The sequence below is a fragment of the Coffea eugenioides genome, chromosome 2, assembly GCF_003713205.1.
Source record: "Coffea eugenioides isolate CCC68of chromosome 2, Ceug_1.0, whole genome shotgun sequence".
Lineage (NCBI taxonomy): Eukaryota > Viridiplantae > Streptophyta > Magnoliopsida > Gentianales > Rubiaceae > Coffea > Coffea eugenioides.
In genome coordinates this window covers 13927153-13988100 of record NC_040036.1, presented here as the reverse complement: position 1 = coordinate 13988100, position 60948 = coordinate 13927153, and the positions used below count along the sequence as shown (strand labels likewise).

Genomic DNA, 60948 nt, shown 5'->3' with positions numbered 1-60948 from the left:
TGTTGACTGATTATGTTTCGTTAAATTGGAGATTTTACATTACTGGTTTATGAATCTGAACCCTGTCTTAGCTTATAGGAATAAGGTTTATAAACTTTGGCCTGACAAAATGTGGCCTTCCCCGTTACTGATTGGAAGTTTCCAGGTTGCGTGCCATAAGACACCATTGTTAGGCTTTTCTGCTTAAACAAATATTACTGGACAGGGAGTTCCACAGGTTTGGTGATCGATTTCTCATCTATCATCCTCCTTTTCAGACTTTCATTAGACTTGATAAAAGAATGGCAACATAACAAGGATAAAAAGAACAATTGATCATATTGTTCGCGCTTAAGCCTGGGAAAAATCAATGGAACATCTTTACCAAAATGATAAGAAAACCCAACCTTTAATCCCAATTATTTTAACCACGTTCCATCAGGTTTTGTTGACTGGCCGGGTTTTATCACACTTAAAAGAGTGAAAAAGAAATCCAATGTGGCTGGCTTAGGAAGAGCAAAACCCCCAATGAGTAGCTAATGTGAACGATCACTAACATGTATGATTTAACAGTGAAAGTGAACTGGTACTAGTTTATATATGTATTTGATATTTGAACATTTAACTTTATATTCTGGTTTATACTTTGTATTGCAATTCTTGGGTGGAAAAAATCTAACAAGAAATGCTTCATGACACTTGCTTAAATTATCAATACATATTTTCTCGAATCATTAAGAGCACTCTAAAGTACATTCACATTTTATGAATTCCTTCTTTCAATTGAATGTTTAAATACTACTGCAGAGACTGCTATCATATTAATCTTGAGCTACTTCGGCTACCGTTTGACAATGAACAAGATTGATGTAAAAAAAAAAAACCTTATCAGAATTAAATTTGGAAACCCATTCTGTATTGAATGAATACAGAAGAAAAAAGAAAGTAAATATAGAAAAACCCATTCTGAATTGAATGAATAGAGAAGAAAAAAAAAAGTTAAGTATAGAAAAGCAAGTAGTTGACAATGAATAAGACAATTGCTTTTCTTTTTGGAAGGAAAAAACTAATGAGAATTATATAAGTGGAGAACACATCCTCTGATATGCTATAGAACACCAGAAAATGAAAACTTTCTCGAGGGCCTAAACAGAATTGAATAATGCAAGTGGCAAATAGAGAGAAAAGTAAAGCTTATCTATTACATGTGGCAGCAAGCAGGATTCATAGAGTTTGAAAACAGGATTCATAGCAAGCAGGATTCATTGCCAACAAGCAGGATTCATAGCAAGCAGGATTCATTGCCAACAAGCCTTTGAAAAACCATATAGTTCCTGCGGACTTCAATTTCAACATACTTTTAGCTTTGATATTCTTTTCTCATACTCAATGGCTGTACACATATGGCTAATGATAGCTAATGTCTGTGCATATATGGCTATGCATAATTGCTGTAGATTTTCATTTATAGGAGATTTTTTAAATTATTTAATATTTTCAATGTTCTTTCTAATGTAGGACAATGGAAGGTACCGATTCACAGTCCACACCAACAAATGAAGGATCGGCATCAAAGTCAAGTTCTGAAAATGTTAGGCAAAAAACTGATATAGCTTGGAGATATGCTATAGAAGGACAAGATTCACAAGGTAGAAGAATTTTGATATGTCAATGGTGCAGTAGTATTTTTAGAGGGGGAGGTATTAATCGAGTGAAGCATCATCTTGCAAAAGTAAAGGGTAATGTGGCTCCATGCAAAAATGTGCCAAATGATGTTCAGCAGATAATGGAAGATTCATTGAACGAAAATGTTAAAAAAGCAAAAGAGAAAAAAGGGATATTTGAAATTGGAAATCCATTGGGCCGAAGTGTAGCGGGATTTGAAGATGATGATATTCAAGAAATTCCTCATCCAAAAACAAAGACTCAAACTAACATGAGTGGGAATAAGGGAAAAAGAAAGGCACATGGCATTGAATCTTATATGACAGGTAAATCTCTTGATCACTCTCAACCGAGTATCAAGTCTTGTATGCAAAGTAAAGAGAGATGGCATGATACTGACATGGCTATAGCTTTGTGGTTTTATGATGTATGTATTCCAATGAATGCTTGTAATTCTCCCTATTACCAACAAGCAATTGGAAAAATAACAAGTATGGGTCATGGTTATCAAGGACCTAGTTATCATGCTTTAAGGGTAACTTTGTTGAAAGATGCAAAGAAGCAAGTTGAATTAATTGTTGACAATCTACGTAGTAAATGGGCTGAAACTGGTTGCACAATTATGGGTGATGGCTGGAAGGATAATAGGCAAAGAAGTTTGATCAATTTTTTGGTCTATTGTCCTAGTGGGATCTCATTTATCAAATCTGTTGATGCTTCAGATTTTGAGTCTAATGCTGAATATTTGTGCAATCTGTTTTCAGAAATTGTTGAGATTGTTGGATCTAGTAATGTTGTTCACATGGTCACAGATAATGCAAGTAATTATAAAGCTGCCGGTCGATTACTTTCTGAAAAATATCCTACAATTAGTTGGTCTCCTTGTGCAGCACATTGTTTGAATTTAATTATGAAAGATATTGGAGAAATGACTCATGTGAAAGATGTAATTACTCTTGCTTCAAGAGTCACTGTGTATGTTCATAATCGAAAGTGGATTCTTAGTTGGTTAAGAAAAAGGCCTGGTTGGAGAGAGATTCTTCGTCCTGCGGAAACACGATTTGGTACTAATTTTATTGCTTTGAAGAATCTTCATGATTTGAAACAACATTTGGAGGCTTTAGTGACTTCTAGTGCATACAAGAGAGAGTTGAAAAATGAAAAAGGTAAAGAAGTCAAACAAATTGTTGTTGATGGGAAGTTTTGGAATAATTGTTTGATTATTGTGAGAATTATGGGTCCAATTATGCGCTTGTTGCGCATTTGTGATTCTGATGAAAAACCATCATTGGGTTATGTATATGAAGGCATGTGGAGAGTTGTTAATGGCATTAAAGAGCTGTTTAAGAAAAAGAAAAAGTTCTATGGTCCATACATTGATATAATTGATAGGAGGTGGGATAATATGTTGAAAAAAGATCTTCATGCAGCTGCCTTTTGGTTGAATCCGGCCTTTCAATATGATAAGGATAGCCCTTGTCACATGCCTGAGATTATGAAAAGTGTTTTAGAAGTCATGCAAAAGCTAAAAATGGATGGACTTCAATATATGATGGATGAAATATCAATGTTTAGGTCAAAGGATCAAAGTTTTGGATTTGAATTTGCTCAAAATACTCACAAAACTGCCCGTCCAGGTATGCCTACTCTAATTTCACATTGATTATGTTAAGAATTACTTTTGTTGGTTTTTTTTTAAAAAAGAGTACTAATTATGTCTTACTAATATAGATGAGTGGTGGAAGTTGTTTGGTAATGATGCTCCACATTTACAAAAGTTGGCAATTAAACTCTTGAGCCAAACATCTTCTTCTTCGGGATGTGAACGCAATTGGAGTGTATTTGAATGCATCCATACCAAAAAGAGAAATAGACTTGAGCATCAAAGGTTGAATGATCTTGTTTATATTCATTATAATTTACGTTTGAAGAATAGGTATGGAATTACTATTATACATGCTTACTTTCTTTTGTAAATTTATTACTTTTTTAAAATTACTTACTTCTTTTATTTTTTTTGCTCTTTTTTTCATTGTAGGCTTTCATATAAAAAGAGGTCTTATGATCCGGTGGATTATGAAACTATTGATAAAGTTGAATTTTGGGTAATTGATGAGGAACAAGAAGGAGAGCTTGATTATGATGAGTTAGAAGAAATGATTGAAGAAGAATTTCCCAAAACTAGCGAGAATGAAGCCTCTCAATCACGTAAGTTTATATTTGCTAACTTTATTTAAGTTTCTTTTTAATTTGTGTCTATTTTTGAATATTTTTATTTATGAGTATTTAAATGATTTGTAGATAAGAAAGACACAAATATTGTGCAACTTGATGATGAGGATGATGTTGATGATATCGACTTCGAAAGTTATGAAATTGGAGATAAGGATGATGAGGATGAAGATGAAGAATGGCTTAGATAGTTCTGTGGAACATGGTGTTTTATTTAGATTGATATTATCAAGCATTTGAACATGAACTTGTTACCTTATTTGGATTGCTATTTGTTAATGATTGAACATATATGGGATTTCTATTTTATAAATTTGTGAGTTTGGATGAATTTGGTGAATTGTTTGATGAATTAGATATAAATTTAGATGATTGGGTTCTTTGGTTATATTTTGTAAATTTGATTTGCAGGTATGTGTGTGTGTATATAATATATATATATATATATATATATATATATATGACGTATATATGACGTCATCCGAGTCGACCCCCTATCGACCCCGGTCGAACCCATTGACCCCTGACCCCCGACCTCTGCCGAGTCGAGTCCCGGTCCGAGTTTGAAAACATAGCTTATCACCAATAGAATCCTATGAGTTATTAATTGCTGTACTTATTCACAATAAAATTCTTAGAAGTATTAATCAATACACTTAAAAGTTAAATAAGGATGGGACAGATAATACAGAGACAAAATCTGGAACCGACGATTTCAAGCGAAATATCACAGTAACCAGACTAATATTCTTACCAACTAATCTGGGGACAGATATTGGCAGGTTGATTGCACAAGCTTTGCTATTCCGTAATGTTGAAAGTCCACCAAACCCAATAGCGTGGTGCTTCCGTTTGGGCCTGTGATAGAGACAAGGTACCAGTTGCTGATGTCCAGTGTTGGAAATGGAATCCGCATCACAGTAACACATTTGACGTTTCAGTCGTGCAACCCACCGCCATTCAAGATTCAAATTACCAAGAAATGCATTAAATATATTTCGTGCACTAAAACAAAAATTATTTATCAAAATAAGGGAGTTCGAAAAATTCTACTACTAATTGGTCAGAGCTTGGTATCGATTCCAATTTCCAACAGATTGGGATGGTCTTTTGCTCGAGCATATTAATTTCTTGGGTAAATCACTGTTTTACATCCTTGTGGTTTCACGTCCTACCATACAATCCCATTATTATTTAATAACATCCACATAATATCTCCATAGTTTTATGTAAATTGAAAAATGGACCTCTAGTTTTGGCAATTGATTCAAATGCGCTCCAGAATATGGAATATGGTAAAATATGGAATATAGATTTAACCCTAATTTGGTTTGACATTTTACCGTATGATTACCCTGTAATTTTATGTAAAGTGATTAGGTTCTTGTAAAGTTTAATATTTAAGCAAAGACATGATTGGAAATTTAACCAATGCCATGGAGGTGCTTCTATTCATTTTCAATTTTATACAAGCTATAGGGGTTAAATTGATGCTGTTAAACAATTGGGAAATTATGTGGCAAATTGCGAAATCAGAGGGGGATGAATGGTAATTTACCATAATGTATATGATTATATTGAGATGAAACATTTGTAGCACTGTAGAGTACACAATTTTCTTTCTAAAACGTTGAGGTCTAAAGTTAACGTATCAATGGCATTTGTTGTGTTCTGTTCCAAATTAAATATATATAACCATGTTTTAGCATGGCTAAAAGTTTAATATAATTATATATATATATATATTACAAAAACTCTAGAAAATACTAGCAATCAAAACTAGTTCCAAGTTTGGAGGGATACACTGCACTAGCTAATCGTGTAACAAAATGGAAAAGACTAAAACTAGCTAATCCTGTATCGGAGAAGGAAAAGACTACACCAGCTATATTACTTCATAACAGATCTAATAGAAAAATCTTTAATTCTTCTGCATGGATAATCCAATGCCAACAACTTGAGTCTTGATTTATGTACAAGTGTTGAGGTCGGATTAGAAATCACTCCAGCATGGAGATGTTGTAATTTAAGCTTTGGCTCCAAAGTTTGATTAGTTTATACTTTCAGTTTACAGAGTAATATGGATTGAATAAAGATCATTACATCAAGCGATTTTTCTACTGGAATTTTTTACCACTACCATTTTATATTTTGGCACCACCTTGGAATATATATATATATTTTAAATTAGAATTAACAAAAACAAAGTAAAAAAGTTGACTTCCTTTAATTATAATACGAATTTCATTCGGTCTATGGAAGAGGAAGAACTAACAAGGTAGCTTGCCTTGTGTTTCCAAATGTTTCATTAATCATGAACAGGATAATCCTCAGGATAAGTGCTCTGTAATTTTTGGCTTCTTGTTCTTTATTATTAGCACTTAAAAGCAGCTATGCTTCATTTCTCATTGGCTTTTGATAAGTGACTAATTTACGTAATAATTGTATGATATTTTATATTATTTTTAGTCACTTTAGTTATATTATTGGTAGAATATGAATCATTTTGGCTATAATTGGTGAAAAATGCTTTTAAGTGATTAAATGAGGTTTTTATCATTTTTTACTTGGATTTTGTGTATTTTGACAGTTTTGACACATTTTCGTATTTCGGCTATAACTTGAGCTACAATGATCGGATTAAGATGATTCTTGAACCAATTTGAAGATAAGAGATATATCTACAACTTTGGTGAAGACATCTAAATCCAGTTTGAAGGTTTTCCAGGTCAAAATGCCGAATTACAATAGCAAATTTCTACTGGTCGAAACTGGAACAGGGCAATGAGCAGGTAAGGGTATTTTGGTCATTTCTCAGCCTACACAGATCCAAATGAGGTGATTCTTGATGAATTGGAAAGCTAACTCAAAGGGCTACAAGTTTTATGTTTTGGTCAAGAGCTAAATCAGCTTTTATCATCAAGAAAAGTTCAGTGGAAGTTGATGCAAAATCGGAGCAGAGCTGGAAATTGAACCAGAAGTGACCAAATGGTCACTGTAGCAATCCGGCCGGAATTTGGCCGGATTTCTGGCCGGATTTCTGGCCGGATTGTGGTCAGAAAAGACTGCTTTGTACTCATAAAACTCAATTTCACCTCCACCAACTCACATGGGATGCTATACAGGTGAGAAACATTCCCAGCTGTAAAAGGGAGATGTAATCCTCATTTCTTGACCACCTTTCATCATTAAATAGCCAAATGCATTGAAAGAGACAAATGGGGAGTTCATAGCAGAAAATAGAGAGTGAGCTACGAGAGAAGCTTGAAGTTGCAGAAATGTAGCTCTTTCATCTCTCTAGTGTTAGTTTAGCTTAGTATAGAGTAGTGTAGCTTTTCCATTCTTGTTTATTATCTAGATTAGGATGAAGATGGAGGATGAAGAAGGCAAGGAAGAAAGCTCATGTGACAAGGGTTGTATTCCTTCCAAATTCTTTATCTTTTGTATTTGATTCCAATTTTAGTTAATATACAAGTTCTGGATTTTGTGTTCAATATGTGTTTCTAAAGTTTATGCCTTGGGTTTGGTTGAACTTTCTATGATTGTTAGTGTTTATTATTTGGTTATTTGATTGCTATGATTTGAGCAAGTTATTTAGCACTTTGGCTCTTTAAATCATGATTAATCTGGTACCATTGATTGTGATTATCTAAGGTGTTGTTTCTGCAATGAAAATTGAGATTTAACACTAGTTCAAGAAGTGCTAAACATAGGGAGTACACTCACGAAAAGTAGAGGTGCACTTATGTGGTTTAGTGATTCATTTCATGTAATTTCATTGAAGAAATGAACTTGTAGCTAATTTCATAACCATGAAAATAGGTATGGATTAGTTATGAGTATAATTGATTCACTACGAAAGTAGGATTCAAATGCATAAGGAAATTACACCATAATTAGCCTAGATGTAGTACTCAATGATCCAAATATAGCACTTGCATGAGTAGTTAGGGATACCACAACCTAAGGAGCTTTTATTTGTTAATTTCTTGTATAAGTGCAGTAGGTTAAATTTCTTATCATTCATTGATAGTCTAAATAATAGAGAAGCTTTAGTAATACCGGTAATTGTTCACTCTTCCTTGTGGGATCGACCCGATATATACCCTAAACTACTAGTTGATCTGTATACTTGCAGTGAACGGGTGTAATTCGGTATTTTTTAGCTTGCACGTATGTAAAATACCCGTCAGCTTTTTTCTAACGGTGCGCATTGATAAAACAGTTGACATGTTGTTGACATGTTTGTGCCTAAAAGTTTGTTAATCATCCCTTTTTAGACACATTTATTAATTAAGCATTTGCAAAGTTTTTTGAAACTGAATGAGGTGAATTCTTAAGGTGAAAAGCTTATAGTCAAGGAGAGTTAATGAATGTGTGCGAACAAGAAGACAATTAGTATTTCACGAGGGTTAATTAATCTTTTATACATTACAATGCATATATTATTGAGTTTGAATGAGTACTTCACGTATAAAATTTTAATTTTAAATTCAAATTGAGATTAGTTATTATAAGATCGATAATGTAGGCACCCTAAGTATATAAAAGATTAATCCATTTCTTAATGGTGAATTGTTTAGTTCACAAATAGTGATTGAATGGACTTCGTCCTTATTAACATATGTTTTTATTTTTTGATATCGTGTATCCACACATTAGAAAGACTCCAATAAACCAAAAGTACTTATCCTAGGGAGCCATAATCATGTCTTTGTTGAGAATCAGAATAATATGTCTGACCACCTAATAACTTATGTCTAATTCAATTCCTTAAACAGGATTAAGCTACTGAGTTCTTTATTATGTGGGGGCAATACCGCCGGGATTCATCGGGACACGTTAAATGCACAAAGATTCTTAATCACTTGGAAAATATGCTAAGAAACTCATTACCGATAATTAACGGCCAAAACCATTTTTTATTGACATGTTTGACATTCCCAGCTTTGTCAAGCAATCTTAGAGAATTCTTCAAATATTGACATTCCCATCATTCGGTTGTCATTTTCTGAATAAATATCTAATTAGAAGTGAATTATTTCTTTTCTTCAGTTTGTCAAAGAGAAACTATTTATAGTTGCTTAGGTGGTTTCTTTAACTCCTACCCAATTTCCCAGGATTAATATTTTTTTTCCAGATGATAAAAGAGCAGATTATTGTTAAAAAAAAAAAATTTTGCTGCTGGGTTTTTCCATGATTCGCGGATCGATCAGAGAAATAAATTGGATACCATAAATTCTTACCTTATGACCAGATATCAGATAAAATATCTAAACATAATTATAGACATATCCCAATAGCCATTTTGGCTTTGGGTCAAAAAATAAATAAATAAAAATAATAAATAAGAGTAGTTAACTTCAAATTTCTTTTGGAGTTTGAATGAACCAAACACTGTGACTATCCGAGAGTCCAAAGAAATGAAGATTAGATTCCAGGAGAAATCACAGCCCAGAATCTATTTTTATCGATTTCATAAAGGAGCCCTGAAGAATTGATTTTAAGCAGACAAAAAAAAATTAAAGCAAATATCGGTCGTGTAGCTTTTCTTAATTACAAGGAAAATGAAAGAAAAAAAAAGGTATTCTCCTCTGGATTCGTCCTTAAATTGCGATATGTGAAACTAGTTCGGAAATGTCTTGGAAGCTGTTTCCACTTGGTTCTGGTTTTGAGATTAACATTGCTGGCTGCTACGTTTTGTCTTCAGTGCAGTTGAGTCACCGATCCCTCATTCTCTCCTGTCGCTCTTGGAAATTCTAGGGCAAAAAGAAAAAAGGAAAAACTTTTATCATTCTTTATTCTTTCTTTCTTTTTTTCAGGGTTTTTTTTTATAAAAAAAAAAAAAAAATGAGTTCGTGGTCTTCATTATTTCAACAAAATTGCAGTTAGGCACTGAAGATGCATGTGCAATATTTTATTTGTGCATTGGAGCAAACACATGTAGTGTATTTACTGCATGCACGTTTGCATTTAGTGAATGCGGTTAGCGCATTTCTCGCTAAGACACACATACCCACCCATCTGATCTCCAATTGTATTAGAAAAAAGGAACATTCATTGTGATCATGTGCATGGTCAAATACTACTACTACTGCTACTTAGTAGTTAGTAGTGGTAACATAATTATAGATAGTTCCCCAACACTATCCTATTGGACATCTTCAATTATAGATACTTCTTCATTTTGTTCTATATTATTTTATTTATTCTTTTTTTTTTGACCTTTTCACCCCTCCCGACATCCTTCCTACCCCCAACTGCTAGATCCAAAATTCAAACCCTGAATTTGGGAGCAACATTTCATTAACTAGATGGAATGTAGAGAACTTCACATTTACTTTAGGTAATAATTTTTTCTTATGAGGGTTGAATAGATCTCCTCAATTTCTTCTTGATAAAAACTTGCCAAAAAATAGACTTGAAAGAACTAATTCCACTTTTGCACCCCCCAAACTCGTATCACTTTCTTACATTGTACCCTAAACTTTAATTTTGGACACTTTACACCCTAAACTCTCAAATTTATCCACATTTACATCAAATGAATGATAACTTTAGCAAAATTAAAGGTATAGAAGACCTAACAAATCAATGATAATATGTCGAATATGGTCAAAAGGTGCCAAAATATCATAGCAAAAATAAAACAATACATTATCATTGCTTTACACAATCTTTTATCTCGTTTATTTTGCTAACAATATTAGTGATTGAGAGCATATAAATTAATGATAATGTGTTGAAAATGGTTTAAAAAAAACTAAGGGATTATAGTTAGAACAAAACAGTACATTATCATTAATTTTCACCATTTTTTCTCTCATTAATTTTGTGAATGTAATTATTAATTGAATTTAAATGGGGCAAACATGAGAGTATAGAGTTCAAAGTGTCTAAAATTAAGAGTTTATGGTGCAGAGTGTCTAAAATTGAAGTTTAGAATGTAAAGTGAAAAGTGATAGTATAAGTTTCAGTCTTAAAGTGCGAAGTGCCTTGGTTAGTCTGACCTGAAATCAGACCAATTGTTTATTGTTTGATCCTTTTGTTCTTCGATCCGATTGCCGGTTTGTTGTTGATAGCACTTACAATTTACTGCTAAACATAGAAAGACTCGCGCCAAGCAAGCTTACCGCTTCCAGAGAGGGACTTAAGTCCCTCCTTGGGGACCCTCACTAACAGCGAAAAAAATCTAAGGGTTGTGCCATAGCATTCCCTTGGTTTAGTTGGGTCTGTATACCCACTAGCCCCTACAACAGCCTCTTTAGACTCCCCCTCCCCCTAGATTAGGATAGAATAGGTTATACTAATGTATCGTTGCTGAAAAAAAAAAAAGAAAAAAAAGCAAGCTTACCGCTTCCGCCGCTCGCAAATTGATTGCGAAATTACCACTACTCCTACAAGCTGCTTTTGTTCTTGAGTTATTAAAAGTAATGGAGAGAAAATCAAAACTTCAATTAGCAGCCTCAAAGTTGTATAACTACGTACATACTTTTAATACACACGTTCATATTTACTGAGAGCCAAGACCACAATTTCAAAGAGAGTGACAACCACTTCTGTAAGTGCAGATGAATAACGAATGAAATTGATAAAGTTCAAGTTATTTCATGATCTCCCTATTTCTCTTGGTAATCCTTAAATTTTCAATAGAGCAGAGGTAAATATATTATTGCTCTTTGGGGAAATGTAAAGAATGAAAGAAATTTGAGAAAAGCTAGAGTGTGCAATGTAAAAGGTAAAGAGAGCTATAGACAATTTAGGGGGTGAACATGCGAGAAAAACTAATAAAATTGAAACAATTTAGATGACAAAATTTTGTTCGAATGGTTCTTTTATTATGTGCCTTAAACGCACATAATAAGCGGCGGATTCGGTACTTATCTTTTTCAATCATAAAAGGGCTTAATTTATGCTGCTAATGTCTTACAATTTAGAGGCTGAATGATAATTTTAGAGTTATCATAGTGGACATACTCTTTTTTATTGGGGGGGTGGTGTCTGATGAACAAAAAAAAATAATACATGTCTCAAATTAATTTGACAAAACTTCGAACTCTCGAACAGAACTAACAAAAAATTTTCCTCAATTAAGTTAAAGAGAAAGGGCTAATAGGGATTATATAAACTGTCTGCATCTCAACAAAGTACGTACCAAGACAAAGTTATTAGTACTAACTTTAATTAGCACTTTTTTGCACCAACTTTTAAGTCACTTCCAAAATTAAATGTCATGTATAAATAGTAACCAGTTAGTACATAGATGTGACATATTTGGTCCAGACAAATCGGTGGAAACAGAAAAAGAAAGGATAATGTGAAGAGGAAAAAGGTGACATAAATACTTGGGTATGGCTGAAGAATTGAAGGGTCAATAAATTCACCACGTACGGCTACTACGGTTTGCAGCAGAAGATCGCTTTCACCGGCCATTCCCCACTACGATGATCGGATGATGAACGAAGAAAACGTGCACACGTTTGGCAGAAGAAGAAGACTGAAAGACTAGTGAGAGAGGAGTGAATGACGTCTTCAAACACAAAATCTAGTAATCTGCTGCTACAAAGAAAAAAGTACTAACCACTACCATATCAAGTATTGGCCGTGAGCCTCCTCAGTTCTGAGAGACTTCTGATGAGATAGTGCGTTTTTTGCACCTTCTCTGTGTAACTTCACTGTCTATATCTGAATTAGATGAGACACAAAGTGCAAATACTAACCCCAAAGAAGCCACTTTTCATCTCAATAATTTTCTCATGCTTCAGTAATTACAAATGTGTTGTAGCAGAAGACTCTGTGGCCAAGGAAACCAGGGAAAGTGAAAACCCACTTTTCTTTTCCCACTAGCTATCTGAAAGTACATTTTAGTTACTGAATATACCAAATTTTTTTAATTGAGAACTGAAAATTCAACATTTTTATTTACCACTTCTTGAAATTAATAACTGAAAAAAGGGGCAAGAACTGTTATCACGCCAAAAGATCGAGGATGGTATGGTGAAAAAGTTGACATGCGTCCACTAAAAAAACTTGACTGACTAGGATTTGTTGTTTTTTAACAAACATACTCCATAACTTCTTATGCATGTATGAGAAAAAAAATTTTCTTACATCATAAATACAAGTTTTGGATATATATTTTTTTTTCAAGAATATTTTTATTTTCATATGTATTACATCACAAAAACTGTTATAATAATATTATTTTCTTAAATAACCATTTAATCAAACAGATGAATTGTTGGGCATATTTGCATGAGCATATAAACTGACAGATGAGAATGTACGCGTTTGGACATAAAGTGTACAAAGGTATGATGAATCTTTTCCTCCTTGACATGGTGTTGCATTGTCTTATCGAAATTCAAGTTACTCGTCATGGCCAACATGAAAATGTCAAATCAAACCTTGAAAACCCTCAAAATCAAACATGATTTGGGCTGATATAAATATTGCGATAATGATTAATGAGTTGAAACTTACCCCCCAACCTGTTTAATCTAAATTAAACTGGGAGTCCCCCTGTTTGTGTGCATGCAATTGACATATGAGGAAGCTATTAACAACAGTGGCAGAGACAGAAGGTAAAACCACACACACACACAAATATAAAAAAAAAGAAAATGTTTTGCAATGAGAAGTGAGAAGAGTCGGGCAAATGGGGGGATTGAGGAAATAGCAGGTGCGTAGGAGTGTTTCGCGAATCGAGCCGATCGCGATCGGCAAAAGGGGGATTGAGGAAATAGCAGGTGCATAGGGGTGTTTCGCGAATCGAGCCGCTCGCGAGCCGATGGCGAGCGGCTCAAATATGAGCTCGACTCGAGTTCGAGCTAATTAAGTCGGTCTCGAGCTCGAGCTCGAACTCAAAAACATTAAACTCGTTAGCTCGCGAGTTCAATTATATATTTTTTTTATTTTTTATTTTTTATTTTAATAGTAAAATTACATATATATTCCTAATATTTTATTATTTGTTAAAAAAATTATTGTTTTATTCATTTTTAAAAATAAATAATTATTTTTTATTTTTTAAAAATAAAATAATTATAATTATTTTTTTATTTTTTAAGCTCGAGCTCGACTCGAATTTGAGTCGAGCTCGAGCTCGAGCTTGATATTTTGAACTCGTCGAGCTCGAGCTCGAGTTCGAGCTTCACAAAATTAACTCGAGCTCTGCTCGATTAGCCAAAACTCGACTCAAACTCGGCTCGTTTGCACCCCCGCATGAGAGTTGCGAGTTTGAGCTTTGCATGTCGGAATCGCACCGACACCACGTAGACCAAACCATTACTCGCTCTCCTTATTAACTCTCGCCCTCTGTCTCTCACTCTTCTCTTTGCATGGGAAGTTGAGTACGATCTACACACACACATAAACACAAGATATAGGGAGAGGGAGAGAGAGAGAGATAAATGTTTCATTGGACTTCGATTTCGGTTAGGTCTCAAAACCAAAACAACATTAAAGTAAACAAACGTCCTTCCAACTTTTTTTTTTCTTTGTTTCTGACTAAATTTGTCATCAAGAAGAAGAGTCCACTACTTTAATTTCCTTCAGTCAAAGCCATAGTTATGAAATTAATTTCAAGCCAAGACCTGAATAATCCGCGTTTAGATGGCTGGTTTTCAGGTCTGGTTATTTGGGATATCGATGCTGCTTCAATTGGAGTGAAAATGATTTAAAGATGTAAGCAAAAGAAACAAAAAGGGTCCAAACTCCATACTCGATCCATATGTTTGGACTTGATTAGTTTTACTTTGAAAAACGAATTTTGCATTTGTTACTATAGTTTACTTGGTACAAGATCAATAATTTGTAGGAGTAGCTTGCAATAAGTGCAATTACAATGTAGCCTATACCAGTTTCTAGTTTTTCCTTGCCAATCAGAAATATTTTAAATGCTACATTTCCACATGCTAATCAAGTTAATTATCTTTATAACTTAGGATGACTGAGGGGCTATATGTGCAACCATAGAAGTGTCATAGTGACGTATATGTGATAGGTTCTAACAAATTAATGCACGGAATAGAAAAACATTTGTCAAAGTTGCATGATTTTAATTAGTATTTATTCGACAATATTTTTTACTCCCGATCAACTAACTTGGTGTTTGGATTGGAATTTTCTATTAAAAAATTATATTTTTTGTGAGTATATTTTTCAATCATTTTTTTATTTTATATACATCAGATAGTTACTATACATTTTTTTTACAAAAAAAAAATCCAAAAAAATATCAATCCAAAGAGGACCGTTTGACCAAAAAAAAAGGAGGACCGGTTGCTTGTCGATGAGCTTTATTAGCGTAAATGAATGCAGCCATCTTGCACAAAAATAACTCATAGAGCATAATCAACTATTTTGAGCAATTAAACCACCTTGCTTGTCAATCAGTCATAAATCATACTCCCTCCGTCCCGTTTTGTTAGTCTTGGTTTTTTTTTTCACACAGATTAAGAAAGTGTAATTAATTTGGTTGGAAACATAAATTTAGATTAATAATTTCCTAAAATACCCTTATGCTAAGATAGACTTTTCATTTATCTATGTATTGGAAAAGCTCAATGTATTCAATGTAGTGGGTTAGTATTTAATAACAATGTATTAATAACAAGATATTTAATAAGGGTATTTTAGACAATTTGAAAGATTACTACATTTCTTAATGGGAAAGTGGACTACAATTTGGGACAGACGAAAAAGGAAAACAAGACTAATAAAACGGGACGGAGGGAGTAATAGACGCAACGGATCTTTATTTAGGAGAAATAGCAATATAATAAAAAGTGGAACAGAGAGTGGCACAGAGTGTGGGACAGAAGATCCGCTGCGGTAATAATGTCACTTGTCCCTCACTCCCTTCTGTACTTTTTTTTTCTTTTTTCTTTTTTTTATCCCTCCTTGCGTACCTTTCAAATGGTCCTTTATTTACTATTCTGCCATTACCTGTCCAAATTTACAGTGCGAAAGAGCTCACTTTCGAAAAAACAAAGACCCTTGTCTTGCATGCTAAGGGAAAATTGTAAGTGCACATGTAACAGCAAAATTACAATATGTGGCACAAAATGTAAATGGCCACTGTTGGTGTTAGAACCATTTCCTGACACCATGTTACCCGTTGTCAAGCAGACCACTATGCAAGTACGGATTGTGTAGCAACCACTGAGCCATTGGCCACAAAAAGGAATCAAGTCTTTGTTTGGATTGTAAATGAAAGTTTGAATCTTATTTGCGGTGAAAAAAATTTAAATGAGATGTTAGAGCATTCTTTTGATCTAATCGGATTCATAAGTCTGTTAGTGTCTTATACAATCTCTTTAAACTCTCTTCTTCTTTTTTTTTATAAAATATGATAGATTAGATTATACAAATATCATCGTTACAGACAAAAAAAGTACGAACTGTGTAGCTGCTGCACCAACCAAGTTGATGGTGATAACATAACCAATTCTTGTGACTTGTGAGTTCTGAGTGAGCCAATGACAAACCATCATATGTCAAAGTGTCAATGTGGTGAGACCATGGACCAATTTCAGTACCACTTCCCTTATTTCACCACCCCACATCATAGAATTCATCATTTTCTGATATTGGTGGTCAACTAAAGGAGACTAGTGAGGCCAAAGTCTGGTCCAGCGTCCAAAAAAGTAATTTTATCAAATAGAACACAAAACTAATTTGAAACAGAACGCAGAACGAAAATCTTAAAAGATCTTGAAACATCAATTCGAATTTCACCTAATTGTTCAGCTATAACCATATAGCAGCCTGACAAGATGATTGCAAGCTAACTAGTTTTGCTCATTATATGAGGGCCTATTTTGCTAGTAAATTATGCCTTTAGTTAGTTGCATCCTTGTACAACTTCAAATTAAGAGTAATAAAATGTTTCCTGATGACGACAAAAGAAAGGAAATCAGAAGCTTCAGGGCTACCAAAAGAATATAAGAGAAGTATAGTGTCACTAACTAATTAAAAGTCCTCACTAATAATTTACTAACAAAAGATAAAAATCCTCATTAGCGAGTCCTTAATTTCTCTTTCTGGTTACTTGCTAATTTTTTTTTAATGAACATTAAAATGCCCCTCGAGTCAATCCAAAACTCTTCTTACTGTGCCCAAAAACACTACAAACTGGCAATTAATCTTTCACCATTGCTTGAAAGTTGAGACAATCAAATTTTTCAACACAAGCCTTTCTTGACTTTCAGAAACCCCAAGGCCAGTGCCGCTCCACATCGCACACCCCTTATTTATTCCTGCAACAGCCTGTTCCATTACAATAGAATATTAATCCCACACACACACACACACTAGAGTACTCATCTCTAAACCCTCTCAACCCTCTCCATTAATACCCTCCCTAAGAAAAGAAACAGATTCATCATAGAAAACTGGAAAATCTTGCAGATTCATCATAAAAATGCAACACTTATATTACAAACAGACAAAGTGATCAGAAGCAGAACCCCACAACAGCAGTACACCACACCCCATCTCCAATATTTTGCATTTAGATCTCCTCTCTGTCTGTCTACTCCGTCTCTGATGAAGAAGATTCCAATATAAGCCCAAGCATGTGCTTCTTCAATGTTCTCTTTGCTTCTCTTCCGGGGGGATTGGCCTTGTACTTTTGAGTAGTGAACAAGTATTTCGGTTTTAATGCAAAAATTCCACTAGTAAGGACTCCTCAGAACTCAGAAGTATGGGTCTTTTGTACTACACTCCATCCTCTTGATCACTTTATATTTAATTCGCTTTCTATTCTTGTTAATCATTTCCACAGGCGATTCCTGTTGTGGGTTTTGTCTTTTTTATATTTCTTTCTACTACATGATAGCATATTTTATTAGGGACATGGTTGGGAGGAAGGACTGTTTTTATTAATTGACAATCCATCCATGATGAAACTGAAAGGGAGGAGTAGGTGAGGATGGCTATAAGAAGAGACGTTATGTTTGCCTAGCCGTTTCATTCTTCTCTTCAGACACAAAGCCAACAAAAAGGAAGACTTGTCCTTTTTTCTCTTCTTCTGTTTGAATTCCTAGATAGTATACCAGTATAAGGTTTGTCCATTCAAGTGTGAGGAGGAATCCCACATAACAATTGACAGTTGTTCCCAGCTATCATCATGGCTTCATCAAATAGACACTGGCCTAGCATGTTTAAGTCCAAGCCTTGCAACTCTCAGCACCAATGGCAGCACGAGATCAATTCTTCTCTCATCTCTAACGGTTGCCAAAGAGCCCCCTCCTGTGCATCATCAGGTAGTAATTCCATTCAATCATTGAGCCACTTCCATTCACTGGTTTCAAATTTTTCTGACTTGAGATGTCTAAAACTGATTGTTATGTAGCTTTTTAACTTACAGTTGTTCTTTTCTGACTTGTCTGTTTCTAATTCTCGAGCTTAACATGAGAAAACGGCTAACAATTTATCCTGATTTATGTTCGACTATGATAGGGTCTGAAGAGAGGAGTCCTGAGCCAAAACCGAGATGGAATCCAAGGCCGGAGCAAATACGGATACTGGAAGCTATCTTCAACTCGGGAATGGTGAACCCTCCAAGGGATGAGATAAGGAAAATCAGAGCTCAATTGCAAGAATATGGACAAGTTGGAGATGCCAATGTCTTTTATTGGTTTCAGAACAGAAAATCAAGAAGCAAGCACAAGCAGCGCCATTTCCAAAGCACCACCAAGTCACAACCTCCACAAATCCCTCACATTACATCTACTCCTCCCGCAACCAAAACTACTTCTCTCTCATCATCTTCATCCTCTTCTGAAAGGTCTTCTCAAAATTCAGCAGACAAAACTCTCTCACTCGGTCCCAAGAACCTTTTGGATACATCAAGTTCTCCAACTGCTTCAGTTAACCAGCACTTTTTCCAATCCCACAGTGCTGAATTCTTGCCTGTACCCTTCTTTTTCCCAGTGCAACAGCCACCCTCTGCTGCAGAGTCAACACCTCCTGCTGCTTTTAGTCAAGGGTTTTGTTTCTCTGATGCACCGAGTCTTTCTCATCTGGCTGATAATACGATCCAAAACTCTTCTAGTCTCTTGCTCAGTGATTTGCTGCTGATGAACCATGTGCCCACCAAAAAGGTTCAGGATGAGAAGATTAAGCTGCAGCAACAGTTAAACTACACTGCTTTAACTACACCTCCAATTACTACTAGTCAAAGTATTTTTTCTCCCACAAGTGTAGCTGCCGTGTCAAGCATTGATCACGTTCATGGTATTTAAGTCTTGATCATCTTTTTTTTTTCTTTCAAATTTTCTCCTTTAATTGAGCATTATTTCCCTCACCTAAATCAAGTAGTATTTTCTTAGCTTAACCATTAATGGCATAGGCTACCACGTAGAAATTAATGAACCATCTGGTCTACTCACTTGTTTTCACAGATTTTCGTATGTCCCATATAATTCATAACTAGTTCTAGTTTTTTATTTTGAACATGGGAATCATATCATTGATCTGTACAAATTTAGAAGATGAATTCTGGAACAAGAATGAGAATAAATGTTTGTCCCTTATCATGCTAATGCAGAAGCAGTATGCACAAGTGGGGCATTTTCATGGAAGTGATTGATGGATACTGTTCGATCTACTTTTTCCTATTTATCATTCATTTGTTATATGCAGCATGTGGACATACTCGTCATGGTAAGAAAAACAGACAAGGATAGATTTGTCTCTTGCCCGACTTTTATGATCTTTGTCTCTAAGAACGTCTGCATGGATTGTTGACTACTGCATTGGCTCTTCATATCCCTGTGTGAATGATGAGCATGAAAAATACTAAATTATAAGTGTTTCTTCATTTTGCCTTTTTCTTTTTTGGTATTTTGGGGGGGGGGGGGGTGGTAAAAAGAGAGGTGCTGATTATTCAATGGGTGACGGTGCAGGTGTTGGTGAAACGGGCTCAGCTGATCCTACAAAATCAACCGTTTTTATCAACGATGTGGCGTTTGAGGTGACGAGTGCATTCTTTAACGTGAGAGAAGCATTTGGAGATGATGCAGTGCTGGTACACTCCTCTGGTCAACCTGTTATGACCAATGAATGGGGTGTCACTCTCCAGCCTCTTCAGCATGGTGCATTCTACTACTTGATTCGCACGTCAACTTCCTCATCTCATGACACCACTATTGATTTGGTACTTAATTTACGAGTAGTATGCTTTCATTTTAGAAGCTTGCGTAATTTTTATTGATTTGATTTGAATGCTTTAATCCTACAACTCTCATCTGTTAGTACAATATTTTTGTACTCATGTTGCTATAATGTTCTTGTTCCCTATGATAACTTACCCTTTCGGGATTTTTTTTTTTTTCTTTTATTTTGGTGGGAACATTGCATTGCAGATTTATCCGACTCGTGGATGTTGAAGAGAGGGGATCAGCCATTCGTCACTTGCCTTGTTTTTGTTGCATCTCTATATCTCGCTCTCTGACTCTTCCGTAGCTAGCTAGCTAGGGCTCTCTAGTCTTTAGCTTTGAGTTTGTTGGACTTTTGTGTCATGGAAAGTTTCATTATGTGTTATAACGATCTCTAGACTGATTTACATAAGTATTTTGTTAGCTTGTTTTAAAAAAAATTTTCTTGTTCTTCTGACTCGTTATTGCCATTTGTGCAAACTAGATAGATAGATGCAATTAGCAAGCGTGTGCAATTCTTGTGGTTTTTGTAGTCTTCCAACGTCTGTGATATCATCATCTTCATAAATTATGCCAGTAAATTATGCCAGAATTCGTGTTGCTTTTTGCATAAGCAAAGCAAGGTGCTTCTAAGTTCTAACTTGCAAGCTAGAACAAAATCTCGCCTGTGCTTGAAATTAAGGAAATGTTGCCACATTTTGATAAACAAAGGACGCTATGGTCGATTGCCAAAAGTGTGTACTATTAAAAGCTTGTACTTCTTTGTGGTTCTTCACTATCAAAGTGCTATTGATTGTTGAGGGATTTCAGAATTTTCTCATTCCATGTGGGTAAAATCTTGTGGATGAGCTTAAACCCCAAAAAAAAAAAACTATAGATGAAAGGGTGCTATTTGTTTCCGAACATCAAAATTGAAAGAATTTCCAACTGGAGGTCTCAGAGGCTATTCCTTCCTGGTCTAAAATCATGTTCAAATTCTTGGCATATGGATTCCGCGTAAGATAAAAATTTGTTCACATGTTTTAGGTCTTTCCAAGGAACTGTCAAAACTTGATGATCAACTTCATGCTAATTATACGTGAATTGGTACAAGAGTTTGAGAAGAATCAATCCCTTTGTTCTTGGATCGGTAATTTTTGTTCATAAACAAACCCTTTTCTTTTCCTCACTGGGAGAGCATTTGCACGCAACCTACAACTATTTTGGACCTTCAAACTTCGGTAATCTAATTACCTTATATTTCAAAAAATTTTCAATACTCCCCGGAAAATTTTTTAGGGATACTATCGATTAGGGTTCAAGGTCTAAGCAAGCAAGCGGGCGTTAATTGAACGATCAACGAGATGGGATTCCCTCCAATCCCCGTTACGAACGTAAGCTTGATTGGCTATTTGCACTGAGCAATCTGCAGTGTGTTGTCAATCAAAACAAGAATTACCGCTTGGAATTATCTTCAAAGGCAGAATAAGTCCTCCACACTGCATCCTTACTGGTTGCCGTAGCCAATTGCTTGTAGAAATGTGAGTGCAGAATAAGTTCCATATCTGACGTTAGCTGCTCTGCAAAATTTGAAGTCCTCCCATGTTCATCTAAGTAGGGCATTAGGCATTCGTGTACCTCTCTACTTCCTACTCCCAAAACAGTAAAAACCACCTTACCATGAGATGAAGTTTTGTGACCCAACTTTGTGGGGACTAGTGGCAACCAACCTCCTTGTCTTGACTGAATGTATCACTGTCTCGGATTGTACTATTTTGGGAAGGTGATCTTCCTTTTTGCACGAATAAGGAGGTGATCTGACCCCAAAAGGAAAGAAGTGAATGTTTTTAGTTCTCACGAAAATCACTTATCTTTTTGTGAATTTTTTCTTCACGTTTTTGACATATTCTTCACATTTTCTTCAAACAAATCACTTGTTCATATCATCAATGCTCTACACCCACATCTACAAGCTAGCTGTTAATATGTTGTGTGCAGTGACGGAGCCAGGATTTTTTCCTTGGGGGGGCCAAAATTTTTTCGAACAAAATTATCTTAATATGTTATGTTCAAACTAATTTGTATTTATTTAAATATATGACATCTTAAAATATCAAATATTAATTTTAATTATAAAGGTATGTCTATTTCATAAATATGTAGCATAGTCATAACTAAAATTAAGATAAGAAATAACATTGGATTAAATATTTTATAACATCACAAACCACTTAAGTTGCACGTTATGAGAAGATGCTCCAATATGTTCCCTGTGCAAAAACAAAATTATGACTATGTAATATAAATATAATTATTTTCAATTAAAAAAAGATAAAAGTTATGTTAATATACCTTGAAATTTCATCCTCTTTTATTAAAAATAAATTGAGTTTTACGTTCTTTCATAGAACTAAATTCATCTCTAATTGAATCAATGCCAAAATTTTCGAACAACTTCCTTTTTTTTATGTACATTGTTAGGCAATCATTCAAGAAATGATCTTTTATCTTGTTTTGGAGCTTTATTTTGATTATTTTCATAATTGAAAATGTCCATTCTATAGACTATAAAACGGAGCCAGGATTTTTTCCTTGGGAGGGGGGCCAAAATTTTTTTGAACAAAATTATCTTAATATGTTATGTTCAAAATAATTTTCATCTATTTAAATATATGATATCTTAAAATATCAAATTTTAATTTTAATTATAAAGGTATGTCTATTACATAAATATGCAGCATAGTCATAACAAAAATTAGGACAAAAAATAACCTTTGATTAAATATCTTATAACATAACAAAACTACCCAAATTTGTACATTATGAGAAGATGCTTCAATATGTCATTTGTGCAAAAATAAAAATATAACTATACAATATAAATATAACTATTTTCAATTAATAAAAGATAAAAGTTATGTTAGCATACCTTGAAATTTCAACCTCTTTTTTTAAAAGTAAATTGAGTTTTACGTTCTTTCATAGAACTAAATTCATCTATAATTGAATCAGTGTTAAATTTTGATCATCCTTTTTTTTTATATACATTGTTAGACAATCATTCAAGAAATTATCTTTTATCTTGTTTTAGAGTTTTGTTTTGATTATATTCACAATTGAAAATGTACATTCTATAGTTGCAATTGATACAAAAAGAGTGAGAACAAATATCATCAATCTGCCAATAACAGGATATATCACTCAATTTCTTGTCTTCACCAAGCCTTCAAGTAATTATTTGTATATTTGTATATGAGTCAACAAGAGGATAGATCACTAATTTTAAATTTTTTTATCAATTAGGCTAAGGTGTATATTTGTATATGGACCAATAAAGTAATTATTTTTATTGTAGCCCATTGATAATTATGAATTAAGTCTTTTATTATAATACATCAAATTGGGTCAATTTACTATAGATCATCAAATTATATAATTTTTTGAATGTTAAATAATTATTACAATAAAAAATAAATAACTTTTTTTTGAAGAAAAAATTAAATCAAAAGGTGGCTAATTCACACACACACACACAGATATATATACATATATATATATATATATATAAACTCTCATAATATAAACTAAAATTGTAAAAAATTAGGAGGGGCCAACTTTGACTTATACATATATTTACATATTATGAATTAAATTTTTCAAAACTTAGGGGGGGCCATGGCCCCCCTCTGCCCCCCCTTGGCTCCATCATTGGTTGTGTGTACACAAATGTGCATCGGTCGGTTTAATTAATTTGTATTTGGCGAGAGGCAAAATAAGGATTGATGCCTACATACTGCTGCTAAAGTTGCTCTTTTTGCAGACCTTTGGTGAGACAATCCTGTTTTAGAATCAGAAATTCATGTTGGTAGATTTAACCTTTTGGGAAAACATGATTGAACGATATAAAAAATTTCACCCAAAATTTGCAATGTGGGCATTAGAAATTTCAAAGAAAAAAAAAAGTAAAGTTCAAAACATCTTGACAAGAGAGGGACAAATCTATTTAGGGATAATTTCACAAACCTCCCCTAAGATTTATAACAATTTTAGGCAGTACCCTCCAAGTTTAAAAAATTACACATACCTCCCCTCATTGTCTAAAATGACAAAAATAACCTTCATCCAATGTTGAATTTAAAGTCTCCATGAAGAGAACTAATGTATTGTAAATTAAATTTAGTAAATCCTTTGAAAAAAGTAAAAAATGAAAAAAGAATAATAAGAGTGATAAACTTCTATCTTGTCATAGACACCCACAAAAATTAAACCCAATCTTACTCCATATATTAGTGATTTTAGAGTCAATAAAAACATTAGTTTCCTCCACACGTAGATTCTTATTGAATTAGTTTTGTTGGTCAAGTAGGTATCAACATTTTTTTAGTAGATAATCAACTTTATAAAAATATGTGTATAATATTTTGAATTTAACGTTACTAAGGAATTTTGTTTTTGTGGAGGATAATCATCTAAGGGTGTTTTAGGATTTTCAATGGAGATTTTTTGCTTACATAAGCAAAGTGAGCTTCAAAGTATTTTCTAGGGAAGGTTTATGTAATTATTTAAACCTAAGCGGTACTATATGCAATTATCATAAACCTCAGGGGAGGTTTGTAAAATGATACCACCTATTAAATATTAACCGGACAAATCCATTAAATGAAAGTGTTGGAATTCAAATTTTCTCCCTTGCACTCCCTCTTTCAAACTCCCTAATCCCTTCCTCTCTAGAACAAGATGAATATAAATCAAGCATAAGTTGTAACCTTAACGTATAACAAAGAGGATTTTAGCATTAATCAGCCTTTTGATAGTTGACACACCATAAGAGCACAGTATTGCGAACAGTGCAACAATTCCAATGATGATCAAGCAAACATTCTTACATTCAGTGATCCATCAAACAAAGATGAAACAATGGCCTTTTGATTTAAATTTTTTATGTATGTAGGTGTGGAAGCTTTTGTTGTTGACGGGTCAATTGGGACTGAGTGGTGCAGACTATTTTACGTGCTTGACAATGAGAACAGTTGAGTTGCTATATAAGACATACATAGAGTTCTTCTGATTGATTGAGGTTGAGTGATTTGGATATATCACTCTGCAAAAATTCCTTCCTTCCACTCTAACGTCAAAGTCACTACCTGATAACTGTTATGCATGAACCGTCACATTTGACATTCGTATGCTTTACTAACCAAGGACTTTGAGGGATTCGGGGAACTGTGGTCATCCCCTGACATTTGATGGCCAAGTATTTGATAAACAACACAAGTTTTTTTTTTCAAATGAAAATTGATATTGGCACCCATAAAATTGTTAGGGATACTTTCATAAACCTTTTTGAGATTTCTAACAATTGCATTGACCTCCCTCAAGCTTTAAAAGTTTGGAAACCTCCTCTAAAACAGGTTAGCTTATAATAAGTTAAGCCCAATTCAAAAAACTAAACAATAAAAAAAATTAGATTTAGGAGAGCGAAAAAGTAATTAGAAAAATGCCCCTCATATGTTACATTAGTTAGTTAATCTAGTATGAAAGCATAAATTGTTAGTTAAACAATGTCAAAATTTAGGAGCTGTGAGTACAAATGCTGGCAAATGCAAAGCATCAACATGAGGCTTCTACAACTATTTGCAATGGCTTTTTAGAACAGCTACTTTCGAGAGTTCTTATATAGGGGTAGCAACAAACGATTGGAGGACAAATTTTAGAGAATTTAGATTCAAGAATTGGCGTCAAATTACTAAAATTCAAGTAAGAAAACTAATTTCAACAACGAATTGGAATAACAATTTTAAGCCTTAGAGGTGAATCTTTGAATTCACTAGCATTATTCAACATCAAGCTTAGGTCTGTTTGGATTGTGAATTATTAGAGATATTTTTACTGTAACACTTTTTGTGATGTGATGTATGTGAGATAAAAAGGTAATTGGAAAGGTAAAAAGGTGTATTGGAAATTGTAATGATGATGAGTGTGTTTGGATTGTAAAAATTTACATTTTATTTACACCTTATTTACACACACTGATTTGCTTACATCATCAATACATTTTCCAATCACCTTTTTATCTTACATATATCATATAAAAAAAGTGTCACAGTACTTTTTTCACAAAATTATCTCAAATAATTCACAATCCAAACACACTCGATCGAGTTAAGCAAATAAATTTGGGGAAATAAAGCCCAATCCAAACAAATCTACATGTTGTAGTTGTAAGTGCAAGTTAGAAATTTTTTAGTTTTAAATTGTGATCATTTAGAAATTGGCGCCCTTTTTCTTATGGCAAATTAAAATATTTGTTTCTTTTTTGTACTATTTCTGTTTATTCAATTAGTTACTAATATAATTGCTTCAGTCCACGTAATTGTCAAATACTTTGTAAGCTGTAAAGCTACTACAATCATTTCACTGGGTTTGATGTAAGCATAAAGCATTGTACCCAATTTTATGACAGAGGAGGTCTTTGAAATTCTCGAAATCTCGAGAGAGGTCAGGCAACTTTCAAAAATCTCAGGGGAGATTTTTGAAATTATCCCAATTTGTTAACTGCATTTGCTTTGATTTTTTAAGGAGTGACTAACATATACACTTTTTGTGTAAATATTATACACACTAACAGTATATATAATGTCACGATTGAATGTATGATATATATCAAAGTTTAAATTTCAAATTTAAATTTAAATTAGTTAATATTTTTCTTTTGTAAGCTTTTTTGAACATTTCATTGATAAAATAGAAATGGACACAACGGAATGGCAAACCAATTTGTTCAAGTAGATCAAATGAAAGGAAAAAACAAGTAACTAGTAATCTATGTAAAACCAACTTAACACATATATTATTATTTTGTTTGGGTTTGTTATTTTTCCCACAAACTGTTTTTGTTTGTAGGATCACTAGTAACTAACTTTAAAAATAAGTCCAAAAACATACAATCTCAAATATACTAAAAAATAAAATAAAATAAACCCTAAATTTCTTTTTTCTTCCACTTACCACCACTACTCACTACCGGCCACCACCACTAACAGCCATCCTCTCCTCCATTTTCCTCTTCTCTTTTCCTTCTCTCCTTCCCTCCCTCCCTTTTTTGCCTTCTCCTTCTTTTCCCTCATCCTCTCTTTTCCTTTTCGTTATCCTCCTTCTTTCCCTTGTCCACCAGTCCCTCTTTCCTCTCTCCCTCATCCTGCCCAACCCACCACCCTCTCCCCTTCCTCGTGACCAGAGGTCACTAGAAAATAGGAAGGAGGAGAGGGGGCCAAGTTAGGGTCAGGGAGAAAGGGTGGCCGAGGAATAAAGATGAGGAAGGAGAGAGGAGAGGAAGAGTCAAAGAAGGGAAAGAGGAAGAGAGAGAGACAAAGAAAAAAAAAAGAGGAGAGGGTAGTTGTCGGCGGTGGTGGCCGGTGATGGGTGGTGGTGGATAATAGAAAAATTTTTAACAAATTTATAAAAATATACAAAAATTTTAAATTCTAAATACACCCCAAAATATAACTTTAAAAAAAAAAAAAAAAACAGAATCCAAATAAACCATCTACAGTAAAAAAATTTCCACATAAATTGTTACTGTAAAATTTTTTGAAAAACACCCCTAAAAACACCTATTCCATATAGAGTCTGTTTTATTTCAAAAACAGATCACAAGGTGGTTGTTATTGCAATCAAAAGTAGGTATTTATGTAATTCACTTAATTCAAAATTTAATGTTAATTATCATTGACATATAAGAGGGTGGTAATAGCAGTTCCAATTCTGAGATCCTGCAGCTGGTTAGATTGTGCTTTGAGAATTTACACTCTTATCACGTATTTTACTTGTCAATTTTGTTGACCGATGTTTTACAAAATGAAAGTGCATACATGATAACTAAAACTTTGTTGACAAGCGTTTGTGGAAAATATGGTACCGGTGATTGTTGCGGCTCAGTATTTGTCAACAATAAACAGTGATGGAGATATGGGCCGGAAAGGAAGTAGATTTGAGATGAGACAAGTGATTGATTTCCTGACATGAGTAGAAAAGAGAAACCGTAGCTGGAAATGGAATCGTAAGACGAGGAACTCATTGGTTGGTCCCAAATTATTCGGCTGACTTGTAGTTTTGCTCTCGTCTTTAAACCAGTTTAAGTTCAATCCTCCATGTTTCAGTTGTATTAGATTGGATTCTAGTCTTTTTTAAGTAATTTCAATTGACTCTCTCGTTTTCCAATTCGAGTACATCTGGTCACAAACATTTATATTTTGTATTTGCTCCCTCACAACTTCAATATGTTGTTTTCCTCCCAAACTAAATAATATTCTCCACTTTCAGTCTACAGAAACTTTTGTCTTAAAATTTGTACTCATTCTTTTCTGTGAACCGTTGATGGTAATACGAGTGAATCCATATACTGCCCACTACTATCTCCTCAAATTTTGATAAACTTCAAGGTGACATGGCGCCTCCAAATTATTCCCACTCACTCAGGAAATTGTTAGGACATTTACAAATTTTTTGAATGATACATGATTTCTAAAAGAAGGAAGAAATTTAATTTTAGGTGCAAGATGATAATGCCATTAGATATCTAAACAAAATATAACTTGAGAAACACAATGGGTCAGAAGTGTCTAAATTGAAATATGGGGGACTGAATCACAATTTGTTCAAAATGTGAAGAAAAATTTGAAACATCATGAACGAAATCTAGATCAATATATTAGTTAAAAAACACTAGGACTAGATCCATAGCTTTCCGAGTTAAGTACTTTGTAAGTTTGGTTGTGGATGTCCAAGGTTACATCTTAATGAAATGTTTTTAATAATTCGCGCAGATTTTGCCCTTGTAAACTGCCTCTATTCATCTCATACAAATATGAAAAAATGTCATTAGTACATTTCAAAAATTAAAGCTGGAGCAGTTTGGGACCCGAATTTGACAGTTTTGAGGCAAACCTTTTACTCCATGACTGAACAGACACAAACAGAAAACCTGATTAGGAGAAGTATGCCTTTTTAGCGTGCAAGATTTATAGTGCACTTTCTAAAGTCCAGATATTTTTTTTTGCCCTGAAGTCCAGATTTATTTCTAATATGTAGATTGGGTGGAGAAATTTAACAGGCTGAGGTGATAGCAGGTTAATTAGTGCTTGGAAAGTGTAGAAAATCAAATTCGTTTTTTCAAAAAAAAAAAAAAAAAAAACTTACAATTGTGGGTCAAAGTATCAAACTAGCTAAGAAATAAGTTGTGACCGAATTTTTTTTCATTCAAAAAATAACTTCATTCTAATATCTGCACTAATCGCGCACGAACTTGATTTTGAATAAATTCACAACTATTAAGAGGTAAGTACAAATCCTCTTAGACATCCTAATCCCTAGATAAAGAGGTAACTAAAATCAAAAGTTAAAACAACCATCATACCATAAATTACAAAAAAAAAAAAATCGGTAAGTGTCATCTTTCTTTCCTCGCCTCTCTTCTCTATCCCTCCTAAATATGCGGAGGGAAATTCTTTTGTACCATTGCCATTTTGCCATCAATCGAATCATCAAATCGGCCAACAATATTTTGCCTTGTTTGTTTTTCCAGCTCTCTTTGCTCTCCCTCTCTAACTAACTTCGAGATCAATCATTAAAAAAAAAAAGAAAAAAAAAACATAGCAAGAAATGGGGGCATATAGGGCTGATGAAGATTATGATTACCTATTCAAGGTGGTGCTAATAGGGGACTCAGGTGTCGGAAAATCGAACCTCTTGTCTCGTTTCACCCGCAATGAATTTAGTCAAGAATCCAAGTCCACCATTGGCGTTGAGTTTGCCACCCGCAGCATTCAGGTTGATGACAAAATCGTTAAGGCTCAGATTTGGGACACTGCCGGCCAAGAAAGGTACGCAAGTCCCCGCCCTGAATTTACCTCCTCCGTCTTAGTATATTATTTCTCTTTCCTTTGTGCCCATCACGTACAAATATTGCATATGAATTTCGTGTAGAATTAACGTGGACGTATGTATATGTGTAAATTAATTTCAAAGCTTCTCTTTGCTGATTATGCATGAAATTATGCTTTTATGCTGGCTAAATATAAGAAACCAAACAGAAAAGATAAAGGAGAGTTGAGGAAATTGATAGAAATTTCTTCTTAGGATTTGGTTGATGTTGAATGTGCCTATGGCCATACAAAGTGGCATTTTGAAATTGTGCTTGCTCAACCCTTTTCCTCTCATTAAGATATGTGCAACCAGAATTATCGTCTCTAGATTTTGATTGATTACCGTTCAATAGTAGTATTATGCAATGTTCTTTGCTCTTGCATAAAGTGAGAACGGATTTATAGGCTCCTTTTTTTTTTATCGAAGCTTTGTGGATTTTCAGATTGTAATTTATAGGCTCCTGAAGTACACAATATATGATCAACGGACGGACGATTGTAATAACAACAGTCAACTGCATAATTGATACTAAAACACAACAGTTTGCTTACTGTTTTCCATAATGTGATGAAAATAATGGGGACTAATTTCATCTGTAATCTCTACACTGAAGTACAAGGTTCAAACACTGTCTGAAATGCATGTAACATCGTATGTTTCTCTGCTCAAGGTATCGTGCCATCACAAGTGCATACTATCGAGGAGCTGTTGGTGCTCTAATTGTCTATGATGTTACCCGTCATGTGACATTCGAAAATGTGGAGAGATGGCTTAAGGAGCTTCGGGATCATACAGACGTGAACATTGTGATCATGCTCGTTGGAAACAAGGCAGACCTGCGTCACCTGCGAGCTGTTCCTACTGGAGATGCGACAGCTTTTGCAGAGAGGGAGAAGACCTTCTTCATGGAAACTTCAGCTCTTGAGGCCCTTAATGTTGAAAATGCCTTCACGGAAGTGCTGACACAAATCTACCATGTTGTTAGCAGAAAGGCTCTTGACATTGGAGATGATCCTGCAGCTTTGCCTAGAGGACAAACTATAAACATTGGAACCAAAGATGATGTATCAGCTGTCAAGAAAGCTGGTTGTTGTTCTGGTTAAAGAGTGAAGAAAATGCTCTCATGTTGTGGAGAATTTTACTGCAGAACTACTGCTATATCCATACGCGAATAGGAGGTTTGTACCATGCCAAAAAATGCTGCAACCATCACCGCTAGTTTTAGTTTTTTTTTTTTTTTCAGCTATGCAATACCATGTTAGCCAGGAGAGAGCTAGTTTCTTTTTACTTGACAGAAAAGGAGAGGGCAATGAGAAGATGTAAGAATCAAGATTCTGACAGAGATTCATAGTTGTTCTAGTTATTTTATTCCTTGTTCCAGCAAGCTACGCGCATCTAATTTTACAGCTGAGTAAGCAGTAAATTAAATTCTTCTGATGTCAATGAATGGCTTGAGACAGAATTGCCATCCCCTAATTAAGAGCAAACTTGGGTATAATGGAGTCCTACTTCTATTTGTGCATTGAGGACAAAAGAGGAGGGAAGGGAAAAGATTGCACTGTTATATATCCACTGAATGCCCAATTGGATTTTGAAACTTTACACAGATTTCATCAGTAGAAAGATGCCCTTTTCAAATTCTATCCAGATTACATTCTTGCGAGAAACTGAGAGTTGTAGCAGGTACGGTAACTCAAAATACATTATACAAATTCCACAGACGTCAACAAAGACGTTGCTAGTCCATTCAAGAACACCCAGTTGTTCGAAAACAGAGTACGTTGTTGGTACATGTAACTTCAAGGTCGCATGCCTCATCTTCCTTTTTGTTGCTTTCTCCACATATTTTTTCTTGTAGTTACTTGCTCTATTACTCAAGAAGCAACCTAGTGAAGCTGGGAAACATAAAATCCCCATTTTACATCCACTTTCAAGACGTTACTACGAATTATCTGAGAAAAACAAAGTGATGAAGCTGTTAACTTTTGGCATCAACTACATATAAAATGACGTCAAATAAAAGCAAGTATAGGTCTTATCTATAGTTCAAAATTAAGTACTGTAAGAGGAATAGAGGAACTTCTCTCAATAAACCAGACAAGCTCTCCGCCACCTATTATACCTATTGCATTGGTCATTTTCTCATTTAGGATCTCAAAGAAATTATACCGAGCGATCACATACACAGTAAGGTAATATTTCCAGATATTATAAGGGAAAAACAACAAAGAAGAGGTAAAGCAGTATATACTTGTCAAACAAGACAGTTAGCTGTACAACGAAGCCATCCGACAGTTTACAGTTCTCCCACTCGTAACCTGTGGCTATAAATGCAGCCATTTACTAGTTTCACAGCCCAAACTAGTTAATGCTAATATTCATATCAAACATTGAAACATTTCCGATACGAAATCCAAAGGCTGTATGGCGTACATTTTCCAATGTAGTTAATATCAAGAACTTATTTTATGAATGGCTGTAGAGCTGGGAGGAAGAGAGAGGGACTAAAACTGGCACGGCACTGATACAAAGGCAAATACTTGTGTCATACAAGTATAGTGGATGAATTTACAGATGAGCATGTGTTATGTGCTTCTCACTTACAGGGCACCTGCTGCCTACAGTTATGCCCTTGCTTAATACCAACTCTAGATTAGTCAGTAGTCATGAAAAGCTGAGAGAGAGAGAGAGAGAGAGATTTACTTTAGTGTGCCAGAAAGTAACATATTGAGGCTATTGCTCCAGAGCTGAGAGACGTTTATTTGGAATTTGAGAGTTAATCAGTATCTGAAACAAATATGAGGAAGCACTGTAAATATGTTTCTATTTCCCATGCTTACTTTTCACCCACAGATTTTCTTGAAGCAGAAGTAGAATTTTTTCTGTCTTTCACTTTTTCCATTAAGAAAAAAGCAATTTTCAACATGCCATTTCAAATCTGCTTGTTTCTTCACCATCTAGTTTACCAGGACTGCTCCACTATGCTATACAAGCTTGGTTACCTAGCACGAACTGATTACTCATGTTCTGTACAGCAACTGAAAGGAAAGACAATGGACAAACCACCAAATGATTTAGAAAAATGGTGATACAGATCAAATTTTGAAAGAATCCCCTTGCGTTGTTTCTTCAATAACGCAATACAGATTGCATATGATGTCAGATAGGAATAAGCAAAATTTCACAATTTTTAAAGATTGAACTTCCAGCACCTCCTACGTAGGACCACTGAACTCACCCTTTTGCACAAGTCGAAAATGAGGTGGTATGACCAAAACTGGTGAAATAACATGGATGCATTAAATTACGCTTTTAGCATGATCTTTTCCATTTCTATTCTGGAAATGTTTTAAGCATTGCAGACTAAAAACTACACAGTTTACACCAAACATGTACCACCACTAACAAGATTTCTTGAGCCATAGAATAATTGAAATCAAGGACTTCACAAAAATTATCAGTCACAAAACCATCATATTTGCACAACGAGGATGCTATCATGAGAGTAGAACTTCATTCTCACTAATCCATCCCACTTACTCATACACGCAATAGAACATGCCAAATCTATACTCTCCATAATCCTATAGCCCATCTCAACTTTTACACACTTTATCATCCATTGTCGATTAGCAATTTAAACCTCCTACTCTGAGATATTAAGGATTGTACTATTGTGTGAATCTGCAAGTACATAGCAAACTCGGCCAGACTTCTTGTTGTTCTTAAGAATGTTCTAGTTTCCATTAAAATGAAGACCAATAGAGAGACCATGACATACCAAAATAGGTTTTAAAAAGTCCAAATTTACATAATTAACCATCACATTTGTTATTTCAGTGAGCTCAAGAACAACTAACAAATAGTTTCCAAACTGAAACTACTAAAAATGATTTAACTACATCAGCTGACTATAGGCTTACCTCAATTAGTATAACTCTAGACGTACCTACATTAGCACTGCTATCAATGGGCATAGGCACTCAAAAGGAGAAGCGCAAAGTCCTAATACTGGACCAAATCTTGAATTCATTGACCTCCTAACCTAGTTTCACCTCCATAACAGTGCCGCTTTCAGACAAACAGAGACAGAGAAGGAATCATAACGTGAAAATTTGCAAAAAATTCTGCAACTATCCCAGAAATTGATAACCATCAATCAGCCTTATAACCTCAATTACTATGCCAAAGAGTTCAAGAATCTACAGTAAGCTTAACACAAATTCACCTTTTGATCAGCCTTGTCACAAGAACAAATCGTGCAACATAACATGAAAATATAAAAATTCTGTGACAAAAACCCAGAATTCAGAAACAAATAAACTGCTTAATCACCTCAATTAACAGCAATCAAGTTCAAGAACTCGCAAATAAACATGAATTAAATTTACCATTGGATTACCTCACTTTATCATAAAAAAGGGTACAAATTGAGCAAGATAACACGAAAAAAAATACAATTGCTGCAATGAACCCATAATAACCAAACAGGTAAAAATACTTCAATCTCCAATTAGAAAAAAAAAAGTCAAGAACTTAAGACTAACCTTGAACCAAAATCACCATTCAATTAACCTTGCTTAGCCTGCTCAGGGCTATTCTTATCATCTTTCTTTTCCACATTTTCGCTCTTGAAAGAGGGCAAAGGATTAGAACCCTTAATTATCCAACCAAGAGCAAAGAAAGACAGACCCGCAAGTATAGCGGTGCCCCAAGCTTGAGAATACCATCTACTGTACTGCCTAGTAGCATACCTCCACTGCTCCCTGAGAGTGGCCGGGTCCGGGTTAGTCGTCTCAGGTGGATTCGGGTACTTTGGCCCGGAAGAGAACCCGCTATCAGAGGATCCAATTGGGAATTTCTCTGAAGAAGCATGAGGAAGGTTTTTGTTGGGTTTTCCGTCTCGCGTCTCGTGGTGGTCCGTCATGGTTGAAGCTTTGAAGGGATAAAGCTGAAAACAATGGGGAATTTTGAGAAAATCTATGTCTGTCGAATGCAGTGGTATTTACTTGTGCTTTGCTTGCTGTTGACTGCAGGAATGGAGGCGTGGCAATACTATGTTAAAATATAACGACAACTTTGCTGCCACAAAATGTAGAGAAAATATGAGTTTGCCATTTGCTAACATCTTTTAGTTTCAGAAATCTGGATAGGGTATAATTCGGAATAAATTTTGAAGTAAGTTTTGTTACGTGATGATGATATATATGAGATTAAAAATAATAATAATTAAGAAGATAAAATGAGTGATTTAAAGACGTATTTACGAGACAAGTATATTAAATAAATTTTGATTGATGACATATCTAAATACATCCAATATGTTACTTTACAATTTTAGTTCCATCAAAATTTTTGCTATAGATGGTTGGTTCTTTTCTGTTCGTTTTTTCTTTCGTGTCTTTTCAAGTAAACAATGAACAAAAAATATTAGAACTTCTTCTTGTTGCATCAACGTTTGAATTAGTCAATTATACACAAACCTGATGTCTATTAATTAATGAAAATTGTACTTATCATCCATACTTTAAAAACAATTTACTGAATGAAATATCTGAAGTTAGAAATGGACAAAAATCCACTGAGGCGAATTGGAAGAAATGGTCATTAGGAATAATAACCATAATGCCAGATGAGTTTTATTGATTGAGATTTCCTTAATATTACCATACGGCCATGGTTTTTTTTTAAAAAAAAAAATTTTAGTGCAAGTGAGAGGTTTCAAATTTCATACCTCCCCTACCATATGCTATTGTTGTCACCCATTTTAACATTAATTTCATTATTGCTCTGGCAAATTTCTCCAGCTCGATTAAACTAATCGAAGAGTAGTTCTTCAGGAGCAGTAAAATAAAAGGGAGAACAACCAGTATTCATTGGTAAGTTCCTCTAGCGTGATTAAACGAGGAGATGTTACATTGAGCCATCACTTTGATGAAACGAAGAGCTGTTCGTTGGCTATTCCAGTGTACATACTTAAGTTGGCTCATATAAATTGAGAACTACGGCGCATTCTCTTCTTCTTTGAAAAAGATTGTACTTTCAAATCCTTTTTATTTACAAATTTTTTTGGGCTAATCTCCTGGACATTATTTTAAACATCCTCTAGATTTCAACATAATTACGTAAAAGAAACAAGAATTCGCGATGCCAAAATCTCATGGATTCAAATGTTAGTAGAAAAATTCTACTCTATGTGATTTATATATATATAAAGTAAAAGATAGTCCATCTCCTAACTTTTAGAACTTCCTATGTTACAGGGCCAGTACCAAAGCACCATCATCAGCCTGTCTCATGTGATCTTGCTTATTGAAGTCTCAGTCTTGTAACTTTTAAACAATTATAAATATAGATCAATTTCCGTTCTCAAGCTTCACAATTAGACACTTGATGGATATCACGCTGAACTTCGAAGAACCATCATAATTTATCATCTGATGACTGAAGAATCAGAAACTAAAAGAGAGTACAGATCATGCTAGCTTTTTTAACCCAATTTCCAAATTTTCATTTCTACATTAATAACTCGTTAAAATTCAGAACCAATACCAGAAAACCCAATGAGATTGAATCAAGTTGCAGCAGCCGCTTTCAGCCTGCAGAATTTCACAACTGCTGCGGAGGATTCTGAACCAGACCTATCTATGCCCCACCATACTACAGCTTGGAAGGTCTTGAAAGCATCAGCAACAGAATCTTTGGCTTGGAAAGTTATGTAATAGTTGCAACCAGGACCAGCAAGTTGTCTGTTTGCCTTCTCAACCTTTTCCAACTTGTACTTTGTGCCCTGGAAGGAATTAAATTAAGGTTCCTAGATTCGCTTGACCCAGAGGCAGATGCAGAAGTATTGAACGAAATGGACAAAAAAAAAATAAAAAAATTGAAGAGATACATACTTCCTTCTGGTTGAAATCAAGAAGCGCAGCATTCGAGAAATCAATTAGTTCTTCGAGTTCTGACGGATACTTCTCAATATCAATGGGATGATATCGAGCCATCAAGCACATACCCGGATAATGGTAAATATCGAAACCCTGTGAACAAAAGCACCATCATCCAAATAAAATTAATCCGATTATCACAAATGCAAAGGAATGGAACAAATATACCTACCTCGCTCTCCCTAATCTCTTTGAGATACTTGATCCATACATCTTCATCGACCTCTTCAACCCCTTCAGGGCAGTACTCAGGCTTCAATCTCTCAAACTGCTCATCAGAAATCGTGAACTCTTCCATGGAATCATCGGAACCATCATCTTCTTCTGATACATGCACCTCCTCCTCATCATCATCCTCGTCCTCGTCCAAATCCTCGGTCCCATCACTCTCTTCGTCAAGCTTCTGCTTCTTTTTTAGACGCCACTGGGAACAATTTTCCGCATCTTCTTCTGCATCACCATCAATTTGATTTTTGGAAAGCTGCTCATCATCAGCCATGGTGATCACTCCCGCTCCTTTGCCCTTGACCTAAATATCCACAATTGAATTCTTTCGCCCTTTCAACTCTAGTCCGCCACGCAGGAAGATGTCCCAACATGTTACTTTAGGGTAAAAAACATTAAAAATAAAAAATAAAAAAATTCCACTGCGTTGAACAAAGCTGGTCAACTTCTTGTCGTGATATTATTTAGAAATTGCTTTTTTTTGTCATCTATTTAATTTGAAATAACAGTTTTGCTGATAATTCTTAGAATATTTTGCGAAATTTTCTTGTACAAATGAATTAAACAAATTCGTTGAGTGAAAATTCATTTTTTAAACAATTTACCAATATATCAATTACTTTGCATATACCAAACTAAGTTACTTTATGTAGTTAAAAAAATGAATATATAATTTAAATAAATAGATAAAAATTGTTAAAAAAAAGAGAGAGAATTCACTGTTAATTAAGGAAAGACCATGAGGTTTTAATGGAATTTTATTATGAAATTTCTTATGATTGTAAGACTTGTTTACAAGTCACCTGGTTTATAAATAGAGATTTTTATTATTGTATCAGTTGAGAAAAGGAAAATTTGATAACATTCATAGTTTAATATGTGATTAATATATTGTTATTGATATTTATTTCTCTTTCTCTTAGTCTCAAGCATAATTATATGTGTGTAAATTGTCTCTTCATATCAGTTGGTTTTATCAAATATATGTCTTGTAGTTTTTTGTTAGAATTTTTTGGTTCTATAATTATTCCCCTCCCCCAACCCAACCACCAAAACAGTTGTTTACCATTCATCTGGCCTTAGGTGAGAGCTGCCTAGGGGTGCTTATAAAGAGCTGTAGTTGATTTTGCAATTAAAAAGTTAACCTATTTGACTTTTGCATTCGGCTATCTATATCTATATGTATTGCAGAATGGGCTTTTAGAAGAGAGCCTCTCAATGGCTTCCAAATTTCTCATTCTTTTTTTCTAGATTTTTGTATTTATTTTAATACATAAAAAGTAGTGGGTTATAACTAACCCTATCACCAGTCAAATTTAAAATTTAAAACTTTTCCATTATTTACTTCATAAACCGCTTATAGTTTGTTATTTATACTTTAAATCCTTTTTACTCCTTAATTAAAGACAAATGCTCATTTGTATGCTATTTTAATATAATTTTACATTTTTATAATTAAGAGATATATATCACTAAACTAATCCTATAACCACCCCAATAAATGAGCTTTGCAAATTACAATTACATTTCAAAAAAATCACAAATATGCAACTAAATGTAAAGTTGAGGGGGTAAAGTGTAACTAAATGTAAAGTTAATAGGCTTACTATATTTAACCCTAAAAACAATCGCAAGAACGGAACAATTATTTTTTTTTCCCTTTAGGATGGTTGGACATCCATGTGTAGTGACCAAAAAATTTTCCCTTCTTAATGAACGTAAGATGGCCAATTTATTTATTTTTTAAAAAATGAATAGGGTTGTTTTAGATCCCAAAAAAAAAAAAGAAACAAACCCATGTTCCTCCATTGTTATGATTTTTTTCACCATTATTCTAAAAAATTTGGTAAATTGAGTTCTTTAGGGTATAGAATGAGATGTGTGACTAGTCCCTTTTTTTTATTTGCGTGAAAAATTTCAATTTTTTAAAAAGTATACAAAAATTATGGGAAATAATATTAGGAATTTAAAGTAAATTTACCACACTTCTGGTGTGGTTTTCGCCTGTCCAATACCATAAAAGAATAGAATAAGCCATTATCAATTATTACACGCTAAGTAGAATTCGGAAGCATACAACATGATCAACAAACAGCAGAACCAATTAGAACTAGATTTTGACCCTAAAAAAAAATTAGGACTAGATGCCATTTGCACATTTCCGTAACTTGCAATGGCAATTAGGACTATTTCTTGATATATATTTATTTTTTATAATGCTATTCATAAATTATGTAAAAAAAACACTAATTTTGAATTTTGTACGTACTTAATTCTCAGAAAAATGGTGATAGGTTGTTCAACCAACAAATCAATTCATGCAAAGATCGTGCATTTTCATTTGTAGTACGCACTACACAAAATTCAACAGAATTAATTAAATCACCAATTTTGATTTTCATACTAAAAGTTGATTGGTGTGAAGAGTGTTCGCACCTTCATGCAAGATTATCAAATCGAATGCATAATATTTGTAAGTATTTCATTTTAACAACATTCAATTACATTCATTTTTATTCATGTATCATTCATTTTCTAATATAAATTTCTATTATTTATTCAAGATCTATCTTCCGAAAAAAGGCAGTTCTTGATTGATATACACATTCTATCATATTTCAAACTATTGTTAGACAGATATTACATTTTAATTGTGTTGGTACAATTTTTTAACCTTTTTTTATTCACCATTTTCTTTTTAATTTTTTAAATAATGTCAACACCGTACGTAGCACGGATATTCATACTAGTTTTTAGAGTATTCAGCAGTTAAAAAACCAGAAAAGCCCAGCATACAAAGCATCCATATCTTTTGACTGCACAGAACCTAGAAAATTTCAAATGGAAAACTCTAAGCATAATGACCTTCCAAGTTCCACCATAAATAGCAAATAATAATAAACCAAAAATAGGAAATGGAATCTTTCACTTTTTAAATAGTGTTACTAGACCATTGAAATTTTGTTGTAATATACCCCAGATACCTATAAATTTCTACCATAAGAATACCACATCCAAAAAAAAAATATCAAAAAAAAAACTTTACGTTTATATCTTAGAAAGACTACCATATCCTGTTTCTTTTTTTTTTTCAACACAAGGAATATCTCAATTTTGTCAGACTAATCTCTTTATACCTGTGCACCCCGCCCCCCAAGAATACACAAGCGGTAGAGAGGTGATTCGAACACACAATCTCGGAATCTAATTAGGTTACCCCAAAATCATCCGAGCCAACCCCAAGAGACTTTTAATTACGCAGGGAATATCCCAACTTTGCCAGGCTAATATCCCTGCGCCTGTGCACCCCACCCCGCAAGGATACACAAGTGATAGAGAGGTGATTCAAATACACGATCTCGAGATCGAACTAGACTACTCCGAAACCATCCGAGCCAACCCCAAGGCGCATATCCTGTTTCTTTACTTATCATAAGAAATTGTGAACTGGGCACAAGTGCATGGGCTTGATTCACCAGTTGATTTACCCTCCCACGTCTCAATTCCACTACTATTGCAAAAGAGAATATATTCGTTAATCAAATACAACAAAGTTTTCTAGTTTATAAAAAATATTTTTTTACATTTTCGTTGCTAATTTGCCTGGCGACGCTTCTCATTCTCAACGCAACACCATTGTTTTCCTTCGCATTTGTTTTAATCACCACCTTAGTTTTACCTTTTCAACCACTAAATTTGCCCCCTTTCGATGTTGTCCCAAAACCTCTTTTGTTCCTCATTCGACCCATCCCCATCTCTTTTCTCATCTTTATCTTTTGAAACACTCATACCTATAGTTGATCTCAATCCTTTCTCTAGACAAGTCCAAGTGAGATCCTAAACACAAGTTTTTTTCTTATCTGCCCAATGTCATCCTGCCCCCAGTGGGTGCTCCATGAACTTTTAAATTCAAACATTTCTATTTCATCCTATATATGCAAATCTGTTAACAAAATAATGTCATCCTGCCCCCAGTGGTGTCCCATGAATTTTTAAATTCAAACATTTCTATTACATCCTCTGCATGCAAATCCGTCAACAAGACTGCATGTGTGCCTCTTTTCTCATCTTTATCTTTTAAAACACCCACACCCATAGTTGATGTCAAACCTTTCTCTTATCTTCATTGTTGGATGGGTAATCCCGATCCAGACAAATTCCTATAGCTGCCGCATATAGAAATACTCGGTTGACAGTAAATGTAGTATCTTTTTCAGCATCAGCTTCCTCCCTGTTTAGGTACCAACTTTTTGTACAATTAACAACTTGTTGTTTGGACAGTGGCAAATGATCTTCGTCTGCATGCAATGCCTTGTATTGCGAGGATATTGCCTCTGAAGTCATGTAAGCCCAACATATGTCTTGACACAGCGTAAAAATGAATTATGCAAATTAATATCCTCTCCAAGTACAAGAAAAAAAGAAAAATAAAAAATCATGAATTTACGTATATTACCACGAGGACCTTGATCAGCTACGGGTAGTACAACCCCTGGCACCTTCATCCATGAATGGCCAGCCTGTTAATAAGGAAGTAAAATGATTGACATAAAAAAAATCCATTACAGGGGCAGGCATGCAGTCAAGAGTAAAAATGGAGGAAAATGAAAAAAAATGTGTCATTTAGCTATGCATCACGTATAATTTCTAATTTGAGTAAAAAACCGTGTATGACTTCTTTTTTTTTTTTAGGAGATGCTCTGGTTACAAGGAACCAACAAAAGAGGTAGATATTGTAGTGTTTTAATGTAATAGGCATCAACCTTTCTGTTATGCAATAGCCATATATATAACTTGCTCTATTTTAGAAATGTCCAGGAAAGGAAAGAAAAATTAGAAGACAAAGTATTAATTTTTTGCTTAAAATCCAACTTTTAGAGTAAAGATGCAATTTTAACCGACATTATGAGCATGGAAAATAGGGGAAAATGTGATTTTTTGCAAGTGAAACAAAGCGAAAATTTGTTTCCTTTACCCTTGACGTCAAGAAGACTAAAACAAAGGCACTCGGATACCTGGGTGTGGGTGAGGAAGATGATGTTGTCTAAGAGAAAGGGACGGAGAGGGTTTTAGACTAGCCTAGAGACTGAATGTTCGGGGGTAAAATGCACTTTTCATCCCTAATGTTTAAGGTATTAACCAATTTCATCCCTAAAGTTTCATTCAAAACACATTTCATCATTGTAATTTTATAATTTTGATTAATTTCATGTTTAAAGTTTTACGCAAATACATTTCATCCTCATTGTTTCCTAAATTTGGTTAATTGAGCACAATTGGTAGATTATCAAACAATTTGAATGGGATAGCGTCACTTGCCCCTGACTTGCCTATTAGTTAAAAAAATATTGGATCAACAAAAAGTTCAAAATCTTTTCTTAATTCACTTTCTCATTTTAGTACAAAAAAGACTAAGAAATTTTTAGCCACCATTACTCTCTTCTTAATCACAATCGAACAAGAAGATCCAAAGAAAATGAAGTCAGCGGAACAAAAAAAAACCTACTTTAGCCAATTGGAGAAAAATGTCAAACAAACCCATTCCAACTAATTGGTGAAAAATATTAATGCAAATGAATGGTTTGGATTGTTGTTTATTTGTAAAATTTTGTTTTGTTGCATCATATACATGTTTTTCAATCATCTATTTATTTTTTCTCAAATACATCATATCACAATTTAAAGGGAAAAAAGAGATAGTCTCCTATCCAAAAACGCTTGTTGTTATTTCTATAATTTAATCAATAATTGAATTAAGTATTAATAATACAATTAATAATGGGACATGTGATCATATTATTTATAAATTGGTTAACAATCATTGAATTGTCCTTAATTGGTAGGAATTATAACACTATGAGGATAAAATGTGTTCTACGTAAACTTTAGGGACAAAATGGATCAAAATTACAAAATTATGAGAATGAAAGGTGTTTTGCATGAAACTTTAGGGACGAAATTGGTTAATGCTTAAAATATTGGGGATGAAAAGTGCATTTTTTCCAATGTTCAGAGATGCTTTTTTTTTCTCAGGTACTAGAAGGATGTTTATTATTATTATTATTATTTCTATGAGGCTGCTACAAATGGACGGACATGTGATTTAGATGTGTTAGGATGAATAACTACCCCAGGTTCACGGTACACCATGGTTAAGATATTTGTACCTTATTTCTCAATACAAGCTTTAGTGCCGGGCAGGGGGGTTTTCAAAGCCTCCAACGGCTGTCTGTCATGCTATATTGAGCTCATGTAAGCTGTCTCAGTAGAATAGAATAAGCCATTATCAATTATTAAACGCTAAGCCATTATCAATTATTAAACGCTAAGTAGAATTCGGAAGCATACAACATGATCAACAAACAGCAGAACCAATTAGAACTAGATTATGACCCTAAAAAAAAATTAGACTAGGTGCTATTTGCACGTTGCCGTTACTTGCAATGGCAATTAGGAGTATTTCTTGATATATATTTATTTTTTACAATGCTATTTATAAATTATGTAAAAAAATACACTAATTTTGAATTTCGTACGTGTAGACACCAAATTTTTAAAATTATTTTATTTTATCAATCTCATGGTTTTATTTTAGATTTTTAGGCATTTAGATACCAAATTTTCTTAATTTAGCTTTATTTGTTATTATTTTCATTTTTATTGATTCGACACATCTATTATTTATTTTCGCTCATTAGTCTCTTAATTTTTTATTATTTCTTTTAAATTCAATTTTATGAAAGCTTATTTTTTGTTGTTTACCTAAATTATTAAAAAAAAAAAAGAGAGAACAAGGCTCACGTGGGTGTGCTGTACAGGATCCAAACTCTCTCTATGTATCTCATTCAGGCAGTAACAAGATTACAGCGGCTTCCGGGGGATTCTAGCAAAAACATCGGACGGCTCCAAAAAAAGCGAGGAGAAAATGCAGTTTCATCTGGTACCCTTGCTGTGAGGGTTTGAAGTTGTGGGCTGGGTATAAATAGAACCAAAAAAGAAACGCAGCCAGGGGGTGGATAGAAGGTGGTAACGGCAGAAAAGAGAAACAGCGGAGAAGGGAAAGAGAGAGAGGACTGACGGCTGAAAAAATCTGAAGGGAGAGGATTCTGGGGTGGCGGCTGGGTAGAGAGAACAGAAGCAAGAGGGAAAAGAAAAAACAGACGGGCAAGAAAGGGGATAGCTGAGAGAGAAACCGATAGAGAGTGAGGAGAGTTTGGGAGAGCTTGAGGCAGCGAAAATCTGGAATCAAGATAGCTGCGGGCTGAGGAAGTCAGGAAAAGAAGATCAGGAGGGAACGTGAGGATAAGCAAGAAAGGGTTCACTGGTTTTCTCCATAGATCCACGGCTTCTATCGTTTCTTCAGGTTTATTTGTAAGTTCACTTTCAAAGCTAATTCTAGGCTTTATTTGAAGCCTATGGATGAAATTTTGCTGGTTTTTCTCTCCATAAAGCTGTTGAGAAAGCTATGAGCCGTGAATATTGTGTTTTGCTTGTTTCTTGTTTTTTTCCTGTTTCTGTTGTCGAAGGAAGAAGGATAACACAGGAAAAGGTTGAACCTTTGCACATAAAAATCTGCTGCAACAAGCTTAAAGCTTTCGGCTTGTTGCAGCAGCAGGGACAGAGACTTTTTCTCTCTTTGGTTGCTGAATTTTTTTGGTTTGTTTGAAGTGCTTGGTTTGCTTGTTATCTGATTCGAGTATCATGTGCATGCTTGCCGTGGGTTCCTTCCTTTGCATCTTTCCTACATTTTTCATAGCTAGTTGCACTTTCGAATATGTTGGAAAAGCGTATAATAATTTTTGCTGCAACAAGCTTGTAGCTTTCGTTTTGTCGCAGCAATTTTTGACACAAAAAAATTCGATCTTTGGGTTACCAAGCTTCTGGAATGACTTGAAATCTCTTTTGAGTTTTGCTTATTGCTTAATGGTAGTTGGGTTCGAAGTTATGTTTGCAGTCTTTGCAATCTTCCTGGGTGGGTGATAGACGGCAAAGTTGCAGAGAAAATGCGTGCCGCAAGTTTCTTCTTTTTTTTTTTCAGTTTTTGCTGCAATTTTTCGCGCCTGTTGCAGCCGTGACTTGTTCTTTTTTTAAACTCCTAATGGTTCTCACCAGAGTCTGGATTCATGTTCGATTGATTCTGGTTTTAATTTCGCATTACCTCGGTCATGCATGGCTGCTTTCCCAGTTTCTTGTGCCTTTAGTTCTTTCCCACATTGTATGCCCCTATCAAAATGGTATGGTGTAGTTCTCTTGGTTTCCTTCTTGTGCGGCAGTTTTGCATGATGAATAGCTGAAAGATGTGGAAATTTCGTGAGCATGAACTGCAGAAAATTTCATGAGTTGTTGCAAGCCTTGGTTTTAGAACAATATCTCGTAGCTTGCATGAATGTTGCATGGAAAATCTTCTAAAAATTGCACTTTAACCCCCCAAGTCTCCCCTCGTTCTACTATGACCCAACCAATTGAATGATCTCCTCAATTTGGTCCTTGGTAGTTTTAATCCTACAACTTCATTGCTTGTTTGTTTCAATTAATTACTATGCTTTGTTTCAATTGCACTTAAGTCATGACTTTAGGGGCTTTATGACCAAGTGAGCTTGTGTTTGCCTATTTTCTTTTTCCCAAATAAATTGGTACCTTGACCATTTCTTTTATTTTGGAGGATAAATAAGTGATTTCACTCCATTTAAGGCATCAACTCAAGGGAGGTATAACTTCTTTTATCTTTTTTTGTCTCTCTCCTATGTGATCCAACGTGCTAAGTGAGAATTGCATGTCTAATTTGCTTCCCTTGCCTTTCCTTAATTCCTTTCATTTATTTCATTTTACTTTTGCTTTTTATTTAAGTTATTCTTTATGGGGTATGTGTACACCTCTTGGCTTGTAATAGATAGGGTTTGGAGAGCATTTTTGTCCATTTTTCCCCTTCCCCTTTTGTTTTAGTTAGCAAATGTAATAGATTCATTAGATTGATTGCTTGCTTTCGTTGCTACGTGTTAATTTGCTTTATTAGGCTCTTGCATTTAGTCGAGCATGCTAAGTGTTATGTGCTACGTGTTTATAGGTGATTGGCATGTCTACTTGCTTTCTATAGTCATAGATGAATGTGATGGATGAATGCACGTCACCACACTAGTCCAACGCTAGTTGTGGCTCATTGTCCCGTTCTCCACTAGTCCAACGCTAGTAGGAATTCATAGATATGGGCTAGTCCAACGCTAGACCCTTAGGGATTTCCCTCGCTAGTTCATACTTGCATGTTTCACTACATTTCATGCATTTTTCTTAGTTTTCTAGCATTTGGCATGCTCCTCCAATCCTTTCCCCTTCATTTTAGGCTTTTGCATCTCCATGCTAGTTATAGGGTACATTTGCCTGAGAGTCCCCTTTCGATAAGGGAAACGAGCGAGTGTGGCTACAAAATAGCCTTAGCACGCTAGTTCTTCCTTCTAATCAAAGGAAAAATTAAAGTCATGAAGTTAGGAGTCATTCCCGTACCCGACTTGATGCATTCCTATAGGTTCATACACTTTCATTCTCATCATGTCACTCCCTCACCCTCTTATCCACATTTTCTCACTACTTATATCCTTCTCAATACAAATGCCATGTTCACACATTTTTCTTCTTGTCACTTGTTTTTCTACCTCACAAACTGTACCCAATTGTACTTAGATGCATTCGCTACTATTATACCATATTCTCATCCACTTGCACACGAACACCTTTATTTTCTCAATTGGCACACAAGCACTTTTCTTATATTTGCACACATGCACTTTTCTTACATTTGCACACTTGCACTTACATTTGTATTTTTATTTTATTTTTGCATTCCTCTTACATTTTCACACTTGCACTCATATTTGGGTCTTCATTTGCATTACTCGTGACCTCTATGAGGGCTTTCCTTACTGGCCATCACAATTCATGTGATTGGGACCAAAAAGCCTCATAAGAGACATTTTAGATTTAGGATTGCGTTTTTTTTTCATCCATTAGTCATATCCAACATGCAACACATACTTTGGGTAGAAAAATTAGGAAAAGAAGGGCTAAGTCACGCAACTAGCTTTGGCTAGGGTAAGGGAGTGCCTTAGGCTTTGCCTTTGCCTTCTCCCTTATCAAATGTGACCCCCGATCCCTTTTTTTGGTTACGTAAACCTAAAAATTCTTTAAAACGGGGTTTGTTTACTTTTCTTTCCAAAAAATCACTTTTTGGGTGATTTGGTACACCCTAACTCTATACCAAGTGGCGACTCCCTTTTCCGTTCAAAAAACCCTTTATGAATTTTGTTTGGCCAAATCGTCGCATTTTCAAGTCCCACGGCCTTTTATTTTCATTTTCACACACGTTCACATACATATCCCACACACTACTTTCACACACTCAAAAAGTGGGGCGCGACAGTACGTATTTAATTATCAAAAAAATTGTGATAGGTGGTTCAACCAACAAATCAATTCATGCAAAGATCGTGCATTTTCATTTGTTTTACGCACTACACAAAATTCAACAGAATTAATTAAATCACCAATTTTGGCTTTCGTACTAAAAGTTGATTGGTGTGAAGAGTGTTCGCACCTTCATGCAAGATTATCAAATCGAATGCATAATATTTGTAAGTATTTCATTTTAACAACATTCAATTACATTCATTTTTATTCATATATCATTCATTTTCTAATATAAATTTCTATTATTTATTCAAGATCTATCTTCCGAAAAAAGCAGTTCTTGAATGATATACATATTCCATCAAATTTCAAACTATTGTTAGACAAATATTACATTTTAATTGTGTTGGTACAATTTTTTAACTTTTTTTATTCATGATTTTATTTTTATTTTTTTAAATAATGTCAACACCGTACATAACACAGGTATTCATACTAGTTTTTAGAGTATTCAGAAGTTAAAAAACTAGAAAAGCCCAGCATACAAAGCAGCCATATCTTTTGACTACACGGAACCTAGAAAATTCCAAATGAAAAATTCAAAGCATAATGACCTTCCAAGTTCCATTATAAATAGCAAATAATAATAAACCAAAAAATAGGAAATGGAATCTTTCACTTTTTAAACAGTGTTACAAGACCATTAAAATTTTGTTGTGATATACCAGAGGTACCAATAAATTTCTACCATAAGAATTCAACATCCAAAAAAAAAAGTCTGAAAAAAACTATACTTTTATATCATAGAAAGATTATCAAATCCTTTTTTTTTCAACACAAGAAGTATTTCAATTTTGTCAGACTAATCTCCCTATACCTGCGCACCCCGCCCCCCAAGGATACACAAGCGGTAGAGAGATGACTCGAACACACAATCTCGGAACCTAATTTGGTTACCACAAAATCATCCGAGCCAACCCCAAGGACTTTCAATTACACAAGGAATATCCCAACTTTGCCAGGCTAATCTCCCTGCGCTTGTGCACCCCGCCCCGCAAGGATACACAAATGGTAGAGAGGTGACTCAAATACACGATCGCGAGATGGAACTAGACTACTCCGAAACCATCCAAGCCAACCCCAAGGCGCATGTCCTGTTTCTTTACTTATCATGAGAAATTGTGAACTGGGCACAAGTGAATGGGCTTCATTCACCAGTTCATTTACCCTTCCACGTCTCAATTCCACTACTATTGCAAAAGAGAATATATTCGTTAATCAAATACGACAAAGTTTTCTAGTTTATAAAAAATATTTTTTTATATTTTCGTTGCTAATTTGCCTGGCGACACTTCTCATCCTCAACGCAACACCATTGTTTTCCTTCGCATATGTTTTAATCACCACCTTAGTTTTACCTTTTCAACCACTAAATTTGCCCCCTTTCGGTGTTGTCCGAAAACCTCTTTTGTTCCTCATTCGACCCATCCCCATCTCTTTTCTCATCTTTATCTTTTCAAACACCCACACCCATAGTTGATCTCAAACCTTTCTCTAGACAAGTCCAAGTGAGATCCTAAACACAAGCTTTTTCCTTATCTGCCCAATGTCATCCTGCCCCCATTGGGTGCTCCATGAACTTTTAAATTCAAACATTTCTATTTCATCCTATATATGCAAATCTGTTAACAAAACAATGTCATCCTGCCTCCAGCGGTGCTCCATGAATTTTTAAATTCAAACATTTATATTCCATCCTCGGCATGTAAATCTGTCAACAAGGCTGCATGTGTGCCTCTTTTCTCATCTTTTATCTTTTGAAGCACCCACGCCCATAGTTGATCTCAAACCTTTCTCTTATCTTCATTGTTGAATGGGTAATCCCGATCCAGACAAATTCCTATAGCTACCGCATATAGAAATACTCGGTTGACAGTAAATGTAGTATCTTTTTCAGCATCAGCTTCCTCCCTGTTTAGGTACCAACTTTTTGCATAATTAACAACTTGTTGTTTGGACAGTGGCAAATAATCTTCGTCTGCATGCAATGCCTTGTATTGCGAGGATATTGCCTGTGAAGCCACGTAAACCCAACATATGTCTTGACACAGCGTAAAAACGAATTATGCAAATTAATAGCCTCTCCAAGTAAAAGAAAAAAATAAAAATAAAAAATCATGAATTTACGTATATTACCACGAGGACCTTGATCAGCTACGGGTAGTACAACCCCTGGCACCTTCAGCCATGAATGGCCAGCCTGTTAATAAGGAAGTTAAATGAATGATTTAAAAAAAAAATCCATTACAGGGGCAGGCAGGCAGTCAAGAGTAAAAATGGAGGAAAATGAAAAAAAATGTATCATTTAGCAATGTATCACGTATAATTTCTAATTTTAGTCAAAAACTGTGTATGACTTCCTTTTTTGTTTTTTGGGAGATGCTCTGGTTACAAGGAACCAACAAAAGAGGTAGATACTGTAGTGCTTTAACGTAATAAGCATCAACCTTTCTGTTATGCAATAGCCATTTATATAACTTGCTCTATTTTAGAAATGTCCAGGAAAGGAAAGAAAAATTAGAAGACAAAGTATTAATTTTTTGCTTAAAATCCAACTTTTAGAGTAAAGATACAATTTTAACCGATATTATGAGCACGGAAAATAGGGAAAAATGTGATTTTTTGCAAGTGAAACAAAGCAAAAATTTGCTTCCTTTACCCTTGATGTCAAGAAGACTAAAGCAAAGGCACTCGGATACCTGGGTGTGGGTAAGGAAGATGATGTTGTCTAAGAGAAAGGGACGGAGAGGGTTTTAGACTAGCTTAGAGACAGAATGTTCGGGGGTAAAATGCACTTTTCATCCTTAATGTTTAAGGTTTTAACCAATTTCATCCCTAAAGTTTCATTAAAAACACATTTCATCCTTGTAATTTTATAATTTTGATTAATTTCATGTTTAAATTTTTACGCAAATACATTTCATCCTCATAGTTTCCTAAATTTGATTAATTGAGCATAATTGGTGGATTATCAAACAATTTGAATGGGATAGCGTCACTTGCCCATGGCTTGCCTATTAGTTAAAAAAATATTGGATCAGCAAAAAGCTCAAAAATCTTTTCTTAAATCATTTTCTCATTTTAGTACAAAAAAGACTAAGAAATTTTTAGCCACCATTACTCTCTTCTTAATCACAATCGAACAAGAAGATCCAAAGAAAATGAAGTCAGTAGAAAAGAAACAACCCTACTATAGCCAATTGGAGAAAAATGTCAAACAAACCCATTCCAACTAATTGAAGAAAAATATTAATGCAAATGAATGGTTTGCATTGTTATTTATTTGTAAAATTTTGTTTTGTTGCATCATATACATGTTTTTCAATCATCTATTTATTTTTTCTCAAATACATCGTATCACAATTTAAAGGAAAAAAAGAGATAGTCTCCTATCCAAAAACGCTTGTTGTTATTTCTATAATTTAATCAATAATTGAATTAAGTATTAATAATACAATTAATGACGGGCCATGTGATCATATTATGTATAAATTGGTTAACAATCATTTAATTGTCCTTAATTGGTAGGAATTATAAAACTATGAGAATTAAATGTGTTCTACATAAACTTTAGGGACAAAATGGGTCAAAATTACAAAATTATGAGTATGTAATGTGTTTTGCATGAAACTTTAGGGACGAAATTGGTTAATGCTTAAAATATTGGGGATGAAAAATGCATTTTTTCCAATGTTCAGAGATGTTTGTTGTTTCCTCCGGTACTAGAAGGATGTTTATTATTATTATTATTATTATTATTATTATTATTATTATTTCTATGAGGCTGCTACAAATGGACGGACATGTGATTTAGATGTGTTAGGATGAATAACTACTCCAGGTTCACGGTACACCATGGTTAAGGTATTTGTACCTTATTTCTCAATACAAGCTTTAGTGCCGAGCAGGGGGGTTTTCAAAGCCTCCAACGGCTGTCTGTCGTGCTATATTGAGCTCTTGCAAGCGGTCTCAGTAGAATAGAATAAGCAATTATCAATTATTACATGCTAAGTAGAATTCGGAAGCATACAACATGATCAACAAACAGCACAACCAATTAGAACTAAATTTTGACTCTAAAAAAAAATTAGGACTAGATGCCATTTGCACGTTGCCGTAACTTGCATTGGCAATTAGGACTATTTCTTGATATATATTTATTTTATATTGCTATTTATAAATTATGTAAAAAAAACACTAATTTTGAATTTCGTACGTATTTAATTTTCAGAAAAATGGTGATAGGTTGTTCAACCAACAAATCAATTCATGCAAAGATCGTGTATTTTCATTTGTTGTACGCACTACACAAAATTTAACAGAATTAATTAAATCACTAATTTTGGCTTTCGTACTAAAAGTTGATTGGTGTGAAAAGTGTTCGCACCTTCATGCAAGTTTATCAAATCGAATGCATAATATTTGTAAGTATTTCATTTTAACAACATTCAATTACATTCATTTTTATTCATATATCATTTATTTTCTAATATAAATTTCTATTATTTATTCAAGATCTATCTTCCAAAAAAAGGCAGTTGTTGAATGATATACACATTCTCTCATATTTCAAACTATTGTTAGACAGATATTACATTTTAATTGTGTTGGTACAATTTTTTAACCTTTTTTTATTCACCATTTTATTTTATTTTTTTTAAATAATGTCAGCACCGTGCGTAACACGGGTATTCATACTAGTTCTTAGAGTATTCCGGAGTTAAAAACCAGAAAAGCCCAGCATACAAAGCAGCCATATCTTTTGACTGCACGGAACTTAGAAAATTCCAAATGGAAAACTCAAAGCATAATGAGCTTCCAAGTTCCACCATAAATAGAAAAATATTAATAAACCAAAAAATAGGAAATGGAATCTTTCACTTTTTAAATAGTGTTACATGACCATTGAAATTTTGTTGTAATATACCCCAGATACGTATAAATTTCAACCATAAGAATACCACATCTGAAAAAAAAATATCAAAAAAAAAACTTTACTTTTATATCTTAGAAAGACTACCGTATCCTGTTTTTTTTTTTAACACAAGGAATATCCAAGTTTTGTCAGACCAATCTCCCTATACCTGTGCACCCCACTTCCCAAGGATACACAAGAGGTAGAGAGGTGACTAGAACACACGGAATCTAATTAGGTTACCCCAAAATCATCCGAGCCAACCCCAAGGGACTTTTAATTATACAGGGAATATCCCAACTTTGTCAGGCTAATCTCCCTGCGCTTGTGCACCCCGCCTCACAAGGATACACAAGTGGTAGAGAGGTGACTCAAATACACGATCGCGAGATGGAACTAGATTACTCCGAAACCATCCAAGCCAACCCCAAGGCGCATGTCCTGTTTCTTTACTTATCATGAGAAATTGTGAAATGGGCACTAGTGAATGGGCTTGATTCACCAGTTCATTTATGGGCTTGATTCACCAGTTCATTTACCCTTCCACGTCTCAATTCCACTACTATTGCAAAAGAGAATATATTCGTTAATCAAATACGACAAAGTTTTCTAGTTTATAAAAATATTTTTTTATATTTTCGTTGCTAATTTGCCTGGCGACACTTCTCATCCTCAACGCAACACCTTTGTTTTCCTTCGCATTTGTTTTAATCACCACCTAAATTTTACCTTTTCAACCACTAAATTTGCACCCTTTCCATGTTGTTCCAAAACCTCTTTTGTTCCTAATTCGATCTATCCCAATCTATTTTCGCATCTTTATCTTTTGAAACACCCACACCCGTCGTTGATCTCAAACCTTTCTCTAGACAAGTCCAAGTGAGATCCTAAACACAAGCTTTTTCCTTATCTGCCCAATGTCATCCTGCCCCCAGTGGGTGCTCCATGAACTTTTAAATTCAAACATTTCTATTTCATCCTATATATGCAAATCTGTTAAGAAAACAATATCATCCTGCCCCCAGTGGTGCCCCATGAATTTTTAAATTCAAACATTTCTATTCCATCCTCTGCATGCAAATCCGTCAACAAGACTGCATATGTGTCTCTTTTCCCATCTTTATCTTTTGAAACACCCACACCCATAGTTGATCTCAAACATTTCTCTTATCTTCATTGTTGAATGGGTAATCCCGATCCAGACAAATTCCTATAGCTGCCGCATATAGAAATACTCGATTGACAGTAAATGTAGTATTTTTTTCAGCATCAGCTACCTCCCTGTTTAGGTACCAACTTTTTGCACAATTAACAACTTGTTGTTTGGAAAGTGGCAAATGATTTTCGTCTGCATGCAATGCCTTGTATTGCGAGGATATTGCCTCTGAAGCCACGTAAACCCAACATATGTCTTGACACAGTATAAAAACGAATTATGCAAATTAATATCCTCTCCAAGTACAAGAAAATAAGAAAAATAAAAAATCCTGAATTTACATATATTACCACGAGGACATTGATCTGCTACGGGGAGTACAACCACTGGCACGTTCATCCTTGAATGGCCAGCCTGTTAATAAGGAAGTAAATTGAATGACTTAAAAAAATCCATTACAGGGGCAGGCAGGCAGTCAAGAGTAAAAATGGAGGAAAATGAAAGAAAATGTGTCATTTTGTTATGTATCACGTATAATTTCTAATTTGAGTCAAAAACTGTGTATGATTTCTTCTTTTTTTTTTTGAGAGATGCTCTGGTTACAAGGAACCAACAAAAGAGGTAGATACTGTAGTGCTTTAACGTAATAAGCATCAACCTTTCTGTTATGCAATAGCCATATATATAACTTGCTCTGTTTTAGAAATGTCCAGGAAAGCAAAGAAAAATTAGAAGACAAAGTATTAATTTTTTGCTTAAAATGCAACTTTTAGAGTAAAGATACAATTTTAACCGACATTATGAGCACGAAAAATAGGGGAAAATGTGATTTTTTGCAAGTGAAACAAAGCGAAAATTTGTTTCCTTTACCCTTGACGTCAAGAAGACTAAAGCAAAGGCACTCGGATACCTGGGTGTGGGTAAGGAAGATGATGTTGTCTAAGAGAAAGGGACGGAGAGGGTTTTAGACTAGCCTAGAGACAGAATGTTCGGGGGTAAAATGCACTTTTCATCCTTAATGTTTAAGGTTTTAACCAATTTCATCCCTAAAGTTTCATTCAAAACACATTTCATCCTTGTAATTTTATAATTTTGATTAATTTCATGTTTAAATTTTTACGCAAATACATTTCATCCTCATAGTTTCCTAAATTTGATTAATTGAGCATAATTGGTGGATTATCAAACAATTTGAATGGGATAGCGTCACTTGCCCATGGCTTGCCTATTAGTTAAAAAAATATTGGATCAACAAAAAGTTCAAAAATCTTTTCTTAATTCACTTTCTCATTTTAGTACAAAAAAGACTAAGAAATTTTTAGCCACCATTACTCTCTTCTTAATCACAATCGAACAAGAAGATCCAAAGAAACTGAAGTCAGTGGAAAAGAAACAACCCGACTATAGCCAATTGGAGAAAAATGTCAAACAAACCCATTCCAACTAATTGAAGAAAAATATTAATGCAAATGAATGGTTTGCATTGTTATTTATTTGTAAAATTTTGTTTTGTTGCATCATATACATGTTTTTCAATCATCTATTTATTTTTTCTCAAATACATCGTATCACAATTTAAAGGAAAAAAGAGATAGTCTCCTATCCAAAAACGCTTGTTGTTATTTCTATAATTTAATCAATAATTGAATTAAGTTAATAATACAATTAATGACGGGCCATGTGATCATATTATGTATAAATTGGTTAACAATCATTTAATTGTCCTTAATTGGTAGGAATTATAAAACTATGAGATTAAATGTGTTCTACATAAACTTTAGGACAAAATGGGTCAAAATTACAAAATTATGAGTATGTAATGTGTTTTGCATTGAAACTTTAGGGACGAAATTGGTTAATGCTTAAAATATTGGGGATGAAAAATGCATTTTTTCCAATGTTCAGAGATGTTTGTTTTTTCCGGTACTAGAAGGATGTTTATTATTATTATTATTATTATTATTATTATTTCTATGAGGCTGCTACAAATGGACGGACATGTGATTTAGATGTGTTAGGATGAATAACTACTCCAGGTTCACGGTACACCATGGTTAAGTATTTGTACCTTATTTCTCAATACAAGCTTTAGTGCCGAGCAGGGGGGTTTTCAAAGCCTCCAACGGCTGTCTGTCGTGCTATATTGAGCTCTTGCAAGCGGTCTCAGTAGAATAGAATAAGCAATTATCAATTATTACATGCTAAGTAGAATTCGGAAGCATACAACATGATCAACAAACAGCACAACCAATTAGAACTAAATTTTGACTCTAAAAAAAAATTAGGACTAGATGCCATTTGCACGTTACCGTAACTTGCATTGGCAATTAGGACTATTTCTTGATATATATTTATTTTATATTGCTATTTATAAATTATGTAAAAAAAACACTAATTTTGAATTTCGTACGTATTTAATTTTCAGAAAAATGGTGATAGGTTGTTCAACCAACAAATCAATTCATGCAAAGATCGTGCATTTTCATTTGTTGTACGCACTACACAAAATTCAACAGAATTAATTAAATCACCAATTTTGGCTTTCGTACTAAAAGTTGATTGGTGTGAAGAGTGTTCGCATCTTCATGCAAGATTATCAAATCGAATGCATAATATTTGTAAGTATTTCATTTTCACAACATTCAATTACATTCATTTTTATTCATATATCATTCATTTTCTAATATAAATTTCTATTATTTATTCAAGATCTATCTTCCGAAAAAAGGCAGTTCTTGAATGATATACACATTCTATCATATTTCAAACTATTGTTAGACAGATATTACATTTTAATTGTGTTGGTACAATTTTTTAACCTTTTTTTATTCACCATTTTATTTTTATTTTTTTAAATAATGTCAGCACCGTGCATAGCACGGGTATTCATACTAGTTTTTAGAGTATTCGGGAGTTAAAAAATCAGAAAAGCCCAGCATACAAAGTAGCCATATCTTTTGACTGCACGGAACCTAGAAAATTCCAAATGGAAAACTCAAAGCATAATGACCTTCAAAGTTCCACCATAAATAGCAAATAATAATAAACCAAAATATAGGAAGTGGAATCTTTCACTTTTTAAATAGTGTTACAAGACCATTGAAATTTTGTTGTAATATACCCCAGATACCTATAAATTTCTACCATAAGAATACAACATACAAAAAAAAAACATTCGAAAAAAAAACTTTACTTTTACATTTAGAAAGACTACCATATCCTGTTTCTTTTTTTTTTTCAACACAAGGAATATCCCAATTTTGTCAGACTAATCTTTTTATACATGTGCACCTCGCCCCCAAGGATACACAAGCGGTAGAGAGGTGACTCGAATACACGATCTCGGAACCTAATTAGGTTATCCCAAAATCATCCGAGCCAACCCCAAGGGACTTTTAATTGCACAGGGAATATCCCAACTTTGCCACGCTAATCTCCCTGCGCCTGTGCACCCCGCCTCCCAAGGATACACAAGTGGTAGAGAGGTGACTCAAATACACGATTTCGAGATCGAACTAGACTACTCCGAAACTATCCGAGCCAACCCCAAGGCGCATGTCCTGTTTCTTTACTTATCATAAGAAATTGTGAACTGGGCACAAGTGCATGGGCTTGATTCATCAGTTAATTTACGCTTCCACGTTTCAATTCCACTACTATTCCAAACGAGAATATATTCGTTAATCAAATACAACAAAGTTTTCTAGTTTATAAAAAATATTTTTTTACATTTTCGTTACTAATTTGCCTGGCGACACTTCTTATCCTCAACGCAACACCATTGTTTTCCTTCGCATTGGTTTTAATCACCACCTTAGTTTTACCTTTTCAACCACTAAATTTGCCATCTTTCGATGTTGTCACAAAACCTCTTTTGTTCCTTATTCGACCCATCCCCATCTCTTTTCTCATATTTATCTTTTGAAACACCCACATCCATAGTTGATCTCAAACCTTTCTCAAGACAAGTCCAAGTGAGATCCTAAACACAAGCTTTTTCCTTATCTGCCCAATGTCATCCTGCCCCCAGTGGGTGCTCCATGAACTTTTAAATTCAAACATTTCTATTTCATCCTATATATGCAAATCTGTTAAGAAAACAATGTCATCCTACCCCCAGTGGTGCACCATGAATTTTTAAATTTAAACATTTCTATTCCATCCTCTGCATGCAAATCCGTCAACAAGACTGCATGTGTGCCTCTTTTCTCATCTTTATCTTTTGAAACACCCACACCCATAGTTGATCTCAAACATTTCTCTTATCTTCATTGTTGAATGGGTAATCTCGATCCAGACAAATTCCTACAGCTGCTGCATATAGAAATACTCGGTTGACAGTAAATGTAGTATCTTTTTCAGTATCAGCTATCTCCCTATTTAGGTGCCAACTTTTTGCACAATTAACAACTTGTTGTTTAGACAGTGGCAAATGATCTTCGTCTGCATGCAATGCCTTGTATTGCGAGGATATTGCCTCTGAAGCCACGTAAGCCCAACATATGTCTTGACACAACGTAAAAACAAATTATGCAAATTAATATCCTCTCCAAGTACAAGAAAATAAGAAAAATAAAAAATCATGAATTTACGTTTATTACAACGAGAACCTACGGGTAGTACAACCCCTGGCGCCTTCAGCCATGAATGGCCAGCCTGTTAATAAGGAAGTAAAATGAATGACTTAAAAAAAATCCATTACAGGGGCAGACAGGCTGTCAAGAGTAAAAATGGAGGGAAATGAAAAAAAATGTGTCATTTAGCTATGTATCACGTTTAATTTCTAATTTGAGTCAAAAATTGTGTATGACTTCTTTTTTGTTTTTTTTTGAGGAGATGCTCTGGTTACAAGGAACCAACAAAAGAGGTAGATATTGTAGTGCTTTAACGTAATAAGCATCAACCTTTCTGTTATGCAACAACCATATATATAACTTGCTTTATTTTAGAAATGTCCAGGAAAGGAAAGAAAAATTAGAAGACAAAGTATTAATTTGTTGCTTAAAATCCAAGTTTTAGAGTAAAGATACAATTTTAACCGACATTATGAGCACGGAAAATAGGGGAAAATGTGATTTTTTGCAAGTGAAACAAAGCGAAAATTTGTTTCCTTTACCCTTGACGTCAAGAAGACTAAAGGAAAGGCACTCGGATACTTGGGTGTGGGTAAGGAAGATGATGTTGTCGAAGAGAAAGGGACGGAGAGGGTTTTAGACTAGCCTAGAGACAGAATGTTCAGGGGTAAAATGCACGTTTCATCCCTAATCTTTAAGGTGTTAACCAATTTCATTCCTAAAGTTTCATTCAAAACACATTTCATCCTTGTAATTTTATAATTTTGATTAATTTAATGTTTAAAGTTTTACGCAAATACATTTCATCCTCATAGTTTCCTAAATTTGGTTAATTGAGCACAATTGGTAGATTATCAAACAATTTGAATGGGATAGCGTCACTTGCCCACGGCTTGCCTATTAGTTAAAAAATATTGGATCAACAAAAAGCTCAAAAATCTTTTCTTAATTCACTTTCTCATTTTAGTACAAAAAAGACTAAGAAATTTTTAGCCACCATTACTCTCTTCTTAATCACAATCGAACAAGAAGATCCAAAGAAAATGAAGTCAATGGAAAAGAAACAACCCTACTATAGCCAATTGGAGAAAAATGTCAAACAAACCCATTCCAACTAATTGGAGAAAAATATTAATGCAAATGAATGGTTTGGATTGTTATTTATTTGTAAAATTTTGTTTTGTTGCATCATATACATGTTTTTCAATCATCTATTTATTTTTTCTCAAATACATCATATCACAATTTAAAGGAAAAAAAAAGATAGTCTCCTATCCAAAAACACTTGTTGTTATTTCTATAATTTAATCAATAATTGAATTAAGTATTAATAATACAATTAATAATGGGACATGTGATGATATTATGTATAAATTGGTTAACAATCATTTAATTGTCCTTAATTGGTAGGAATTATAAAATTATGAGGATGAAATGTGTTCTACATAAACTTTAGGGACAAAATGGGTCAAAATTACAAAATTATGAGAATGAAATGTGTTTTGCATTAACACTTTAGTGACGAAATTGGTTAATGCTTAAAATATTGGGGATGAAAAGTGCATTTTATCCAATGTTCAGAGATGCTTGTTTTTCCCTCCGGTACTAGAAGGATGTTTATTATTATTATTGTTATTATTATTATTATTTCTATGAGGCTACTACAAATGGATGGACATGTGATTTAGATGTGTTAGGATGATTAACTACTCCAGGTTCACGGTACACCATGGTTAAGATATTTGTACCTTATTTCTCAATACAAGCTTTAGTGCCGGGCGGGGGGTTTTCAAAGCCTCCAACAGCTGTCTGTCATGCTATACTTCTCTTGTAAGCTGTCTCAGTAGTGAGTTCTCATGCCCCTCTTCTCTTCCCGCCTCCAGTTAATTGCCCAACTCCACTTGGCACAGCATCTTGTAGCCGATAATTTGCCCTGCAGCTGCGGGGCAATGGTTAATTTTAATTACGTACAAATGGTTAATTTTTTTGAAGAAATTTGTGTTGGAATATCGTAATGTGACCACTTGGAACCCTCAACCAATTCTCCAAGATAATTCTAAAGAAAATTTACAAAAATATGAGAAAACAGATGAGGTTTCTTATAGGTTACACTGTGAAGGCTCCTAATATGAAGTATCCTAATCTCAAATCTCGCTACATCATGTTCGCTGAATTATTTCTGCATTTTTGGAAAGCACGTCATTTGATGATTAATTATGGAGTGCGTGCATAGTATTCTGATTTTATCTATGTTAGGATGATTTTAAGAAAAAAGGGTATTACCGATTGTCACGGACAATTGAGATGAAGGTACCCTCCACAAAATGGAGGCCACATATTTGCATTAAAAAGCATTTATGGCTCCTAAGTTGCTGAACTACTTATCCTTTAGTTCTCTGTTTCTTAAACCATCTGCTATTGATAATATAACTATGACTATGAATTTCTAGTTCTTACATATATCATATCACTGTCTACAAACTACATTGCCATGTTGCAAAAGTGCAAATATTAGTGGATGAAAAGTTAGAATTGCATATGAAATTTATTGGAACGTGTTATTTTGCTTGACTTCAGATTTCGGATATTTTCAATTTGAGTAGCTGCTTTTGGATTAAGTTTTCTATAGTTAAATGTCTATAACATTATCTAACATGGAACCTGAACCTTTTTTACTTTGAGAGCAACTTTGGAATGAATGTATGGGTTTTCCAAATTATTGTGGCGGGAG

General features: G+C 34.3%; 5 protein-coding genes across 5 annotated transcripts; 3 read left to right on the top strand and 2 right to left on the bottom strand.

Moving 5' to 3' along the window:
* Positions 1-1501: 1501 nt before the first annotated feature.
* LOC113756997 lies at positions 1502-3307 on the top strand. Its single transcript, XM_027300426.1, has one exon. The coding sequence runs from the start codon at positions 1502-1504 to the stop codon at positions 3305-3307; it is 1806 nt and encodes a 601-aa protein (XP_027156227.1).
* Positions 3308-18010: 14703 nt separating this feature from the next.
* Positions 18011-20417, top strand: LOC113764000 (WUSCHEL-related homeobox 9). Its single transcript, XM_027308020.1, has 4 exons — positions 18011-18146; positions 18352-19119; positions 19791-20041; positions 20250-20417. Exons 1-4 carry the CDS (start codon positions 18011-18013, stop codon positions 20271-20273), a joined length of 1179 nt encoding a protein of 392 aa, XP_027163821.1. The 3' UTR covers positions 20274-20417.
* Positions 20418-29681: 9264 nt separating this feature from the next.
* Positions 29682-31048, top strand: LOC113763198 (ras-related protein RABA1f-like). Its single transcript, XM_027306941.1, has 2 exons — positions 29682-29902; positions 30616-31048. Exons 1-2 carry the CDS (start codon positions 29682-29684, stop codon positions 31046-31048), a joined length of 654 nt encoding a protein of 217 aa, XP_027162742.1.
* A 437-nt stretch (positions 31049-31485) lies between these two features.
* Positions 31486-35020, bottom strand: LOC113762197. The gene is made up of 2 exons (XM_027305524.1): positions 34493-35020; positions 31486-31897 (listed from the first exon to the last, which is right to left on the bottom strand). Exon 1 carries the CDS (start codon positions 34870-34872, stop codon positions 34516-34518), a length of 357 nt encoding a protein of 118 aa, XP_027161325.1. The 5' UTR covers positions 34873-35020; the 3' UTR covers positions 31486-31897; positions 34493-34515.
* Positions 35021-36351: 1331 nt separating this feature from the next.
* Positions 36352-37410, bottom strand: LOC113763879. The gene is made up of 3 exons (XM_027307861.1): positions 37062-37410; positions 36845-36982; positions 36352-36735 (listed from the first exon to the last, which is right to left on the bottom strand). The coding sequence occupies exons 1-3, from the start codon at positions 37386-37388 to the stop codon at positions 36520-36522; spliced, it is 681 nt and encodes a 226-aa protein (XP_027163662.1). The 5' UTR covers positions 37389-37410; the 3' UTR covers positions 36352-36519.
* Positions 37411-60948: the final 23538 nt, after the last annotated feature.

What these genes read in the sequence shown, in the direction of transcription:
- LOC113756997 (XM_027300426.1), top strand. Translation starts at nt 1,502, where the DNA reads ATGGAAGGTACCGATTCACAGTCCACACCAACAAATGAAGGATCGGCA.
- LOC113764000 (XM_027308020.1), top strand. Translation starts at nt 18,011, where the DNA reads ATGGCTTCATCAAATAGACACTGGCCTAGCATGTTTAAGTCCAAGCCT. An exon ending in CCCCTCCTGTGCATCATCAG is followed by an intron (nt 18,147 to 18,351) that starts GTAGTAATTCCA and finishes TAGGGTCTGAAG; the next exon opens with AGAGGAGTCCTGAGCCAAAA. An exon ending in ATGACACCACTATTGATTTG is followed by an intron (nt 20,042 to 20,249) that starts GTACTTAATTTA and finishes ATTGCATTGCAG; the next exon opens with ATTTATCCGACTCGTGGATG.
- LOC113763198 (XM_027306941.1), top strand. Translation starts at nt 29,682, where the DNA reads ATGGGGGCATATAGGGCTGATGAAGATTATGATTACCTATTCAAGGTG. An exon ending in GACACTGCCGGCCAAGAAAG is followed by an intron (nt 29,903 to 30,615) that starts GTACGCAAGTCC and finishes TCTCTGCTCAAG; the next exon opens with GTATCGTGCCATCACAAGTG.
- LOC113762197 (XM_027305524.1), bottom strand. Translation starts at nt 34,872, where the DNA reads ATGACGGACCACCACGAGACGCGAGACGGAAAACCCAACAAAAACCTT.
- LOC113763879 (XM_027307861.1), bottom strand. Translation starts at nt 37,388, where the DNA reads ATGGCTGATGATGAGCAGCTTTCCAAAAATCAAATTGATGGTGATGCA. An exon ending in AAGAGATTAGGGAGAGCGAG is followed by an intron (nt 36,983 to 37,061) that starts GTAGGTATATTT and finishes TTTTGTTCACAG; the next exon opens with GGTTTCGATATTTACCATTA. An exon ending in TTGATTTCAACCAGAAGGAA is followed by an intron (nt 36,736 to 36,844) that starts GTATGTATCTCT and finishes AATTCCTTCCAG; the next exon opens with GGCACAAAGTACAAGTTGGA.